The sequence below is a fragment of the Trichoderma aggressivum genome, assembly GCF_033847375.1.
Source record: "Trichoderma aggressivum f. europaeum strain CBS 100526 chromosome Unknown scaffold_087, whole genome shotgun sequence".
NCBI classification, from domain to species: domain Eukaryota; kingdom Fungi; phylum Ascomycota; class Sordariomycetes; order Hypocreales; family Hypocreaceae; genus Trichoderma; species Trichoderma aggressivum.
In genome coordinates this window covers 1-70,471 of record NW_026946453.1, presented here as the reverse complement: position 1 = coordinate 70,471, position 70,471 = coordinate 1, and the positions used below count along the sequence as shown (strand labels likewise).

General features: G+C 42.8%; 15 protein-coding genes across 15 annotated transcripts; 7 read left to right on the top strand and 8 right to left on the bottom strand.

Annotated features, from left to right (window-relative positions):
- Positions 1-10,442: 10,442 nt before the first annotated feature.
- Positions 10,443-11,301, bottom strand: Triagg1_10817 (uncharacterized protein; the record flags this gene model as incomplete). The annotated part of the gene is made up of 2 exons (XM_062894931.1): positions 10,443-10,786; positions 10,893-11,301. 2 exons carry the CDS (start codon positions 11,299-11,301, stop codon positions 10,443-10,445), a joined length of 753 nt encoding a protein of 250 aa, XP_062750242.1.
- A 5,504-nt stretch (positions 11,302-16,805) lies between these two features.
- On the bottom strand, positions 16,806-18,476 carry Triagg1_10816 (uncharacterized protein; the record flags this gene model as incomplete). Its single annotated transcript, XM_062894929.1, has 3 exons — positions 16,806-17,433; positions 17,500-17,695; positions 17,933-18,476. The coding sequence occupies 3 exons, from the start codon at positions 18,474-18,476 to the stop codon at positions 16,806-16,808; spliced, it is 1,368 nt and encodes a 455-aa protein (XP_062750241.1).
- Positions 18,477-20,456: 1,980 nt separating this feature from the next.
- Positions 20,457-21,184, top strand: Triagg1_10815 (uncharacterized protein; the record flags this gene model as incomplete). The annotated part of the gene is made up of 2 exons (XM_062894928.1): positions 20,457-20,839; positions 20,905-21,184. The coding sequence occupies 2 exons, from the start codon at positions 20,457-20,459 to the stop codon at positions 21,182-21,184; spliced, it is 663 nt and encodes a 220-aa protein (XP_062750240.1).
- Positions 21,185-25,957: 4,773 nt separating this feature from the next.
- Triagg1_10814 (uncharacterized protein) lies at positions 25,958-29,189 on the top strand (the record flags this gene model as incomplete). The annotated part of the gene is made up of 8 exons (XM_062894927.1): positions 25,958-26,140; positions 26,198-26,414; positions 26,473-27,006; positions 27,060-27,603; positions 27,653-27,997; positions 28,050-28,547; positions 28,601-28,786; positions 28,928-29,189. The coding sequence occupies 8 exons, from the start codon at positions 25,958-25,960 to the stop codon at positions 29,187-29,189; spliced, it is 2,769 nt and encodes a 922-aa protein (XP_062750239.1).
- Positions 29,190-29,352: 163 nt separating this feature from the next.
- On the bottom strand, positions 29,353-31,784 carry Triagg1_10813 (uncharacterized protein; the record flags this gene model as incomplete). Its single annotated transcript, XM_062894926.1, has 6 exons — positions 29,353-29,739; positions 29,796-29,893; positions 29,962-30,400; positions 30,454-30,503; positions 30,599-31,385; positions 31,461-31,784. 6 exons carry the CDS (start codon positions 31,782-31,784, stop codon positions 29,353-29,355), a joined length of 2,085 nt encoding a protein of 694 aa, XP_062750238.1.
- A 1,141-nt stretch (positions 31,785-32,925) lies between these two features.
- On the bottom strand, positions 32,926-34,868 carry Triagg1_10812 (uncharacterized protein; the record flags this gene model as incomplete). Its single annotated transcript, XM_062894925.1, has 2 exons — positions 32,926-34,297; positions 34,369-34,868. The coding sequence occupies 2 exons, from the start codon at positions 34,866-34,868 to the stop codon at positions 32,926-32,928; spliced, it is 1,872 nt and encodes a 623-aa protein (XP_062750237.1).
- Positions 34,869-36,573: 1,705 nt separating this feature from the next.
- On the top strand, positions 36,574-39,189 carry Triagg1_10811 (uncharacterized protein; the record flags this gene model as incomplete). The annotated part of the gene is made up of 1 exon (XM_062894924.1): positions 36,574-39,189. The coding sequence occupies one exon, from the start codon at positions 36,574-36,576 to the stop codon at positions 39,187-39,189; it is 2,616 nt and encodes an 871-aa protein (XP_062750236.1).
- A 1,528-nt stretch (positions 39,190-40,717) lies between these two features.
- Positions 40,718-42,031, top strand: Triagg1_10810 (uncharacterized protein; the record flags this gene model as incomplete). Its single annotated transcript, XM_062894923.1, has 1 exon — positions 40,718-42,031. The coding sequence occupies one exon, from the start codon at positions 40,718-40,720 to the stop codon at positions 42,029-42,031; it is 1,314 nt and encodes a 437-aa protein (XP_062750235.1).
- A 487-nt stretch (positions 42,032-42,518) lies between these two features.
- On the bottom strand, positions 42,519-43,313 carry Triagg1_10809 (uncharacterized protein; the record flags this gene model as incomplete). Its single annotated transcript, XM_062894922.1, has 1 exon — positions 42,519-43,313. The coding sequence occupies one exon, from the start codon at positions 43,311-43,313 to the stop codon at positions 42,519-42,521; it is 795 nt and encodes a 264-aa protein (XP_062750234.1).
- Positions 43,314-47,061: 3,748 nt separating this feature from the next.
- On the top strand, positions 47,062-48,011 carry Triagg1_10808 (uncharacterized protein; the record flags this gene model as incomplete). Its single annotated transcript, XM_062894921.1, has 2 exons — positions 47,062-47,083; positions 47,323-48,011. The coding sequence occupies 2 exons, from the start codon at positions 47,062-47,064 to the stop codon at positions 48,009-48,011; spliced, it is 711 nt and encodes a 236-aa protein (XP_062750233.1).
- Positions 48,012-49,640: 1,629 nt separating this feature from the next.
- Positions 49,641-50,446, bottom strand: Triagg1_10807 (uncharacterized protein; the record flags this gene model as incomplete). Its single annotated transcript, XM_062894920.1, has 2 exons — positions 49,641-50,158; positions 50,227-50,446. The coding sequence occupies 2 exons, from the start codon at positions 50,444-50,446 to the stop codon at positions 49,641-49,643; spliced, it is 738 nt and encodes a 245-aa protein (XP_062750232.1).
- Positions 50,447-56,296: 5,850 nt separating this feature from the next.
- Triagg1_10806 (uncharacterized protein) lies at positions 56,297-58,765 on the bottom strand (the record flags this gene model as incomplete). Its single annotated transcript, XM_062894918.1, has 4 exons — positions 56,297-57,091; positions 57,146-57,455; positions 57,699-58,298; positions 58,554-58,765. The coding sequence occupies 4 exons, from the start codon at positions 58,763-58,765 to the stop codon at positions 56,297-56,299; spliced, it is 1,917 nt and encodes a 638-aa protein (XP_062750231.1).
- Positions 58,766-59,831: 1,066 nt separating this feature from the next.
- Triagg1_10805 (uncharacterized protein) lies at positions 59,832-61,765 on the top strand (the record flags this gene model as incomplete). The annotated part of the gene is made up of 4 exons (XM_062894917.1): positions 59,832-59,951; positions 59,989-60,185; positions 60,234-60,474; positions 60,533-61,765. The coding sequence occupies 4 exons, from the start codon at positions 59,832-59,834 to the stop codon at positions 61,763-61,765; spliced, it is 1,791 nt and encodes a 596-aa protein (XP_062750230.1).
- Positions 61,766-63,085: 1,320 nt separating this feature from the next.
- Triagg1_10804 (uncharacterized protein) lies at positions 63,086-66,853 on the top strand (the record flags this gene model as incomplete). Its single annotated transcript, XM_062894916.1, has 5 exons — positions 63,086-63,157; positions 63,256-63,633; positions 63,734-63,865; positions 63,912-64,137; positions 64,440-66,853. 5 exons carry the CDS (start codon positions 63,086-63,088, stop codon positions 66,851-66,853), a joined length of 3,222 nt encoding a protein of 1,073 aa, XP_062750229.1.
- A 647-nt stretch (positions 66,854-67,500) lies between these two features.
- On the bottom strand, positions 67,501-68,386 carry Triagg1_10803 (uncharacterized protein; the record flags this gene model as incomplete). The annotated part of the gene is made up of 3 exons (XM_062894915.1): positions 67,501-67,800; positions 67,859-68,125; positions 68,183-68,386. 3 exons carry the CDS (start codon positions 68,384-68,386, stop codon positions 67,501-67,503), a joined length of 771 nt encoding a protein of 256 aa, XP_062750228.1.
- Between the last annotated feature and the right edge of the window lie 2,085 nt (positions 68,387-70,471).

Below are 70,471 nucleotides of genomic sequence, written 5' to 3'. Positions count from 1 at the left end.
CCGGCCATGCTACCATTACACCAGTCAGGGTTTTTTTTTTAATTTAGTTATAAAATATAGTAAAATTTTACTATATAACCCCTTTAGTAAATATTACTTGCTATAGATACTACGGATTTAAGTTATACTTAAATAAATAGCTTATATATTAAAAAGTAAAAAGTTAGAATAGGTTTCTAAGTAATATATATAGGAGCAGTCCTTTTATCTACGCAATTTACTAAGTAAGGCTTAAAATATATAGGTATTACTAAGCTAATTAATATAGCCCGCCCCTTAAATAAAGGAAAAAATAAGCTACCTTAGTAAGGGGAAGATAAATAGGGACCATAAACTAACAAGTGCGCACAAGGCCTTAATATATTCCCAAGGGGTTATGTAGTGGAAAGAAAACACTGCTGGTCTAGCCCTATAATTTATATATAATTAGCGGCTCTATTTTTTATTTACTACTTAGGGGTCTATCCCTTTACGTACCATAAGATATTAGTTATATACTGTATCCACTGTTCTTCTTATTTAAGGTAAGATTTCTCAATTTATGACTATTTGATTGGCTACTTCTTTTGTAGCTACATAGGCGGCACCTTATGGCACTCAAAGGGATACAATAAATAAGCACACACACTAGAGCAATATAAATAACACTACTCATACAGGGGAATTGATTGGCATATCCATGTGTGTATTGTTTAATTCTGTGTGCTAATTGTTTGTAAATTCCCAGTTATTTTACAAACCCTAAGCTTTCTTAGCTCTCTTTCTATAAATATAAAATCAGCTCTAACTCCCGGCCTATAACAGACCGGTCTATACTAAATAGTATAGCATAGTTCTTAAGGTAATAAACTAGTCGCAGTTTATATTAACAAAGACAGTAGGGTATAAGTTAGGCAATCTTATTATATAGCTAGTAGGTTAAATACTAAGATTAATCTTATTACTATATTAACAACTAACTATTTAAATTATTTAGTAAGTATTTTAGCTAAATTATATATTTAGTTATATCTTTATAAGTAACCTAAGTTAACCATTACTAAGGGTTAGTCTTATATAAGAGCGCCTTAATATTTAGGTTGCCCTTTAATATTATATAATTTAATTAGTAGTTAGTTTATAGTTTTTCCAAGGGTATATACTTTTTTCTAAGTAATATAAGATATTAAATTATAATATAATATTCTCCTTCCATTAGTTTTATCCTTAAGGCCAGTTATAATAGCTATACGTTAGCGTAGTTATATTTCTATTTATATATAACCTATACTATTTTTATTATAGGGTATATTATAACTTACCCCTTTTATTATTTTATTATACTATTATACTAATAAAATACCAGTAAGGTATTATTCTTAAATTCAGGCGTGTATTACTCCTTATTTTATTAAGGAAAAGCGTAAGTAGGTAAATAATAATTAAAAGAGTTTATTTAACTAAATATTTATTATAGGAGTTATTAAAATATTTTATTTTTATTATATTACTGCGGGGAAAAAGAGTAAATATAAATTTAGTAGTAGATTTATTTACTATTAATAATATATTTTAGAGAAGAAAAGTTATAATAGGGGTATTATAGTAACTTTTTATAAGTGCTTTCTTTTAGTAACCTTAGATTATAGCTTATCTTTACTAGTAGCTTATTTACAAAAGGATTATAAAAAGTTAGCTGCTTAGGAAAAAGAGGCTAAGGCAGTAGTAACTAAAGTATTAGCTAGACTATAGTATATTTATAAGTTAAAATAAAAGACTAAAAAGTAGGGTAATATAATATTTAATTATAGTATTAAAGCGCTAGACGCTTAAGACGGGATTATTACTTAGGAAACTATTTTTAAACAGTTTCTTATTTAAGACGTTTATTTATTAGATATACTTAATAATATTAATTAGTCCTCCTTAAGCGTAGATTTAGGGTTATTAGGTTTAAATCCTTTAGGGCTAGTGGGAGATATTCTTTTATTACTTTCTTAGCTAGCTTTATTTTTATTTAGTATTCTTAGTTTATTTATTTTATTTTAAGTCCTATTTCTATAAGGAAATTATTTAGTATTGCCTTTAAGTAGTTAAGGTTATTAGCGGGTTCCTATATATTTTTATTTTTATTATAGCCTTTCTATTTTATAAGGTATTCACGCTATCCTTATTATTTATTAAGGCTAGGCCTAGTAGTAATAATTATTTTAACTTTATATTTTTCTTTAACTACTTTTATAGTAATTTTATTATAAATAATTTCTCTAGTATTTTTATTTACTAATACTTTTTTTAATAATAAAACGTAAAAAACAGGGTGTAATTTAATAAATTTAGGTAGCTTAAGTTTATAGTTTACTTCCTTAATTTTCTTTAAAATTTTATAAGGCCTAAGCTTATAGTAGTTAAGTTTATTACTTAGCCTGTTTATTTTAATATTAAGGAGTTTCTTACCTTATATATAGTAAAGTAAGTAAATTATATCTCCTTCCTAAAGGTTTAGTTCTTTAATCCTTCTTTAATTTATGTATTTACTTATATATTTATAAATAAATTTAAGTTATCCTTATAGTTTTTTATAAAGTTTTTTTATATTTTCTATATATATTCTTGCTTTTTTAGTATATAATCCTTATTTTAGGGGTTAATATACTTATAAAGTAAAGCTATAGTTTATATAAAAAAGTATTACCTTTATTAACTCTAACTTAATACTATTATAGTATAGCTAGGCTGTTAATAGGTTTATAACCTAGTTATCCTAAGCTAGGTTAATATAACTTCTTAAGTATATTTTAATAATTTAATTTAATTATTTTATTTATTTATTAGTCTATAGGTAATAAGTAGTACTAAGTTTATAATTTATTCTAAGGTAAGCTATAAGTACTTACTAAAAGTATAATATATAGGTAAATCCTTAATTAAAGATTATTTCTCCTAGTACTTTATATTTACTTTTTATATATCTTATATAAATATAAGCTTAATCTTTAGCTAAGTTAGTTTCCTTATTAAAGATAAAATAAGTTTTCTTAAAGAGTTTATTAATAATAATAAAAATACTATTATATTTAAATCCTATAACTAGATTTTTAAATAGTAGTAAATATATAATATAGTTAAATATAACTAATTCTTAGGGTAGATTTAGTATAGGTAATAGTTATAATTTACTATAGGGTAGATATTAGCTATTTTTTATTTTACTATATATAACGTAGTATAAGACTACTTCTTTTACCTATTACTTAATTTTTTTAAATTTATAATATTATTAAACTTATTATATAGTTTTAGTAATTCCTTTATAGCTATATAATTTATATTTATAAATATAGGTGACTACTTTCTTATATAATTTTTCAGGTACTTATATTTTATTATTAAGTATGGGATATTTTAATTTTATTATAACGCCTTTGGGGAATTACTTTTATTTCTAAAGTTTAATATATTTTATAATTTCTATTAAAAATAAATTATCTTCTTTAACTTTAAAAATAAAGTTAATTTATTATTACTCTAGGGCTTTTTACTTATTAAGTTATAGGACTTATATAATAAAATTTAGTATTTTTTAAAAATAATTAAGCCTTTAGCTAAGAGTATTAGCGCAGCTGTTCTTAAATCCTTTATAGTAAATTATTTTATAGTTAAATATAGCTAGGAACTTAAAATACTTAACTTATTTTCTAAATAACTATTAAGTTATTGTAAAAAACGTAATATTTTTATAATTAGTATAAACCTTAATTTTATATATACTTTTAAGGCAATAGTATTTTTAGTATTTAAATATAGTAATAATAGCTATAAATTCTTTATTATAAATAGGGTATTATAAAGCTAGTTTATATAGTTTCTTAAAGAAGAATATAATAAGTCTTAGTTTACTATTCTTATCTAGTTAATTAATTTATTTACTAATAGTATAATCTAAGGTATCTATTTTAATTATAATTAGTTTATTAGGATTAAATATAGTAAGTATTAGTTTTAAAGTTATAGTATCTTTAAGTTACTTAAAGGCAGTATTAATATTAAGGCTCTATAGGAATTTTTAATTCTTTTTAGTAAGATTTATTAATAGTATAGTGATTTTAGTAAAGTTTTTTATAAACTATTAGTAGTAATTAATAAGTTTTAGAAAGCTTTATACTTTTTTAATATTATTTAAGGGTTTTTAATTTTTAATAGCTTTAATTTTCTTAGGGTTTATTTAGATTTCTCTAAGGGTAATAATATATTTAAGGAATTTTACTTTTTATATATAGAATTAATATTTCTTAGGGTTAATTAATAAATTAGTATCTTAAAGGGTCTATAATACTTAATAAATATACTTTTAGTATTTTTTAAGGGTTTTTAAAAAGATAAGAATATTATTAATATATATAATAATAAAGTTATTTAAGTATATCTTTAGTATATAATTAATTTATTTCTAAAATAACGCAGGGGCATTAGTAAATCCTTATAGTATAACTAAGTATTTATAAAGACTATATTATATTTAAAAAGCGGTTTTTTATTTATCTCCTGCCTTTATATAAGTAAGTTTATATACTTTAGTTAAGTTAAGCGTAGTAAAGTAGTTTATTTTAGTAAAACGTTCTTTAATCTTATTAATTAGTAGTAATAGGGTTTTATCTTTAATAATAATATTATTAAGCTAGTAATAGTTAATAACTAGTTAAAGTTTTTTATTTTTCTTTAGTATAAAGATAATAAAGTATTTAGTAAGTAAATTAAAAATATAAATATATCCCTTCTAGAGTTATTCTTTAATCTATTCCTTAAGTATTTTAAGCTTAAATTTACTAAGGTTATAAATCTTATAGAACTTTAGGGTAGTCCCTTTTTTTAATATAATTTTATAATCTTATTTTAAATATATTAGCAGCCCTATTTCTAGGGTTTTTTAATATAATTTCTTATATTTATAATACTGCCATAGGACCTTTATTATACACTGTTCCTTAGGATTAAGGTTAGCTTTCTCTTTAGCTTCTAAAAAAGCTTAATTAAGATTTTAGAGTTTTATTTATATTAAAGTAATTATTTTATAAATTCTTTATTATTTTACTTTATTTTATTTATTCTAATATTATTATAGTATTTCTTAAGGGGCCTTAAATTTAACTTTTTTTATTTTAGATTTTCTATTTTCTAATTTAGGAAGCTTTAGGTCTTCCAGTAATATACTACCCTTTTATTACTTCTCCTAAGATAATTATAATTTAGGTTTTAATATCCTTAGTAAACTAAAGTTATTTACTTAACTTACTTAGCCTATCTCTTAGTTAACCTAAGGGTTACTCTCCCTTAGCTATATATATTTTAATAAGGCTTTAAATCCTAGGATATTTAGTATATTAAAACTAATTTTCTTTATTTTACCTTAGATTTTAATATTAAGGAAAAATATCTTAGTGTTAATAATCTTTTTATTATATTTAAATTTTTAATTATTTATAGTAAATATATTATAGCTTTTATTACCTTTATTTCTATATAATAGTTATAGCTTAAATATAAGTATAAGTAAAATATAATTACTTTAGGCTCTACTATTAAGAAATATTATAAGTTTATACCCTTTAATAATTACTTTTATTAAAAATTTTAATAGTTATATTAATTATATAATAGTATTAATAAATTCCTTAGGGAGGTTATCCTTTTTTTTAGGATTATTATCTTTTAGAGTTTCCTTATTCTCTTTAAGCTAAATTTTATAATAAATATTTTTAAAATTAATAACTATAAACTATTTTAGCTATTTCTTTTTAAAGTTAATATTATTAATATATAATAGTGTTTATAGTACTTAAGGATTTTTATTATATATTTTGCATTAATAATAACTATAGATAGGTATATTTATAAAGTTATATTTATAATAAGCCTTACTATTATTTATACTTCCTTATCCTTTATAAGTTTAAAAATTATAGCTATAGTTATATAGCTTTTTCTTAATCTATATATTATAGTAGTAATCCTAGTAGTAACATTAGTATTATTTTACTAAATTATATTTTTTAAAATTTAGGGATTTATATTATTAAGTATATTATTCCTAGACTTTAGAGATTATATAAGTTCTATAGTAGAACTTAGTATATAATTCTAGGTTTTTATAATTATATTCCTTAGTAAAGTAAATATTATATTATACTTTTTCTTAATTTATAAATTATTATTATATTTTAAAGTTATTTTTCCTAAGGATTTTAACTATAGGTTTAAATACCTTAAGGGTGTTAATTTAATTAGGGTTTATAAGTAATATTATATAAATTTATATATACTGCTATACCTTAGGTATATCCTATAGCAGGGGTATAATATTAATTATAATAGTATTAGTAGTTTTTAATAGGGGTATAGCGTTATATATAAATACTATATTCTTAGGGTTATTAGCCTTTCTTAAGGTAGGTTTCTTTACTAGGGCTTATGTTAGTTTATTAAGTTTAAGTTTCTCTATAACTTAAGCTATATCTAAGTTAAAGATCCTATTATTACTATATTCTTAATCTAGTAGTTACTTAAATTTATAAATAGTGTTAATAGTTTATTTAAGTTATTTTTATAGTTTATTAATTTTCTTAAATTAATAGTTTTAAGCTATATAGCCTTTTTTACTATAGTTATAATAAAGGAATTTCTTTCCTTTAGTAATAGTATTAAAGTCTATTTATCTAGGGTTTATTTTATAGGCGTAAGTAATTTCTTTATATTATTTCTTACCCTAGTTAGCCTTATAGTAGTGTAATAGGAAAGGTTATAATTTCCCCTTACACTTCTTTTAGCACTTATACTACCTATTATTAATTTTAATAGCTTTATTTATATATTCTTAAAGGGTGTTAGAATAGTTAAGTTTATATAGTTTATTTTTTACTTCTTCCTTTAATCCTTTATAAAAGTATTCTATTAAGGGTTTATATTTTTATTTAAGCTTTAAAAAGATTTATATAAACTAAGAAATATACTTAAATATAGCCCCTTTTTAGCGAAGATTCTTAAGTTTTTATTTAGTAACCTGTTCTTTATTAATTATTCCGAAAACTAACTAAAGTATAATTTTAAAGTTTATATAGTTTAAGAAGATATAAGTAGTTTTACTATTATGGAATATATCCGTAGTTTTAATATAGTTTTTTGTAATAGGTTTAAACTAGTTAAGTATAGCTTTTTTTATATAGTTAAAAGTATAAAAAATCTTATTTTTAATAGTTAGGAATTATTTACTATTAATAATATAATAAACCTTAAGTTAACTAAGAAAGGTTTATAAAGTATTAGTCTTTTTAGTAAAAGGTCTTAGTTACTTAAGTTTAATTATTTTAGTAGCTTTAGTATCCTAGGCTAACTTTAGGTTATTCTTTAGTTAGTTATTTTATACTTAAAGTTTTTTTAAAGCTATAGTAAGGCTTTTAAGAATAATAACAGGTTTAGGGATTTAAAAAGCTATAGTGCTTTCTATTGCCTAAATAGTATATAATACTAATCTAAATAAGAGTTATTAATATATAATAGACTAGTTTATATTAAATAGTATAGCGTAGTTCTTAAGGTAATAAACTAATTATAGTTTATATTAACAGAGGTAGTAGGGTATAAGTTAGGCAATCTTATTACGTAGCTAATAGGTTAAATACTAAGATTAATTTTATTATTATATTAATAACTAGCTATTTAAACTATTTAGTAAGTGTTTTAGTTAAATTATATATTTAATTATATCTTTATAAGTAACCTAAGTTAACTATTACTAAGGGTTAGTCTTATATAAGAGCGCCCTAATATTTAGGTTGCCCTTTAATATTATATAATCTAATTAATAGTTAGTCCGTGGTTCTTCCAAGGGTATATACCTTCTTCCAGGTAGCATAAGATATCAGATTATAACACAGCCAAAGGCAATATCGCAGAGTCAGCCATCGCCGTAAGCAAAGATCATAGTAATCTAGAACAAGAAAATGAAAATGCAGATCAGGATATTGGCTGAAATCGTTAATTAAAGAGCAATCCTATTTTCACTATAATGCGTTCCTACTTTCACCCTAAGGCTCTATGTCGTTAGCTGCACTAACCCCCTATCATCATAATGACCACGCCCGTCTGCTCCCCCATAGATAAGCCTCTAACCGGCAGATTAGTAGTTAGGTGGGTGACCACCAGCGAACACCGGCTGTTGTATGTTTTTTTTTTTCGCTTTTTGTTTTGTCTTTTTGGGCATTTTTTTGGTTGTCGTTGTTGTCTTGCTTTTGCCCTGTGGTGATCCCCCACTCGTGGCCACTATCAGAGGGCGGGCTGTGTGGGGGCTTGGGCACATGCAACCGCGGTGGAAAATTCAGGTCCAGCCACGCGCTTATCTCAAGTCAAATGGATAAAGAACAATAGAAAGAGATGAAAAGAGTAAACTTATTAGTTTAAAAGTAATTGGTATATAGACGTTGTGTGTAGATCGAGACTAGGGAGCCTGTTTAGCTGTAATGGCTAACTCAACAAAAGGTTATTACCAAGGCCTTGGTTCTTAGCTCAAGTCAATTGGCAACACTGGCTGTCATGTGTTCTTTTCATTTACCCTTTGATTAACATCTTCTTTTACTCAAACAAACCATAACGAAATTTCCACATAAAGACAAATTATTGGTATGGACCTACAATCAAACCTCGTAATGCGAGTTGAGCGTTCAAGCATCTTCCCCAATCTCGCTGTTCCACCTACTACATGTGCCCCGGCATCTGCTCACCTGATACCAATGCAGAGACTCAAACTCCCATTACGCTGAGGTATATAAAAGCCACGCACTCATCTCTCTGAACGACTTTTCCGTTTACACACCCTCAATGCTGTCATGTCTTTCCGTCGTTGGTAGCTTTGTTGACCCGTGCTTGTAGCGATCGACTCCCTACGGAAGAGTAATATTCGTTGGCAGACACGGTACAGTGGAGATGAGATCAAATAATCTTCATACTGAGCACTCTCGGGGCGGAAATAGTTACCTTTAGCAAAGCGTAGAGATACGGCACATAGACCACTGCGCTGGCTCCGGTATCTCCTTTCTCACCTTGACTAGAAAATGTAGAGCTGGCAACCTTGTCCTTTTTGGCTGTGGGCTTGATCCAGACATTGCCGAGAACCAAGCAAGCAAGGATACTCAACCCAAGCATCGGCAGAATGGAAATGAAAGCCCATTCAACTCCGCTGCGGCCTGCTTCCCTCACAGTGGCCTGCAAGGCGCTGGGTAGTTTTGTAATGGCGTCCAGCGACTGGATGTTCTGAGCACTGATACTCCCAATATTTCCCCCATTGGAGATTGGAGGATAAAGAAACAGAGGAAGTGGCTGAAGCAAACTTGGAGTTGAACACGGCGTTCATGATTGTCAACCCTAGAGTGCCTCCAAAGGGCATTGCAAACCGCATAAGCGACATGGCTGAATAAACGCCAACTGAGTATGGCACAGCATTGTGTTAGTGAGAAACATGACTTTGGAAGCAAATCGTGGGGAAACTGACTTGCAATTCCTGGAATATAGTATAGTAATTGAATACCTGCCTGCGAGGCAGGTTTACCCTCCACCAATGTGAAATAGATTCCCACGAGATAAAACACGGCATACATAGCTAAAAGAGTCAAGATTAGTATTCGTCAGCAAAATACAAAGAGAAAGGGGAAGATAAAATAATGCAGAGACACTAGAGGAGTACTTGGCAGAACAATGGGGAAAGGGGGGTTGATGAATTCACCAGCTCCAGCAGAGAACTGAATCACCGCTATAACAGTTGTATCTTTTCGAGAGAAGAGATCTAAAGGCAGCATAGGTGACTGCCGTGGAAACAGCCGCGCTAGTATCCTACCATCTCCCAATAGGCATTCGTATACAAAGAACACGGGCAGCAGAGCGGCCCCGACGATAATGGGCACTAGGACCTGTACAGAGTCCCATGAGAAACTACTCCCTCCCCGGGAAGCGCCGAGAATAATAAGGCCGGCAGCAAAAATAAATAGAATGACGCCGCCTATGTCAAGAGTTGCCAATACCGGGAAGATAGTAGACCACGTAGAGTCCTTGTGGAAGTGGGTTCCCTCTAGCAGCTCGTTGCGCAGAACGAAGAAGAGAAGGATATGTGATACCACAGTAATCTGAAACGTCGGCCGTAGATTACAAAGAAGAAGGGAATAGATTTAAGTGAACTTTGCTACTTACTGTGATGGAAATTACAAAGACATATCTCCAGTTTGCCTGAGAGGTACTATGTGTTGGCGATGTTTACCGAGCCTACATGACAATGGAGGGCCAGCATATCACATACGTCCGTCGGATGTCTGCGAATTCGAACACATCAGATTTTATACTGGGGATTTGTATACTCGCAGCACGATAACCGGTGATGATTGCTTGCCGGGCCGCAGGGAGCGAGGACGCAGGCCAGTCACTTACCCGCCAATCAGCGGACCTATGGCATACGTGCTGCCTGACACGATTGTGAAGAGAGTGTTATTCTTTGCGTTCTCTTCCAGCGTGACTTTATCAGCCAAGATGACAAGAATGATGCTGCTCAATCCAGCCGAGGACAGCCCCTGCAACGCGCGGCCCAGCAGGAGCATGCTCCAGGACTGAGCAGCGGCACAAAGCACACTCCCGATTACTGTAAAGAAAAGAGCCACCTGTAACGAAACGTGCCGACCAAAGACATCTGCAATCTGGCCATAGAAAGGAATGAAGGCCGTTGAAGTGAGCGTGTAGGCAGTGACTATCCAGTTGTGCTCGTCGAACTTGTCTGCGAAGCACAAAGGATTAGAATGCGGTAACGGCAACGGCAACAATAAGAATAACGGAAACGTTGTGATATGATTCTATCGATGTGGATTGGGCACTTTACTTACCGAAATGGGACGCTATAAAAGGAAATGCTGTCGCGACGACGGTCAAGTCCAATGAGGCGAGGAAATACGGCAGCACCAAACCTGCAATCAGCTTGATTCTGTACTTTGTGTTATTTCGCTTGGATTTCTTCACGCAAGCGCGGGCCTGGTTTGGTTGATCAGAGGCGTGTCGGCTCTCTGCATCCAGGGGTTCCATCATGAATGCGCCGGTCGAATCGCCAACATCTCTCCTGGGGACATCATGTTGGGGACACCGTTTAGAGTCATTTTCTATCAGAGACTGAGAAGGAAGGCCTGTTGTTTCCTGTGGCGATACTCGACCGTGGGCATGATCGTCTGCACGACCGTGAGCCTGCTCGCGGTAGTAGTCGTATTGATGTGTTCGTGGCAATTCTTCCGCAGTAATCATCGTCGAGCAAAGTTTGACTACTCTTTGAAATGTAAAAGATGAACTGTGGTAACTCGTAAAATGTCACGAATGAGGTATCAAGTCTTAAGAAACATGGTTTGGAACAGTGTAATACAAGACGCGAGTGCGATACGGAGTAGGACTTGTATACACTTATATAGACAAGTCGACGATGTTTCCGCCATGCATATCCGTCATTTCAACTGCATATACATCTATGGATGGATGCGATATAATTGATAGATACCACTAAGAGAGCTTTGCTCGAATCGAATCAATTGCTCGGGTCGCTTACTCGAAACAGAAATATGATGAGAACGGTGGTGAAGATCTCCTGTCCACATAGTTAATCAACGCAAGCACTGCCGCGCATACATCCTCAAGGCGCAGTCTACTTGAAAAAACGTATGCGTGTAACAATACTAAAGTTCTCTCGTGAGATTAAAACCCCGGATAGTCTAGAAGCATCGCCAAATTAGAGTCTCGCATGGTCTCGCGATCTTTCTAATTGAGAAGCATAGACCAACTCTCACAATGCTTCCGTTTTAGGCCTGGTAGATCTACAGAGGATATACTCGTAAGTAAGGAACGAGTTGTTTGTATATGTGTGCGACACGGAGTAAGCCCTCACTAAGGCTTCTCAAGCTTTGCTCTATGGAAACTCTGCTTGAAAACTAGATGAACCCATCTGGCCGTCCATGGCTAAAGGATAACGAGCTGTAACGCTTGCCTTGATTGTGAAGAATAGTGCTTCAACAGGGTCCAGCGATGAGCGTTTGAGAATCCTGGACAATGCATTCCTGCGGGTTAAATGAGTTGAAAACCAAGCCCGTTTACTAGTAGTAGCGAGTCTGATCAATTACTGCATTGGCTATGCGTTCATCTAGACGGCTCTTAAGATATAAGTCAATCAGCCTTACAGAAGCCTGAGCCACAGCCGTGCTTGATTTGTCGGTAGTTCTATCTAGAGGAGATATAGGTTTGCACACGACGGCTAGGCGAATGGGGGGACTGTACACAAGGAGAGTGATGAAGCTAGATACCGCAATGAGATCGGACACAGCAATGTTTTCTCAACGCTGCTCATTTCATGCGGAGCGGTGAGTGATGGGGGAATCGCCATCACGTGAATTCGCTGCCCATCCCTTCACACATGACTACAAACAGCGGACAATTCGGGTCTCATCTGCTCCACCATAGACAGCTTCGAGCTACTAAGCGGCAAACCAGTAGTTGGGTGTGAATTCCGGCTTTTACAGGCTTTTCTTCTTTTGTTGGCATTTGGGTTTGTCTCTTTGTCTTGGTTGGAATTTTTCTCTCTGTTGACCCCCACCTACCGCTTATTTTGAGGCGGTAGGTGTCAAACTCCAAGCACATACGACCATATCCATCAGAATATATGGGATCCCGTCCGCTCTCCCGGAATCAAGCTGATGAGAGGCAGATTAGTAGTCAGGTGGGTGACCACTGGCGAACACCGGCTGTTGTATGTCTCCTTTTTTTGCTTCTCTTTTGCCCGACCTCTTTTTTTTCTTCCTGGTGGAATACGAAGTGCATATCCTGGGCATTATCCCGGTCATTTGCATGTGATGTGGGCTCGTGCGGGAATACCCCTGAGAAAACAAGGTTATCAATTGCCTTATCTGTGTAGATCTAATTGACATGTGAAATTGCCAGCATCCCGGCGTAGGTACTTGGTCATACCGTACTTGGATACAAGCTCGTCTGTTGGGTTTCCTCCCATGGCTCATCAACTGCTGTCTTCTATCTTAGTAGGTATCTATGTAGTCTTTCAGCTGTTTGCATGTGCTGAGGTGTACGTGGAACAAAGCATTGAGATGGCTGCCATTGATAATTTTGTATCATTCGCTGTGGCATAGGCACCTGGGTAGAATGACAGGAAGAGGCGGATCACAATAGTTTTTGATCTCTGTCAATTGTATGTATCTGGATGTTACCCCTTGAGCGACAAACCCATAATAAATACTATTTCCCTTAAAAGTTTAGTGCTATATCTATTGTGTCCTGCTCTCAGAATACAATTCTCTCCTCAATCCTAGTGACAGGAAGGGCTTTCATACTGTTGTCGACAGCACTCTCTAACGGTCTCTGGCCTCCAGCACATAAATTCAAGCTCAAGATTAGAATCTTTACACTATCATCATTTGATATCTGATAGCCATAGCTTTTGTGTATATGAGCCTTATCGTATTAGCTTGAATTTCGTCGCTACGGTTTCATCTTTGGGAAATGAAGGCTTATATAAACTGAGATTGCAAGCTTCTCAGTTTAAGATCCCGCAGCGCGTCGTAGCCAATCCTAATACTATAGGAGAAATTGTCTAATAACATAGCGATCTGTATCTCAGATGTGTACCATCCAACATTTAAATCCATCACTCATCATTGACATTCAAGTCCTAGCTACTGGCATTAATATCTGCGGATAATGTCATTTTGCTGCTCTTACTATAAGATTTGAGCTGGAAATTTTATAATAACCATACCATTAGAGTCATTTAGAAATGCCACCAAGGAGTTTGATATAGCAAAATCTCGTGCAGGTTCCAAAAACTAGGGTCCAAAATCCGGCGGTAAATAGAACACCCTTTCTGCGGATCGAGTAATCCAGTACCTATTGGTTCCTCTTTGGATGTAACAATACCTGGCTATCGAAACCTCCTCCCATAAATCCTCTGTCTTTTTATAAATAGCAGAATTACAGGTGTAAATCAGGTCTTTGGACTGGTCGAACGTTGATAGGTATCCGAAACTCTGCAAGTCAAACCACCATAAGGGATCTCCAGTTGTGGTGTCCAAGAGCTCTACTCGGCTCGATGAAATATAGACCAATATCTCTGAATCTGACGAAAAGTCAATCATCACACCCCGTTCGTTATTATCTCTAGAGATGCATTGGCCTGTATGCCTCTGTATAATTTCCAGTGGCCCAGATCTTTTCTCGTTGTAAACCAACGTCACATATGCTCAATCTGGAGATATTGCGATTGATTTCACCTGCCTGTAAAAAGTATTGCCAGATCGATATTTATACACACACTGGCGTGTATCGATATACCAGATACATATATCATGGCTGCCCGCAGCTAAATAGGTTGAACCACTGGAGAAGACTACTTGGGATGTTTCAGACTATATCTCATCTTCGTTACACCATCCTTCATCGACAAGGTATCGGAGTTGACAAATTGTTTCGCCTGTTGTAACATTCCAGATAAAAACAGTATTGTGGCCACAAGTTATGAGTTCAGAGTCGAGTGAAAAGGCTAGGGCACAGGATTCTTCTGGGCCAACAGTGAAAGTACTCTCGAGCACACGCAATCGATGGCCGGTGGTTCCGCTCCAGATGCTAATATCAGCATTTAGGGCGTGCAATGCCGCCACAAATCTTGAGTCTGGAGATATCACTACGTTGGTAAAATCGTAGTTGGAGTCTTCCACGCCTAGCTGATTATGACTGATATCCACATGCCGAATCTGAATAGCTCCTCCAATGAAATATGATGCAACCAACATTAAGGTTTTCCAATCAGGGGCAAATGCCATAGATCCTGAAGAACCTGTGACATTAGAGATACACTGTCCAGTTTCAATGCTCCAGAGCTCGAGTCCCCCAACACATTTCACTAGGAAAGATGAGTCCGGAGAGAAACAAATATAGTCCATAAATCCCTCAAATATGGAATATATTGGTTCCCATGTTTCAGTGTTCCAGAGCCTTAAATATAATGGAGATTCTAATGCAAGGAAATATCGAGAATCTGGCGGAAAGATTGGATACCGTCCCAACTGAGGATACTTAGGCGAACTGAGCTTATTGTAGCGAGAATCGAGATATTTTATGAGACTTCCTGTGTGTGTGCAGTGTATCTTCATCCCGTTTTGATCTGCTTAAGCTAGGAGACGAGAACTTGGCGAAAAGGCCTCCTGGGGCCTCTCTGATTGACCCCATAAACAATCGCAGACGACTGTCATCGTTTGCCAAATTTTGACCTTGCTAGTTTCATCATCGATATTCAATCCTGAATAGGAAGATGCTATCAGATCGCCATTCGGTGATAATGCAATAATATTGTTTATCGGGTTATGTTCTCTCAAATTGAGAGAGTACTCTTGAATGCAGTGCCTATCCTCTATGTTCCACATCTCCACTTCACCATTCTGTTCAACGAGAATAGTATCATTTGAGTTAGGGAGAAGAGCTAATCGAGCGCCTTCGCCAACTTCAAATTCAGCGTAGAGATCCCCTGTGTCGACTCTAGTGATAGTGAGAAAGTCGGAGCACAGCGAATATAATAATGATGAATCTGGAGAGAATAGCAGCACCCTTAAATCCTCCACCTCGTCTCTTTGAGGATTTGGTGGTAATTGTTCGTAGTAGTATAGAGGACTGATTGTGTGCCACATTCAACACAAAAGGCGATGGTCCCCAATGCTTATGCACAGTCTCTTCAAACGCGTCACGAATAGCGCTATCCGCCCGCTCAAAGGCAATAGCTGAGAAGTAAAGCTGCAATGGCCAATTCTCCACGGTATCCCTGGAATGTAGAAGAAATTGATGACCGTCTCTAATGAGAAGATGCAGCTCTTTCTGGAGAATATGATCTTCATGTACACAGTTCTCTGCTTTGCATTCAATCATGTCGTTCAGCTTTTGGAAGATATCCAAAGCATGTGGTAGACGGTGCATGAGGGCCAACGATTCCACGCAACGGCTAATGTTTTCATAAGAAATATATGTACCGTTGTATCAATATCCATAAGCTGTTGTTCGCTTTCTGAGGTTGAAGGATAACGAGAAAATAAATGCTGAGCCCAGAAAACACAACAGTATTTTATAGGAGCCATAGGATCGGGAATCTGTGGTTGTATCTCGTTAATGTGTATTCCAGGTCTTTTGAGCCCGTATACATCGTATTTGAGAAATTTAGACATTGCCTCGGTTGATGTTTGAAACATTTTGAGATGCTGAGAACGCAGGCCTGATGGAAATTTCTCTTCAAGTACGTAATCTTTAGCTGGTTGATGTATAAAGTAGACAACATCATTTCGAATAGAGAAGATAGAGCCGCAGTCTTTTGTTATCGATTCCAAGTTGTGTAAGTTGACTGTGGAGTTAAAATGTTCCCACTGGTAGCTCATGAATGTGTAAAGCTCCTCCAGATGAAGTGGTCTTTTTGCTGTAGTAATGATTGATATAAGTAGTTGACAAGCGTCCTGGCCTTTCTTTTCTCCCGGATCATTGATATATTTCTTCGCACCATGTTCCAGCAGCTCCTTGGTGACTTCCACGCCGAACGGGCCAACCGCCAGATGGAGAACTGTATCGCCCTTCTTTGTGGTCAACGTGAGGTCAGCTCCGTGGCTAAGAAGTGCTTTCACCGCGCCAGTATTTTCCTCAAATGCTGCGATGTGCAAGGGAGTCCAGCCGTCATGTGCAAGCATATTTGGATCTGCGCCGGCTTCAAGAAGCAATTTTGTTGCCTACCAACGGCCTCTATCGATGGATGCGGGCAGTGGTGTCCACCCTTGGCTAAGTGTAGCGATGTTCATGTTGGCATTGCATTCGAGGAGTGTTTTAAGTACCCGATGGGCCCTGAATTCACTGGCAAGATAAATCGGGGTTACCGAATCATTGTCATAGGCGCTGATCTCAGAGCCTGCGCGAAGAAGAATCTTGACCGTTTCCTTCTCATTATTCTGTGCTGCGAGGTGAAGAGGTGTTCTGTTTTCGTCATCACGAGCATCCACGATGGCCGTGAAATCAATCAGCTTTTGAACGTGGTCTTCACATCCGTATTGAGCTGCTAAATGTAAAGCACTGTACCCATTTCGCCGGAGATTAGCATCTACTCCTGAATGGAGGAGTACATCGAGAATCTCCATAGACCCTCCCACCGCAGCTTCATGGAGCAAACTGGCCTTGAACAGGTGAAAATCTTTCTTCTGGGCCAGGGGCATGAAATACTTAAAGATAGTATATGCAGCAGATTCTATAGCCCGAGACATTACCGTTGATAAATTGACCAAGGCCACACCATCTTGAAGGAATTTCTCAACAGTGGAGAGATGATTATTGGCTATAGCGTAATAAAGCGGTGATCGCTTCTCACTGTCTAATTGATGAGGGTTTGCCCTATGGTCGAAAAGGCGTATAACAGACTGCCAACATTTCTACCGAACAGCACAATGTAGTGGGGTTTGTCTTTCCTTGTCGACAGAGTTGGGATCTGCATCGGCTTTGAGAAGGGCTTCGACGGCCTCGGGGTGCGCAACAGCAATACGGAGTGGTGTTTCTTCTTTCTTTGAACGCGAATGAATATTTGGCTTGAATTTTAGTAAAAGGTTGATCACGTTAATCCGGCCCTTCCTCGCTGCGATATGTAGCGGAGTTTCACCATTGCAATCCTGGGCTTCGACGTCGGCGTGATAGAGAAAAAGTATTTTAGCCATGTCATGCATCCCGCCATCACATGCGCAATGCAAGACCGTTTTCCCCTTTCCATCTGTTTACCTGACTAAGTCATTCCCTCTCAGGAGGAAGATCCACACGACTGCTAGGTGTCCTCCAACGACGGCTTGGCATAGGGGTAGACGGCCCTTCCATTCACTGGAAGGAGAAACATGCTTCTCCATCAGGAGATACTGAACGACCTCCAGATTTCCTGCTTCTGACACCGCTAAAAGCATCTGGATGCCAAAACTTTCTTTCGATCCAAACATGAACAAGCGGACTGTTGATAAATGTCCACTAGCCGCGGCAAACTCTGCTGCCGAATTGTAATTTTCCGTCTCCACACAGTCTTGATGGATGAGAAACTCTTCGACAATAGCTGTATGCCGCTGTTTGGCAGCATATTGCAGGGGAGTCTTGTTGGTTATGTCTCTGTAATTTACTGCCTCTTCAAATCGAGACTCCTTTTTCAGAACATCTACTATTTTAGATGTCATAGTAGAGTCTCCAGAACTTGCAGCTATATGCAACGCTGTGCGTCCAGCCTTGTCACGAACACTAAGCAAATCTAAGGCTATAAAGTCCTCGACTGCGGTAAGACACTTGAGAGTGTAAATGAGGTGCTCCAAGACATTCACAGAGAGAGCAAATAACTGCTGAAGTCGACACACAACCCAAGCTTCAAACATGGGCATCAACATGGTGTATGATTACTACGCGGAGCGCCCCAAATTGTAAATGTCTTAGAGAAATGCGGGAGGTGGCATGCGAGGTCCGTAAAACGCATGTCTTTCTCGAATATCTAAGAAGAGTTTCGGGTCGTCATGTTTTCAGCCTGTCTAACCCGAGAGACATTGGTCAAAGATAAAGGAAGCTGCTGGTCGTAGTAAGATGGTAATTTAGAATAGCTAAGATGTTATTTATCACCGTTGTATAGTAGTCGTTTTTGAACTTGACGTCGGTGCTGCAAAAAAAAAGAGGCGCATAATCGATGGATTTTAAAAAATATAGTGATTTATTATATTTTGCCTTATTTACCTGAAAGTGGAAAACAAAGCACTTTCGGCAGGAGTGGTGCGCGCTTTGCCACCTTTGTTACAGCATGGGGAATCTTTTACGGTGGAAAAAAAAACACAAGACCTTTGGAGCCGAGTTTTGCTTCAGATTGTTTGCGCAGAAAATATGAGCTGTCAATTTGTAAAGATGCGAGCAAAATGTTGAAATCCACTTCCCTTCTGCGTTCGCTGCATTGTTAATGGACAAGTCAGGGATCTGCAAGGGCTTTTGAGTTGAACTTCGGAGGTATGCTTGACACCATTCGATATAAGGTCAAGTGGGACGGAGACGGCCGCCGTAGTGAGATTGACAAGATGTGGCTTGCGTTTGAGATTTCCCACACACACGATATAGATTGAGATTGTATGGTTGGCTAAAGTGTAGCATGTTTGTGGTTCTGGCTACTATTTCATCGTTCTAGATTTCATCGATGTAATCAAGTTGCTAGTTATGATGGCGTAATACCTTGGACATACCTACGAAAACCGAAGAGAACGCTTGACAATGTCGTCAGTCTCTTGCTGGAAGAGAGATGGATACGTCCAATCGGGAGTTTCTCCTTTTGAGAAAATACTGGTTTCCCGAATAGAGTCAAGTGGATCGGCAAAGAATTTTAGCTGTGCAAGTAGAGCGGGACTTTTGTGGTTTTTGCTGTTTGAAGAGTAACAAAAACAGCAGGTCTAGAACAAATCCTTGAATGAGCATTAGTCAGTTGGGCCATGATTGGCCAGACAAGTAATTCTCAAGCCACTTTAGAACTGAATTACTAATGCGGCCAGCGTCGGTGCAATGCAATTTCATGTTTAGAGTCGTAGAGAAGCTGGAGACTCCCAACAGATGAAACCCCACTGTGCTAGTTGGTACGAGGACCGCCTTTTGCCACCTTGTCTCGGGAAACGCTTGGTGTGATTGACGCCATCGTGATTTTTTTTAAAATAGTACTAATATATAGATATATATATACATGTGTGTGAGCTAATTGTTTATAAACAGATCGTACGTGTTTCTTTGTCTTGTGTAGAGCAAATTGGCGGGCTCTATAAAACGTGAAACTGCTGAGTCTCAAACCCTCTAAGGCGGAGTTCAGAATAGTTAGGAGCAATTACTTGCTACGTTAAAACGGTCTCCTCTACTCTATACTTCAACGATACCTATTCGATATTTTCCAAGAAGAATAATACTAGTAGATCAACATGGCCGACAGCAGTTCAGCCATCACACTCGACATCTTTAGAGGTACACCTGAAGGAGAGTTGGCTGTTGAAACGACGACTCGCGTTCTTGGCTATGGCGAAGTATACATCGAAACAACCCACTCAGGACTGTGTGGCACCGATCTTCACTATCTGAGGCGCGGACGAATTATCGGCCATGAAGGAGTGGGAGTTGTAAGACAACTCGGCCCTGGTGTATCAACAGACATTAAAGTTGGAGACCGCGTCGGGTTCGGCTATACACACAAGGTCTGCGGCAGCTGTGATTGCTGCATGAGCGGTGAGTTGTACTCTTGAAAACATATCCATCGATATCCTCTCGGTTAGTAGACAAAGGCTAATGGTTTGGGTGGAAAAGGGAGGGATCAGTACTGTACTTCACGCGTTGACTTTAACAGAAACGCTGACAAGATGGGCACTATTTCCTCGGGTGTGATTTGGTCAGCCAACATGGTCTTTCCGATCCCAGACGGATATGACTCTGCCGATGCAGCGCCGCTTCTCTGCGCGGGCTCTACAGTTTTCACAGTCTTGACCGGCCCTGATGTCAAATCAACCGATCGTATTGGTATCATGGGTATCGGTGGCCTAGGCCACTTGGCCATCAAACTTGCTGCAACTATGGGCCACGAGGTTGTAGTTCTATCAACCTCTGAATCAAAACGACAAGAAGCACTGGAATATGGAGCGACAGAATTTCATGTCTACGATTCAGAGAAGCCTGCTCCACCCGGCTTTAGACCCTTGAACCATTTATTGCTATGCGGAAATACTGGAAGCAAAAACTTCAACAAGTATGTCACCCCAATTCATACCATCGTATCGTAAACCAATCCATTTACTAACGTAACCGTGGCAGTCTGATTGAACTCTTGGCCGTCCATGGCACAATTTACCCCTTGACCGTTTCTGCGGAGAATACACCCATTGATCTGGGAGAGTTGACTGGTCTAGGAGCTTCCATCAGAGGATCACTGACGGCTTCGCGCCGCACTATTTGCGAATTGCTTCGATTCGCTTCTCGGCATGGAATCAAGCCAACAGTTATGACTTTCCCAATGACGGAAGATGGAGTCAAACAAGCCATTGACACGTTAAAAAATGGGAAGATGAGATACCGAGGAGTGTTGGTCCGATAGATCAGGAAACTGGTGGAATTATACCTCACACCCAGTAAAAGAATTGATAGCCAATCTATATCGAGCCGATTCACAGCGTGATCAAGCGGCGAGATCCTGCTCATCCCAAAAGATTTATCCATCATTTGCTCTATATGCTACTGTAATAAGCAGATCGCTATATAGACAGCCTCAGTCTTGAAACCCGGTCCATCGCGCGCTTTACCCTTAGACCAAGCAATTCCATGATCTTTGTGGCCTTCAAGCCCTAGCCTGCTCAGTGGATGACAATGACGAGAGAGATAGAAATAGACAGATAATAGCAAGCGAGCCTAAGGTCAAGGTTCAAGCGATCAAATAAAGGGTGCCATAGGTCGTTTACCTACTGGAGTTTGCTTGTACAAGCTGTGTGATTGGGCCTTGGAGTATATGAATGCATTCACATGCTACAACCTATTTTGGCGTTATGAGACCTTTTATGTTCTTTCAAGTACCAATGTTGAAGCAGACTTTGCGTAGTTAACAGTACATTCAATAGAGCACTAGAACGACTACTTCAGCGACCAGCGCTTAAACAATATATAGCTTTCTATCGGTGGCGTCAAATGTGCGGTGTAGCAGCTATTTTCTCTGGCAAATGATTTTACCAAAAACGATTCTCGCGTTTGTCATCCAGTTCTGCAATATTCCCTCAGCTTGACACCCGGTGCTATGACCTGGTTTGACATGCAGATCTTATGTAGCGTTGGATTCCCACAATCCTTCCCCATGCTCACCCCCATGCTCCTCCAACTCAGGAAGCCTGCATGCCTATAATCACGCCGGATATCCGTTCAAGTAGAAACACAGCACTGTTTAGATTCGGCCGACTTTCCGCTTGGGGATGATACGATAATCTTCTAGCCAAGCAAATGAATGTTAAAAAAAAAGTTCAAGTTATTAAGCAAATCCAACTCTTCTATATATTCCTTTCCCCAACAAATGTATAACTTGTTCCCCCAAATATCGAAGATATCATCGATAATGGAAATAATAGTAAATGGATTTTTATAATTGAGGCTCTGATCTTCCTTCATTTGAAGGTAATGTAAGTAGTCATATCTGTGGCAACTATGACAGCGACGTCATCATCAATTATGACATGTTACTAGCTGCTCCATGAGATTGGAGTTGACACCAATACTACAATAGTTATTACAACTAAGCTTGCTACATGCCGTAACAACAGGTGAAACTAGGCTTGTGACACTAATCTATGCAATTTTTCATTTCATGTATAATTATATAAGAATTGCCTTCGTCACCTAAAAATAGATTATGCTGTGGCGAATCCTGCGGCTAACGGTTGGTAAAGTTCGTATTCCCAAAGGATAACCTGTGAGGCTCGGGAAGCTGTTTGGGCGGACAATCGGGATACACGTCTATGCCACGCAACTAGTAGGGGCCATTGAATAGATTCAATCCGATAGCTGTATTATCAAATTGTGTCTGTAATTATTCTAACGAGTGTCGAGAAGGGAAGGTTATATGTTCAGCATGTATATGCTGTTGTCAACTGAAGTCGACTGTCTACGGTCGACTTTTCAATAATTGGCTGGCTGATCCGTCTCTTAATGCAAAGTCCAGCATTTTGCATTACGACCCCAACGTTGTTGCTCCTCCTAATTCAACCTGTTCCACACAGTGACCTCTTTCTTCATGATTAGGTATAATAGCATGCAAAAGACTGAGCTAATTGCACCGGAACACAGTTTTGGCCTCCGTTACTGCTTTGTGTCAAAGCATCTCCCTGGCAGTTGAGTTGGCCGTAAAAGATGCATGTGCAACTGTTTTCGAAGCAATTGGCAACGTTTGCCCATCGGCCATACTTGTAGTTGTAACAGTTATTGGGACCGCCAAATAGTTTAGTCGCCCAGCTCACATTAAGCTGGCCGACCCTGTTTTGGCACGCATCGTCGTAATAGTTGACTTGCATTTGGGTCGCCGCAGAAGCAAAAGAGGCGGTAAGAACCGCGAGAAGTGAGGTGGTAGAGAAATGCATGGTCACTGGTTGACTAATAGGTGCTGAATGATCGAATTGTTGAAGTGATGTTTGAATACCAGGGAGAGAGAGCTCGCGGTCCATGGCCAATTTATATCTGGATAAAAGGACGGAGTCTCTAGACACTTCCATATTGAGCAGCTCAATAATCATAATACCCCTGCGTTTACTGCGTCAACTGATGAAACAAATGTATACATTCTTTCTTGACTTCGTCAATCGTATGAACTCCTATTGCCCTACACCTATAGTATAACATCACCTTCGTATATGCATGAACTTCTGCAGCGCTAGTATGGCTATACAAGGGGCTCTACGGTGGAGACCGTACATACACTCAGTAAGCTTATCATCATGCACCTGCGGTATAGTTGTTCAAATTCTCATCTCCACAGGTTGAGCTAAACTAATAAGGGAGAGAAATTGATTGCGAGACCCATCAGTTGTATGTAAGTGGAATATTGAACCGTCCCAATCCTCACGTATGCCATATATTTACTGCCATATATTTACTGCTGCATACCTATGTGAGGGCGGAAAGGGAAACAAAAATGAAACCTGAACGGTCAATTGAAATACTACCTAAATCTGAGTCCGGGAGTTGACGATGGCCATACGTAGTAGATACCTACCTTGGTAATTGCAAGTACCGGCGCAGAGGTAAAAGTTTGGTTGCAGATCTCCTGATTTAGCGGCTGCTTACTCCTTATTGCCTCCACTATTATAAACCTCATACGAGATATAGTATGGCTGACACGCTTGAGTAGCACTCGCACAATTTACCATAACGGACTAGATAGCTGCGAAGGTAAGTGGGACACTTTAAATCAAGACGCATCCAGTCGAAATGCGGCGTCCTGATGTTCAATACAGGTACGTTTGGATAAGTTCCTGAGGTAATAAGCCTAGTTGCTTGGATCAATAAGGTAATGATGTTACAGAAGACAGGAAAGAATTTTGACCGGCTGTAATTACAAGGGCGTAAGAGTAGAATAGAGGGTGTGGCTTGTATTGAGTCCCGATGCTTTAACAACTAGCTGTTTACACAATCTTAAAGGGTGTATTAAATGGGACTCATATATCCCGTCGTTTCTAGGCTATCTTCTGACCTAGTCTAATGGTACCTGTGAGGTTCCACTGGTATTCTCACGGTTCTCGCAGTAGGTATCGGTGTGAGACTCAGAGATCCTAGTTCTCATCGGTTGTCTTATCCATATTTTCTCCGGCTATGTACCTACTACATTGGGCCCGGTCGTAATAACACAAAGCGAAAAGAATACAGTACTATTTCGTAAATACACTCTTATCATTAGTGATAAACATGCTATAAATAACCTACGTTATATACTCTGACTTTCCTCGTACGATTTACCATAATCAGCTGCGGAGTTGCTACTCAGAAGAAATTTAGGAGGGGCTACGATATTAACAAATTAGTGAGATTCAGTTGGATTACGAAGGGTGGATCCAACGGGTAGCCACTCGACCTGGCTTTTTCAGCGGCTCAGAACTCAGAGATATTGAATGTAGGTACATGTCGGTATGTACGCAATAGATGGTTCCTTGGGGGCAACGGATGTCATTATGGGCTGATTGAACACGTCAACTAGTACATACGACCATAGGTAGAGGAAACTTCGGGGTCCCGTCTGCTCCCCCATCGACAAGCCTCTAACCGGCAGATTAGTAGTTGAGTGGGTGACCATCAGCGAACACCGGCTGTTGTATGTTTCTCTTTTTTTTTATCATTTCAATATCTAATATCGTATGTCAATCAGTTCTCATGCGCCTCGATTGAGTAACTTGAAGAGGTCACAGCCCTCTGTAGAAGACTACCTATGTATATGTGGGTGGAACTTGCCGCCAGCAATGGGTCCCCCTATCTCAATTCATGCCTTACTTAAAAAAAAGCATGAATCAAATCCTTCTGGTTTACTAGATTATTGTGTCAAGAGTCTTCTGTTCTACGTATACAATTTTGATAATCGTTTACCGGAAGTCATATAACCTCTGCTCATCTGAAAACCACCATGGCAGACCAGTCACCCATGGAACTTCCCCTGACGCCTTTTTATTTAACGTCTGACTCAACCAAGAACGCCTCCAGATTCTTGTACTTGCTAACTATTAGCTTCTATTCAACAGATAAGAAATCTTACACTCATTATATGTCATAAATCGCGGCTAACACGAATCGCCATTTCTCGCCCGACGTCACTTCATTCCTCTTCGTCGTAACCGCGGCGTCGAGACTAACACTCTGGATCAATCCGGTTTGTTCCTTTCTCATAAACTTCCCCTCCCGCGCACGGTTGCACTATGGAAAGATTTACACCAGTATCTATATCTGCCGAAATGGCACCGAGCTATTTTGGCGTTGCTATACCCAACACTCGCCCATCAAGGTGCACACCATTCCAACGATCTTGAAACATTTCAAGGAGTTTCCTATTCTCACATCGAATCGACATAAATGTAGCTCTATGGTCTTCAATATCAGGCAATAGGCATTGTTTCGACACTTTTTCATCATAAGGTTGCGTGTATGCACGTTTGTACTCTATTATGGGAGTAATGGATTCCCCGGACTTGTGGGTTTTGTGTGCTTCTGGTCGGGAAGAGTATGCTGGCATTAATACGAACCTCATAGAGACTGTTATTTTCTCCGCACTTGGACAGAAGTTATCACAGAATGCGAAAATTCCTTAACGCCAGCCGATATTGAGCGAGTACGACTCATCACTTCGTGGGATATGCTACAGAAACAACTGTTTGATCCAGCGGGCACATGGACCAGCAAAGAGATTCCATCCCAGATATCCTTGCTAGAAACAACATTTGACCACTATCGCCGATTCACACACATATTTGAGTCCCAGTTGGCCCCCGGCCTTGAGGCCAACTTCTTCTGGGGCATCATTGGCCTACTGCTACAGGTGAGTGCGCATTTATCAACCCCCTTGGGTAACAGCGCATTACTCACAGCGGGACAGCTTACAGCACAAGATTTACAAGCCCTCTCTAAGATCCCACCAATGCTCAAATCACTTGGCTATAAAGTAGAGGCTTTCAAGCGGCATTACTCTGCGTCGAATCAAGAAAATGCGGGTCAGGTGAAGGAGGCATGCTTTGACATGCAGGTTCAGTTGGTTCAATTTTTCACAGTCTCCGTCAAGTCTCTGCGTGGCGAGAAAGATGAGATACAGCACGGTAAGTATCGGTAGACGCAGAATTGTCACTATTTCCCCCTAACTGGTGTAAAACTCAGATAAACGAGCCGGCCAAGTTCATCGACACGAACAGGAGGATCTATGGTCGTGGCTTCAACGTGAGTTTAGCAGCACAAATCGGGCACTTTCTCAAGCCCTATCGCGAGTTGAGAATCCAGTGACTGTACTTTCACCTCTGCGGGGCCAAAGCAGCTCTGTAGACATTCCTGCAATCACACAGCAAGTATCGTGGATGCAACTACCAACCAAGATGTGCTCAAGCTTCTTTGGCAGAGAGAGCACATTTGAGGAAATCGACCAGGTCCTCGGCCGGGATGGATCAGCAGCAACTTTCCAATCTATAGCATTGTTTGGTCTTGGCGGTATTGGCAAGAGCTCCATCGCGGCACGATATATAGAGAGAAAGATGGAAGAGAAGAAGTACGATGTCGTATTTTGGGCTTATGGCGAGACGACGGCATCGTTGCGACAGAGCTTCACAGACGTGGCGTTAAGACTTGAATTGCCTGGAGCACAGCCTGACCTACACAATGAGAATTTGCAACTATTTCAGAACTGGTTCCAGACGACTGGTAAGTTATTCCGCCTTGTTATTCTTGATATTGGCTGATTTTCTCTATGGTAGACTGCAAATGGTTAGTGGTTTACGACAATGTTGAGCATGATAAGCTGTTGGAGCCATACTGGCCGGAAAGTAGTCATGGAAAGGCTATCATTACCACTCGCAATTATAACTTGGTATACAAATTTGCCACCTCTGGCTTGGAAATAACTTCATGGGATACCAAGACCGGTTCCGAGTTTCTCTTATTCTTGTTGAAAGACAACATAGGCCGCGACATCCAATCAGAGGAACTCTCAGCAATCGAACTTGCCGAAAAACTCGGTGGTCATGCATTGGGTATCTCTCACATGGCTGGTCTCATTCAACGAAGGTCTTGGTCCATTACCGAATTCATGCGTATTTATTTGAAAGATCCGAGAAGCCTTCATATATCTGAGTTACAGGAAGTGTGGGACGTATCGTTTGGTACTTTGGAAAGAAATAGCCGAGTTTTCCTGGGAGTTGCATCATTCTTGGTCCCAGACAACATGGCACAGGAGCTATTTGAGAACAGGCAAGGCCATGATCTCCCAGATGATCTTGAGTTTTTCCTTGATGATTCGGAGTATGTCTGATCCCTTCCTTGAAAGAAATGTGCCTGACCTCGACTACAGATTTTCTGGGGCTATGGAACCGCTCTTGGCCCTTGCGTTGATGAAATGGGATAAAGGTGCTCGTATCTTCTCATGTCATCGCATGGTGCAGATGCAATTCCGGTCTTTCCTATCCCTAGAAGAGCGACAACAAGCATTCGACAATGCAGTGCTGCTAGTACACAACGCCTTTGCCAAACAGTCAGACTCGACGAACAAGAATCAGTTTTACCATCAGTGGACTCAGTGTAATCGTTGCTTACAACACGTTCTCCGTCTGAAAGACAATTTTAAGGAAGAGCGTAGACACTCGGAGAAATTCAAGGCATCGTCGCTGTTCTGCGAGCTTTTGAAAGATTGCCAGAGGTAGGATATTGCCTGCTACAAAATTGCGACAATATGTTGACTCAACTATCAGGTATCTCTACGAGATCAATGCATTTAAAGAGCTCGAGGACGTCTGCGAATTAAACCTCTTAGCCGTGGACACCCTCGAAGACCAGGAACAAGCCATCGATATCAAGGCCTCGACACTGTCCCACCATGCCAGCATGTATGAGAGCATCGGCAGAGTCGAAGAGGCCATCGAACTAAACATCAAGGGTTACAATATGCGCTTAGAAGAAGAACCTCGCAAAGGTGGCCTCCTCGGCGGCTTTGAGCAAAATCTCGGATACAACTACAATACTGCTAATCAGCACGAAACAGCGCTCGTGTGGTTTGAAAAGTCACGCGTTACTTGGACCGCGTGGAATGTAAATGAAGGCAGAGAAGCGGACTGGCCCACGGTCACAAAGAAGAATACTGCGAGGTGCCTTGTGTATCTGGGGAGGTACGAGGAGGCGCAGTCATTACTCGACGTTTCAATCAGAGAGTTTAAGCAGGAGAAGCCTCTCAACTGGGCTATGCTAGCTTTGTACGTACAGTCTCTGACCCTTCCATGCAACCCGATTAACGTCTCTCTCGCAGCACATACTTTGTCCAGGGGATCCTTGAACGACGCAGAAACAGACCGGAAGCTGCCGAGGCAAATTTCATGGAAGCGCAGAATATATGGTTCAAAGGTGATCAAACGCGTTTTCACCCGTTCAATGCAGGATGCATTTATAAGACGGGCGTGGTTTGCCTAGACCGGGGCAAGGTGGAGGCTGCTATGTACGTTTCACTTCCCTCCGTCTCTCTCATGTTTCTATCTCCCCTCCTGCAATTATATAATGCATGTATCCATCTCCTATATATCAGCCATATACTTTCCATTTTTCTGCAATCATTAATTTACCAATACATACTGTTTAGTAAACATCTTCGCGACGCCCTCGAGATCACAAAATTCCACAGCGACACCATGCCCGTTGAGCACGCGCGTAGCCTGTTCAAACTCTCCGAGGCTATAGCCCAGAACTCATCTACAAAAGAGAACGGGGACGGTGCCACCGAGGACGAAGCACAAAGTTTGAGAGACGAGGCGGAAATATATTTGCTCAGGCGGGATAAAAGCGCGACCCAATTTGGGAACGAAGACGCCTATGATAGATGGGTGCCGATTTTCTGGCGGTAAGGAGTGTATGAGGATGCCTATATCAGAAGGCAAGAGAGGATGGAAATACGAAGTACGTTGTGATTATGGGTGCTGGAATTTGCTTGAAAGGTCGCGTTAGAATGCTATGTAGTACCATCAAGCGAACCAGCGAAGCATATTATGTCTAGCAATTCCTTAGCCTTCAGATGTCCCTCTCAGCCCACGACTGGATAATACCCTCGTTAGTCTCGTCGTAAACCTTGACTTGGACACTTTCACCCGTTCGGAAGGTATTTGGCTGCACAAACTTCCACTTCATCTTGGGTTTCGACACGACAATCTTGCGCCATTCTTCATACACACCATCAACTATGCACAGAGGCTCATAGAACCTGCTGCATGCAGATACATCGGCGGTGCAGCGCCAAATGTGTAGCTTGCAGAGATACGAGCCCAGAGATTGTTTACCGTGGGAAAGGATCTTGGACCGGTCAACATTTACTGTGAGAGATTGCTGCGTGGAATGGTGGGTGATGGAGATGACTCCGTTCCCGTCTTGTAGGAGGTGTTTAAGAATGGAGAAGTGAGCCTAGTTGAGGGTTAATTAGATGAATATGTCTAAGAGGGAGGTTATGTTATGCCTACTTGGTGGTGGACTTGGCCCCAGGCTTGGTCTTGGAGGTTATAATGCTCGAGTGCTTGCAGACCATCGACGCCAATGTTGAGATATGTTGCGTAGAGAACTGCGTTTGATTAGAATGAGCATTATGCTATATCTATGTAGGGGCGCAATTTGGATTTTGCAACGTACGGTCTTCAGCTGTGATGCTGCTGCTGTCCGTGTAGCCGAAAATGCTCAGCAGATGCTTGTTGTCCATGAGATATTCCGACATTAAGATTGCACGACATTCCTCGACTGTTCCTGCCAGCTTCCCAAACACACTTCCCCACGTCTGGCCGGGCAGATAGTATGAAGTTACGGCTTCCCCGCTGAGAGGGCTGATTGGAGGATTCTGCTTGTCAAAGTTGTAGGTTCCTGGCGACGTCTCGCTGAGGAGCTTGCCTGTGCCGTGGCCGATCAATTCATGGATGGCAGTGGTGAGAAACCTCACAATGTGCGTCGTCTTCTTAAAAAACTTGAGTTCGGACGAGTCAACCCAGTAGCAGGGAAGGTCGGGGTTGTTGTTGACGCTGAGGCGATTCGCGAGGACGATATTCTTGAAGCCACGGGTCTCTCGGATGTAATCATACTGTCAAGATTAACTGAGTGACGGCTAACAAGAATGGTAAAACACAAACTCACATTTGGGAGATTGGCGGCTTCAAAGACGATGCTTCCACACACAGCCAGCGCTAAGACAGTTAATGTCTCCCTTTCCGTTCCTAGAGGAGGGCGGAGGTAGAGCATGTGGGTAGAGGAGAGGAAGGTACATAGCTGATTAACTGACCATGGACACTAGTAAAGTCTGGAGCCTCAAATAGACTCTTTTCATATGGTCCTTTGCCGTCATTCACACCTTCGACCGCCCATGGAAGCTGTCGAATGAATGTAGCTGAGCTGTGGACAAAGGTTTTCAATCTCTTGATTTCATCGGCATCGGCAATGCCTATCATAGCCTCCCACTCAGAGCGGATTCCAGCCGGGTCGCGGTAAGGCTCGATGAAGCCAAGTATGTTCTCGACTCTGGCTGATACATCCGTCACCCAAGCCTTTTGCGATTCTTGGAAGGCTTCTAAGCTGCCAGTGCGAAAGCATTCGATGTATTGTGTCAAAAACTCGGTCTGTTTATCATTCCCGGCATACTGCTTTGCTATTTCTAAATCGGAGCAGATCTTGGCCAATTCCTCCGAGTGGTCTCCTCGGACAAGGAAGATGCCGTCTGCTAGTTCGTTGTCGCCATTCTTGGGTAGATGGGTTTCTGCAGAAGCTTGCAACACCTGCAACACAGGCTTGCCGTTTTTGAGCACTTTTCGAACGCGTGTATTCTCCGGGCCGATTAACCTTTTGTTCATGATGTCTGAGACCTTGGCGATGTCGTCCTTAGTAATGGGCTCCTCGGTAGGGTAGTAGCCCGACTGTGCATTCTTGCCGGGGTATCCGAGACTGAACGGCGGAACTGCCAACAAACGATCAATGATCTTGTCTAGCCCAGCTTTCGTCTTTGGGGAAACACCAGCAAGCTTCCCGAGAGCTTCTGCCGACACGTCAGGGATGAACTTCTGGTCGCCCTCTCCCTAATGGATCATTCATGGTCAGCACTTGAAGACGCAGAGAGACGCAGAAGACGGCGTATTGCGCTCTTGGCTTACATAAAAGTTGCCCAAGTTGCAAAGAAACGTGGCGGCATACTCGAGAAATGAAGCCAGTTCTCCGGGAGTGATGTTGCATTGCGCTACCAAGGTGTCCCATTTCCCATCACAGGCATGGTAGAGATCCATGATGAAGTCAAAGATGTCGGGGCTTTCCGGCGACACCTGCCGCATGATGATCCTGCTTCCATGCCATGCTGCCCGTGCAAGGTAATGGGCATACAACTTGTCGCGATCGTCGAGGGCATCGAATATGGTCTTGATCTCGAGCTGATGGATGGTAGCGCCAACGGGCGGAGTATGAGGGCTCTCGGGCGAAGACATGGAGATTCTTGACGAAGAAGAGGCGTGGAAAACAAGAGTGACAAAGCTGAGGAGAGCTTCAGAGCTTCGGAATGAGGGGATATGAGATACCTACTATTAGGTAGGGACGTGCATACCGGCCTAGGAATAATCGTGATCCGGTATGGCCCAGGCTTTCCAATACGATTCACCTATAGTTTTGTAGAGGTCGGTGCGAGCATGAGCGATATACTCATCCCGCTCAACCTGTGTCTTTCATACAGGGTATGGTGGCACCTTGGATAGAATTTCCATGTTATTTTCGTGCATTCGTTTTTGAGACAGTAAACGTGTTCCCTTATACTATATATCTGATATACAGGTCCCTACATGTACGAGGGGAAACCAGTTTCTAGGCGGTGTTGGTATAAGAGATTCTCACTGCGAGACTATAGTTCAATAACTTGAGCAAACCGGATAGAATCGGTTTGGTAGGCTAGAAAAGGCAGCGACAATTGTCGAGATTGAATGGCGCATTACTTTCAAGATTAAAAGACCACTCAACGAACAACGCAATACAGAAGCAAAGAATCCCCATAGCAAAAAACGAGTCACCAGCCGAGCAAAGTCGCAAACATCTACGGTGGATAAAGGCGATAAATACCGATTACAACCACAATAACTATAATGATAAGTATAAAAATAACTGTGATCGGAATGGACGGGCAGAGGATAGAGTCTTGGGTCGGAAGATCGTCGTGTTTGGGCATGTAAATGCATGGCACGAACACCGCTGAACAATAACCGCTGTCCTAGCTTTGTTTGCGCTTATTACATGTTTACAGTAAAGCGGTACTTGTTTCGCCTCGTTTGACAATTCCAAAGTTCCCTCAACACAATATGTAGGCGCGTCACTAAGTAAGGCAGGGATTTTTGATCCTGTAATGGCTTGATATGGTCCAGACCAATGCTCTCTGAGGCAGCAGTGACGATCCTTTTGGAGGCGAATTGTGATTGATTCGCCAGCGTTATACCTATGTTGATAGACCAGCGGGAGTTCGAATCCTTCGACTCTGTCCTGAGCGCTTCGAGGCGCGATCTGTCACACAGCCCCTCCAGCAAGCGTTAATTGTGGTGAATGAGATGTAAGCTATTCTGTGTATTTGCTCCATACATGCGACGGTTATGAGTTCACGTTGACTATCCTCCCTCCTTCTTCCCTTGCTTGGAATTGTACAAGCAATCCGTCAGATTCCTTTTCCATAGCCGTCTCACTCTCATCGACGCCATGTATAACAGGTCGTTGATCAAACCCGTGAAAAAAGACTGCCAGTATATTGTTTGTCCACGGCACTAAGCCAGCCTTTCTCGTTCTCATCATAACTATCACCAAAAACACCAGAGAGGCCACCAGCTCGAATGCGGGTAGAATAAGCCATTCCCAAGTCACAACAGCGTGGCTAATTGGAGAAAATGCTTTGCCATGTATGGGTGATGGCTGGTAGGACGCACTCCGAAGGCTGAGAGATAGACTGTTGGCCAAATTGTCCATCAAGTCAGGAAACCCCGCCTCTGAGCTGTTCATGGCTATTCGAACTATCTGCATGAGATCTGAAGAAGCGGCAAATCCGAGTGAGTCGACATCGCTTGAATATGCACTTCCCACAAGTAGAAAGTTGAGCCAGTCGGCTGTCGAATCCTTCGAAGTACCTAGAACACGGAACTCCTCCGAGTGAGGTGGACGAAACGTGTAATGTTCATACTGAGGAAGTAATCCCTGTGTTTCGTTTGTCCATACAGAAGTTACCGTCTCGCGTAATGTTCCATTGACGAAGATGGCGCTCATGTTTCGAACACAAAACTGCAACATGCACTCAAAGGCCACCGGTGCCGCATACATGTCTCCTACCATCTCATCGGGAGAGAATTTTGTCTGATCTGGTTGCTCAGGAATTGTGCCGGGAGCAGCGGCGACAGCGAAAGCGCTCAACAGCACCGAGCCATTATGTGGAAATGCAACCGAGTCCCATCTCTCTGGGGCAATCGTCGTGGACACATTGACAACTCCGTTCGTGATGGAGAAATCGACTTTGTTGTTCATTTCCCCTGGTTGAATGCCCGTCAGCCCAAAGCCATTCGGTAAAGTATATACATTTGTCTCATAAGCTTCGTCGGTAAGTTTATGCGGAACGATGCGTATTTTATCTCTTTTCAGTTGCCGTGTGAGGTTTTTGCAAGTGTTGCAGAACCCCAATGTCTGGTACGAGCTCCATGTGCAATTACCAGTGCTGCAATGTGCCGTCGCGGTAAAGTTCGTACCAGGGGGGTTGAAGAAAGCTAGGTAGGGGGCTGAAGTGAGCACCGAGTCAACTCCATCTATAGTCCCTCCGTGATCAATGGGCGCCGAACCGACACCGTTCATATACTGCGCAATAGGCATCAGTGCATTTCCACCAGAGGCTGTGTAGATCGTATCGTAGTTTAGGGCCTGTTGAACGAAGGTACCGATGCCTAGGGCAACTATGGTGATGAAGGCTCCCAAGGCTGCAACTAAACTGCGAGAGAAGGAGTAAGAAACTACAGTCGTGTCCAAGCGAAGCCATATGTAAATGGATATTACACTCACCCCCCTCTGCGACTAGCAATGAGTACTACGCTTCCCCAAGCGCCTCTGCTGGCTTCATCAATGGTGTGAAAGTCGGCCAACGGTTTCTTTTGCAACGCATTTAGCCACTTTAGCTGTCCAACACCGGCGCCATAAGATATCTCCAAGAAAAACTCGCCGAGGGTTGACAAGATTTGAACAATAGCACTAGGAGTGATACCGAACTTTAGCTGCGGCAGGGGATGGCCATCAAAGACCCTCAAGGCTATGACAAGGGCAATGAAGCAGCTGGCACTGGCGATCCAACTCGAAACTTCTGCCTTCCAGGCTATCGAACGCCATCTCGAGCGTAGTTGCTGATGCCGACTTGGCGGCTGCACCCGTTGTGTTGGAGCTTTGTCTGGTGGTGGAGGCTGGTCGGCGATAGGAGGGGATTCCTCATGGTTGTCTCCAAGGAGGTGTTCACGGTCATGCTCGGGAGATTGGACTTCTAAGTCTCGTAGTTCGTGATTATCGTCCATGTTTTGCATGTGAATGCTATGCAGTTCTTGCTGCACCCACCAACCTAAACTGAGCAATGAACGTGATACAACAAGAAGACGAATGCGAATGGAACAGAAATTAGCGTTTCTACGGGCCTTGGCGCTTCATTTATTAATACCGAGCTGAGGTACTCCCTCCTACATCTGATAACTCAGCCGTTGATCACTCTCGGATAATAATCTGCTGATGCGTACTCCATAGCACGAAGGATTGGGACTAACTTCAACACAGGCTAAGGTGAGTAGAAAACAGGTATTTGAGAGGTACTTCTGGACGAGAATTAATTGCCTACGCTTAAGTCGCGACTTAGCGTGTTTCTCTTTACACGCAGCGTAACCCTGTTCTACTGTCTTGCCACATGTATTAGTCTTTAGAAGATCCGAGTATCCGCGCTCTCTACTAATTGCACATGAGTTGAGAATTGGTGTGAGATTCGCGCTTCTCAATGCTACGAACGCTTTCATATCCTGACCTAAAAGCCTCGGGGGGTATCAAAGCGCTGTGACGCGTCTATTCTCCTTCTTGCACGGAAGGATTCGTGAGCTTGGGGGTTATACGGAATACGTAGAAGCGCCCGCCCAGCACTCGTCTGTCTCAACGGTAGATTTCTTAGAGCAATAGCTTAGGCACGCTAAGAATTACTCCATCGTTCCCATTGCCTTAAGAGCGGCTCGGCACGAAATTCCCCGCCTTACCAAGCTCAGCTCTCAAATCGGAAGATAGGCTCAGATAGATCGAGTAGCCTATACTTGCGCGTTACACATTCCCTCCACCAAGGAGCGCTGGTGATTATGTTTTCCTCTTCTCATGAAATCCATCAGATTGCCTGCCCATAATCCATGGCGTCACGATCGGTTCCGCTATTGTGAGGATGCTGAAAGATTAAAAGACACGCCATAGACGCATGTTTGGCTATTCCATACCTAGTAACTAGGTGGTTGGGTCATCAGTGGGGTAAACCAGCTCCATTTACAGCTCTCTCTCGCCAGTACAGAATAGAAACAAAAGAGTTGTCAAGCTTCGAGATACCAGAAGGGCTAGAAAAAGTAGCGACTTGCTAGAGACAGAAACTAGACGCTCGCAGAAACTTATCGCCGAATTCACCTTGATGCGGATTCAACAAGCGCCTTCCATGAGGTGTTTGTACCCAAAGCTCTGGGCAGGTATGACAACGTACTTGGCGTCAAAGTTGCAAGATCTCGTCAAGATGGTGTCTGAAACCTAAGCATTCGAAATTGGAAATAAGAAGAAAACGAAATCGGATTTTACATACAATCGGCGTAATTTTAGTTGAAGCCGTCTCAGAAGTTACTCAACGGTCCTACTCACGAGTTTGAATTGGCGCTGACCTGGATGGTGGGAACACTCACTTTGGCAGTTGGGCTGACAGCGCCTATCTCATATTGCAGAGGCATCCGACGAGGCACTATTGATGACATGATCAACAAATAGGCACCAGCCAATCAAGCGGGTTAGCAGCACACCCTTCGACATTTTATCACTTCGTAATGGCGAAGTTGGAAACGGCCTCCTGGGGCTGTGTCTGTCACGTCTGCCTAGGAGATCAAGTCAGAGCAGTATATCTTATTTAATACAACTCTTTAACAGTACGAAACACTTTCTCTTCCATTTCAATATCTTAGAGAAGCTGTCAAGTACCGGCGAACCTGGCCAATTTTCACAATGTCCACGCAAAACCCGAACAGCGTCGGAGGCTTGGAACTTCTCTATCAGCAATTACCTTTAGATGAGCTTCAGATACGTCTCTTAAGAATAGAGTCGAACGCAGGGGCAACACAGATCCAAGCTACGCTCATTAAACGCAACTTACTTGACATTAAGAGAGGGGGTCCTTTTTTCGAGGCGTTATCATATACCTGGGGCCCGCCTACAGTCACCAAGGATATCGTTATTAATGGAATCGCGTTTCCTGTTACCGCAAACCTATACGCCTTCTTGGAGAACTACCAAGAGGCAGGTCAGGGCGTCGACCTGTGGATAGATGCAATATGTGTCAATCAGAGCGACTTATTGGAGAAAAACCACCAGATTCCAATGATGAACCTGATTTACGCAGCAGCCAGAGCACTGATTATCTGGCTTGGGGAATCTTCATCCGACAGCGACTTAGCGTTGGAATGGATCAACCATCTTGGCAGCGCTTCTCCATATGACAAGATGCCCAACATTCCCAACAAGGCCTGGCAAGCTATACAGAGCCTGCTTGAACGCCCTTGGTGGAAGCGCATTTGGATAGTGCAAGAATTGACTGCGGGTGCAATGGGCCTAAAGTTGGAGAAGGCCTCGATTCTCTGCGGCCATACCCGCGTTTCGTGGATGTCCGTGGTAATTGCCGCCGCTCGCATGAAGGCCTACCAAGACGATCAAAGACAAGCTTTCCCAACAATCACAGAGATCTTGGAGCTCGATAGCTTGCGAGACAGTGCCGGAAACTATTTTATGAAACAGCCAACGTCCAAGTCTCTCTTTGACTTGATTTGCCGTTACAGGCACTTCCTGGCCACAAACAGACGGGACAAGATATATGCAATCTGGAACATGTTTGCAAGAGCGCCTTCAACAAGACTGCCGACAAGATATGATCAATCCGTGGAGGATGTATACGTCGATTTCGCTGCAGAACTGCTATCCGGCGAGACAGGTTTGGAAGTTCTCCGCCATTGTGTGAATGGTGGTGCGGACATACCATCTTGGGCTCCGGATTGGTCTGTTCCACCTGGTGCGCTATCACTACCTTTTAGAAATATTCAACGATATTTCGACGTTCCCTGGTGGGCAGAGCCAGATTTTGAAAAACCCAGGGCTCCTTTTGGCGTTTCTGGTGGAACCAGAGACACACAAGCTAGATTCCGCGTGAATCCTCTGGTGAGCAGTGCAGAGGAAGAAGTATTGCGAGAACGCCGAATAAAACGGCTAGAAATGGCCGCCAACGGTTCTGCGGTTGTCAAAAGTCTGGATGATATCCCGGACCATTTTACATTCCACAAGGAATGCCCGGATCATGTCAAAGAACAAATCAAAGCGCTACTGCATCGCAATGACTTTATACTTGCAATTGGAGATGAAAACCCCAATATGCCGGGAAACCCTGACGCAATACAGCAAGGCGAGCTTATCACTGAGCGCCAGATGAAGAAATGGCTTCTGCAAGAGCTCCGACTCTCTACGGCAAAGCCATTGTACGCAACCGCCACGTCGGTGAATGCCAGCTTCAAGATAAATAGGGACGAAAAGTCTTTGCAGATCAAGGGAGTGTTGTGGGATGAACTCGAAGTGTGTCACGATAGCTTTGTTGAAGACATCGACCAAAATTTCGCCGATGCAACCCGTTTCATGATTGCAGTTGGTTGCTGCAAACATCTTGCCGTGTCCAACAAAAGTGCAGCAGACAAGTATCCCACTGCAGCCGAGTTATTGGAAGCATTCTGGTCTACATTGTTTGTTGGACAAGCGATCCAAAATGAAGGCAAAGATGACACCAAGGACCATCTACGCTATGAGGACTGGCTCCCAGAAATCCCAAAGTCATGGGTACCAGACCAGCCTCCTGTAACGGCTAAAACCACGGGGTTGATTGACATTGCAGAGATGAATGAAGTTATCGAGCGCCCGACTTCTCTTTTCAACAACCAACCAGAAAATGGCGGTGGTAGTTTTGAGCACCGACTTGCGCCTCAACTAAGGGAGCAGGTGTTTCCACCTCACAGCAACGAATACGTTGCGCTCTTAGGCCAACTTGCTTCAGCATGGCACCAACAGCCATACGACTTATACCATCGACCATTTGATCTCTTAAACGTCATTCCTGATCCGTACTGGGAATCCAGACGCCACAAGGACGAACTCGCCAAAGACCAAGCGAAAAACAGGCGGTCAAGACGAATCAGATCAACCCTTGAGATTATCGAGAATCCTTCTGATCGAGAGTTCTTGCGTCGGGCGTACGATGAGGTGGATGAGACCTTGAAGCAGGAACCAAGCCTTGTGCCACAGAAGACTCTGCCTGCAGGTATCGAAAGGTATGCTGTAGGGCGAAAATTCTTCATTACCAAGAAGGGCTACTTTGGCTTGGGTCCCAAGAAATCAGGGCCTGGAGATAGGGTAGCTGTGCTTTTTGGCTCCGGTGTACCCTTTGTGGTTCGGAAGTGTCCATCTGTTTCAGGGAAGCGGGCTTGGAGGATCGTTGGTGAGTGTTATGTGCACGGGATAATGCACGGTGAGATTGTTCAAAAGTGGAATCTTGGCTCAGCCGAGGCACAGATGCTTCTTTTGATATAATGCGTTGATGAATTGTAGAATTTGGTTCTTGGCATATGGTTCTGTGAAAGACTTCGTGGGGCAGCTTCAGCGGGCATGGGATCAATGGTCGTGAGTCGAAATGGCATTGGCCCATTACTAAGTCGCACATGAACGTCAAGTTGTGAAAATGCAATGAGTTACATCAATGATAAAGGTATGCCATGGCATCTTTACGGAACAACTGCTCAGATGCAATAGTGTCCAAGCAAACAATATATTAGCAAGGCTCTGCATTTACTGTTCCGCTGCCTACGGCTTGGAAAACACTTTGGTCCAAAACTATGCCAAATTCATCGACAAAGTGTCAGATGCTAAAAAATCCATCATCTTAATGGAATATTCTAGCCAAAGAATGGTAAACAAAGTCACTCAGACGGCTATATCCTTTGCCAACCGTGGGTCCCATTATAACATTCTCTTCGGCACACGATGGACAGGAGCACAGAACGACGCCATCTGTCGAGAATGGAAACATAATATGGGCCGTAAAGTTACCGGTGAGTTGATCAAGACTAAAAATAATGAAGGCGTTGAAGAAGACGGAAATTATGACCGTACGTGGACAAGCACGCTCGCTGATGTAATATTTTGTATGGCCGACTTGAATTTCCGTCGAATAGTTGTTTCTTCTTCATCGGCTCAAGATATTTTTGGTGCCAATTACGAAAGAGTTTTGGAATTGAAGAAGATGTATGATCCCAAGAACATTTTTGCCAAGGGGGCAGGTAAATTCAGTTTTTGAAACAGCGCTTTTATGATTCGAGACGCACCACGTTGGTGTTGCATTCATTTAAGTCATCACAGATGGTCATTTCTATATTCATTAAGACCCAGTTAGAAAATTCAAACGACAATGAAAACACAAACATCTCGTCGTAGCCTCTAATGAAAATGCAGTACGTGCAGTTACTTCTAAAAAGGACAGAATTGACGTGGATCGTTTGAATACAGTCATTGAAACATCGCCACTGAGGGCTGAATTTCCGTCAAATGGGCTACTCAAGGTTCAGCGTCTTGCAGCCTTATCACGCTTAGCTCTGAACATAGAATCGCATGATATTATACTCTTTAAGAGTATTAAAAATCTACATTTGCTCAAGCAGGAGCCAAAATTTTGTCAACACGGCCAGGCGCAATAACGAGAGCCGTGGGCCAAGACCCGTGGGTCGGATTTCAATCTCATTATACCGGCAAGGGCCAACAAGGGTCGAATAATAACTGACCCAAGAGAATCACGCCATGTTACCGTCTTATACAGGCAGCACCGCCAGCGCTCATTTTCCGTTCTCACTACTGGGGGAGCTTTGATGGGTCCTTTGTCGTGAATTCTTTGTCTTAAACACCAAGCCTTTATTCCGAGCTCCAACAGGCGCACCAGGCAGCAATGGGTTTTTAGCACCAAATCGTCACAATCACATGACTACGCGCTGGGCTATTTAGTACGATGAACAAGACATAGATCGTTCAGTTTTTCGCATTCATGTGTTGCGGTCCATGTTATTTCAAGATGTCGCGCCTTTCAACTCTTCCACAGGAATTGACTATTCAGATCTTCCGGCTTCTCGAATTTGGTGACAAAGTGCGCCTCAGTGCAACTTGCAGACGATACCGAGCTCAATTGGCGCCAGAAATCTTTCAAACAATTCGCCTATCCAACAATGAGACGGTTGCACGGTCCGTACTGAGTGCCGTCGAGACTTACGGTGAGTACACAACTCGGATCGAGTTTATAGCTCACTGCGAGCACAATGACGAAGTAACGACGCCCGCTCTCACGCCAGCCGCAGCCAAGGTCATCCAAGGTCATCTCACCCCCAATCTAAGCACCTTCAGTCTCAAGTTTGACTTTGACTTTGACGACGGCGAAGAGTGGGATTCGGACCATCCAGATGCCGTGATGGGAATGTCAATATATATATTCGAAGGCTTGGAAACCGAAGAACACGTCCGAGAGAGGGAAGAGACATGGCAGTGGCGGGCTCTCATGAACGAGACCTGGCGGGCGCTGGCAGCCAATATCCACGTGAGGGAGCTCATCTTGGACGAGCTGATTCCCAAGAGAACATCAGCTTTCCTAACAGAAGAGTTTCGTCAATTTCTCTCTCGAATAGAGGCTGCAACCTTTAAGATATTCGGCATGGATAACGGCGCAGGGTGGAAGACCAATACAGTCTGGGGTGTTGTCGACTTCCTTCAAAATTTGGATACTATGTTTTTCCACCACATGACTGGACTGAAACATCTTGCTATCCATGCTGCAGATCCCCTTGGCCCTCAATGGACTCGTCACATACCGCTTACGCTTATGCCCGCCGATCTTCCTCTATTGAAATCGTTAAAGCTGACGAGGTGTTTCGTTGGCCCAGAGCTAGTCTCGTTTATAGGCGGTCATCTAAACGTTCTCAAATCTCTCGACGTCAAGGAATGTGTTAGTGGGCATGGGAATGTGCATCCCTATTACGAACATGACTGCTCTTGGGCCAGTTTTTTTGATGCTTTATACGAGGCAAAACCCGCAATCACGGAGTTGATTGCCGGGAATGGTAGCAATGTACCACTCACGGAGGATGAAAAGTATAGTTCCGACTATCAGTTCGAGGACGAACCTGAAGGCATCCAGGAGATTCGGCGGAAGCTCAAGGCCGACCCGAGGCTGCGATTGTTTGGTTACGGGGCGGTAGACAACAAGTATGGCATGTTCTTTCTAAATGAGCAAGCCAATGAGGAGGAGTTTAAAAGTGGCGATGACCAGAGAGCATTTGATCGACTCATGGGCCTTGTAAACGAGAACGCTGCAAGGCAAGCAATGATCTTGGTTTAGGAGTCATTCACTTGGTGTAAAGAATGCCTTTGTCTGCATGTGAGCGGCGATTTCAACAACAACTCCTAGAAACCTTCGGAATAGAGTACGAAACATCAGTTGCAAAGATTATGAGTGAATCGGGTGAGATATCAGTTGTTTATACCACTAAATCTAACCAACGATGGAAAGACATCAGTTCTGGTTAGGTAAAGTGGACACAAGATTAGTCCCGTCAAAGGCAACGATAGAGTACATGCAGTTACTCGATTTACACTGTATTAACAGATTCAAGTCACCAACTATCACGGATGATATTGGTCAATGCCTAATAAGACTTTATTTTTACTCTTTAAAGTGACTGGTTGTCCTTGCATTTTCCCTGGCCTCCAACACGGTTTTGCGTCTGAGAAGGCATGCCGTACCAATGCTCTCCAAAACCCATCTCTTGTCCAGTGTGTGATATCTGTTTTTGCCAAGGTTTGATAGAGTGATATGGCTCCGAAACTTATTCGTAGCTGACAGTCACCGAGCTGCCAGAGACACTTGTTCCAGTCAAGATGTTTCCTCTCGAGTCCTCAAGGTCAATAATAACGGCAGACCCGCTGCCTGGTGTAACAGTTGCTCCGTTGATGAGGGCGCTTGCTCCGGTGAAGGTAACAGATCCAAAGTCAGCAAATGGAACCAATGAGCTGCCGGAGGTGAAGTCTTCGACAATCCATTCAGCACTTGTACCGGGCAAGGGTGAGTTTTCCCTGGAAAAGGTATGGGACACAGTTCTTCCGCCGCTCGACAATGTCGTGACTCCACTGTTAGTGCCAGTCTTTGTGGCAGTAACAGTTACAACTGATCCAGCAGAGACAGAGATTCCCGAGTATTCGACCAGCGAAGCGGGGAGATACTCGTACCAGGCCTCGTACAAGTATTCGCCACCTTCGACGCACCAGAGGACGCCAGTCTGAATGAGATCGGCATCGGCATAACCATCAATTCCAACCCATGCAGCGCCGCAGTATTCATTGCGAGAGCTGCCGCCAGCTGGGACGCTGGGCTGGGGAACAGTGAAGGTGCCGGTAACCTCGGTAATGCCTGAAGTTGTGATTGCGGCGCCTGCCCAGTTGGTAGACTCGACGTCGGCAGTTCCATTGCCAATGTTCGAGCCGGCTTGGAATCTATTCGACCGACGAGCAGCGCTTCGAGCGCGGATAGCATCCATAGCCGCCTGCTTGCGAGCAGCAATAGGGGACGCCAAGGCGGCAGTGGCCACCAAAAGGACGTTTGCGACTAAAGTGACGGACTTCATCTTGAATGGCTATGAATGAGATTGATGAACTCAAATAACCGAAGGTTGTGCAAGGTATATATGTAAAAGGTTATGAGTCGAGGCGTCTGTAAATGATAGGCTGTTGTCTAAACTGTTTCTATCAGTGCTTGGATCTGAGTTAAACAGGTCTCATCAAGGACTTTATATACTTGCAATCTCTGGGTCCTCGGTATACACTGCACCGACTCATCCATCGATAACCCTCACTTGTAAATAATGACTTAAAGACGCAATCGTGGGGGATGATCAAAATAGGAATGTATGATTTGCCTTTAAGCAAGAGGCCATTTATCTAAACTTCAAGATATCATTCTCATGGCCACACGTCATTAGCTGCTGGGCCGAATCAAGTGTACAGTATGATCTTTAAAGAAGGAAAATAAAAATGAGAGAAAAACCATTGCGAGACTCACGAGTGCCTCGTTCTACAACCTGCCTATTACAGAGAACAGCCCCGATATGAGTGCATTGAATGGTGTGGTCAGTACTAGAAGCATCACCAAGAAATATGGATGCCAAGTCTGAGGATCGGCTAGCCTTGCCGGCGAGGGGTACGGGAATATATGTTTCGTTGCTTCACGTTGTCCCCAACTGGGTGAAGAAAGTAGCCCTTGGTAATAATGTATGGAAAGATAATCACGGGATTTCATAGCTACCATGCATTTCTACCTAATATCAAAGATTTCATTCTTGATTTTATATGGTCTCGCTGCAGGTTGGTGCCTGGTGTGTGTGCTATATCTCGTAGGCCCGTCTATCTTACATGAAGCGGTTATATAAATTGTTAGTTCATCTGGTGAGCAACTAGATCAAGACGTGACGTGTTGTGAATTTAACGCAATCTGTAGTAGGTCCAATCTCCGTTAGGATCCCTCAGGTATCAACTAGCTCCATCTCAACTTTTCATCTAGTAAAGTAGCTTTGCAACGGCGGGTGATGTGAAGTACAGCTTCCTGTTTTGCATCATTGATAAGAGAAAATACCAACGCTAACTCCAAATTCTGTCGAGGGGTAGTCACTGCGGCCGTTCTCTCGCGTAGCAGCATTACTTACCCTTGCAAGTGCTTCATATCCTGATATTTTATGTCTTCTTTGGTAAAGGCTGAGAACAACTCATCTTTGCATATTTCAAGGTTGCACTTCAATGACCTAACGCCACTATAAAGCTGAGTAACGCCATTACAGGGTGGGGTAAATAACTATGAAAAGCGTGGGTGATGTTGTGTAGTAACAACGGCTCGGAAATAACCTGGTGCAATGCTACCCCATAATCAACTTCAACCCGGTACACACATCTCTTTCAACATGCATGTGATATCAATCGTAGTTACCATCTCTCATCGTTAGCAGAAGGCTCCTTCCTGTTACACTCCCAAGCCGATCCATCTGCATATGGTTGCTTGCATGGGGGCTTTGGAAACGGAGAAATCACTTGGACACTAAGATGGGTCGAGGGTGGGTTAAATCTCTTATTCTCATCGTTCGAATGCTGGATGACAACAGACAAGACTTTGATATGAATGTATAGCTCATATACTAGCTTTTGATGAAAATGAATATTCGATATGCTATAGTTGCATCTTTAAACTAATAGTAGACTCCATGTCGCCACTTTTTTGCATCGTCGTCTCCGCTGCTGATCATATTTCTTTTCCCTGAACAAGTCAGATTTTCATCTATAAAAATAAGTTTATCCTCTAGCTACGTTTGCCTTCTCACATTTTCTCCTTCTCTCGGCTGAGAGCGAAACCTTGTTAACATCTTGTTGCAAATATATGATGGCTATCTGAGAACCCTGTTCTCCTCCCCTGTCTAGATCATTAACCCTTGCAGTGGACTGCAGCAAGTTGGAGATCTTGCCTGCATCGGGCGGCCACGGGTCGGCATGTTGATCCGTCTTGGACATCTCCAACGGATCAGTCGGCACTCTTCAAGAGCAACATGGATCTGGACCCGTTCCCCGCGATGTGGCCATCTAAGCGAAGGACATGAGCGAAATGCCCACTTCAGGCGAGCCTTGAGAGCCGCACCAATGGCTCTCATTTTCTTTCACAAAACCGCGCCTCACTCTGCCATTTAGGTTCCTGATGTGATCTGCAGCAGGTCATCAACTGTACCGGAGGCTTAGGCGTGAGTCTTCTGCGAAGCCTTTGTTGAACACTTCAATGAAGGTGTTCTCTCCATGGGCGCCACGACGTGCTTCAACCAGGTTTTTACAATATCGGCAAAGCTCTGGTGCTCCCCGCTTGTGTTTGGATCACCATCTTGGAGGCAGGGTATGCTACTGGTGCGGAAATTCTCAAATTCATCGAGCAGATTCGAGCGGTATCTCGACCCACCAATAGGCTGTGACGGATCTTGCTTCATGCTAACTTGGACCACTCATGTGTCTCAATTTCTGGCGTTCTGCTGATATTGCCTAGCAGAGTTATCCACACCTTCAGATGATAGCATATCGACATACATCTGCATGAATCGAGCCTTTTTTCTGCTGATGGTGTAGTCGCGTGAGTGCCGCTTCGTTCAGTTGGCTACATGGATCATGTGCCACTCAACGGCATTAGTTAGTAGTGTTCAAGCTTGCAGATACAAACCTACCGATCAATGTGGGCATCAATTTAGAAAGAAAAAAAAGAGGCATACTCGTCAAAGCCGTTGAGCTGGCTTTCTTCCATGACATGTCGAAGCCCGTGTGTCAGTCACACTAACCGCAGGTGAAACCCATGGCCAAGCTCGCTGCACCAAGTCTTTCCACATTATTTCTAGGCTTCTGATGGTTGTTTCCCGTATCACGGTATTGGTCATTGTTATTCACATCACGATCATCAGTGAGATTTTTGATGTCGTGGAGATTGGCTTCGCTGAGTGGGAAATCGCAGATCCCTCTAGTCGTGTTGGCTGCAGTGAAAGGTGGTGTGCGCGCCCTTTAGAATCTAGATAAATTCAGTCACCTCCTCGCATCAGGTCTTTCTTTTGAGTGTGTGCCACTTCTTGGGTGGATTTATGATGGTGGTTATGAGGGGGGATGTGCTATTTGTTAGAGTGAGAAACAGGCTATTGGGGAGCTATTCATACAATTCCTCCTTCTCGAACACGCACCTCATCTAACGATATATGAAAACTATTCAAGCTAGACGATGCTCCGATATTCCTTCAAACATGGACGCGTACTATCCGCATTAAGAGGCTCGCAGCAATCAAGAATGCTGAGACCTTAATTACCATTCCGTTATTATTGGTATAAAGCATGGCCTGGTCAAGTAAGCGGCCAGCTTCCTGCTTGAATAGCCTACTGTATGCGCTAGCAGGGAATGCCATCCTGCTCAGGCAGTGTTGTACGAGTGTTTCGCATGATCTTTAAGCCTGTGCAGGTTTAAGTACAAGGCAGCTACATATTTCACGAAGATAAAAGTAAGGAGTGATCTCATAAAATTCTCTAAACGGAGCGCTGAAATCAGTAAATCACACGGGACAAGGTGCCTGGCATTGTATAAATTCGCATCGACAATGGTCCATGGTCCTCGAATGCATGCATATCCAGAACTCTGTACCCAGTTAGGCAACGTGTGTCATTTTTGAGTAGCTGAAATGCGCCTTCAATGCATGCGGCCATTAATTCAGCTGACAAGATATTTCAGCTGCCTGCTAGCAGGTAAACATTCTTCATAACAGGATACGATAAAGCACTTTGAACCAAGCATCAAATCCCTCCAATTCACAGTCCGTTATGTTTGGCCAACTCAAGATTGGTATGCTTTACTCCACTTAATAGTGCGGTAATCGGCGTGGCAGACACAAGCTGACGCCACGGAAACAGAAGTAATTTGAGTATCAACAGATAAATATAAGTTTCATACCAACAAAAGCTTTTCGTATTCATGCGGCGACGACTCAATCCAGAAAACCAAATACTAAACTGCTGCCTGTTTTAACCGATGTTGGTCCTCCTTTGACAATCACATGTGTTCGTTGTGCTAATTTGATGTAGCAGATACAATGACTACTGTCGCTTCTACTGCCACCGAGGCCCCAACCTGGAAATTGCGACTTCGAAGTGCTCAAGCTCAGATTAAGGCTCAAGAATCTCAAGGCACCATTAACATTACGGCATACTTGGCCAACCCTGAGTCCTTTGGCATTGGCCATCAAAGTCTTCACAGCGCTGAGGATGGTGTTGAGAAACTGAACCAGCATGCGGGGAAGCTGAAGGATCATTTGACATTACTCCGTGCAAACTCTGCCTCTGATGACAAATTTGAACCCATCACCAGGGCTCTTATTCAGGATCATCAAAATCTAAGTGACGATCTCAAGGTCGTCACAGATAGGCTTCAAGACGATAGAGTAGACAAACGAACGGCCATGGAGAGGATGAGAGAAGCCCGCCAGAGAGCAAAGAAGCAGTCTATCGATAGTATCGATAAGTCATACGATAACGCTGTTGAAATTACTGAACATCAACCAGAAGATCAACAGGAGACGGCAGCAGATGCGTGGGTCCTCATATACGACCAGTTTCTAGAGCTGACTGATAAAATTTTCAATTTGTTCTTAGACATGCACAATGCTATTTCGCAGTGGCTTGTAGATGTCTGGGAAAATGTCAAAGAGGCGTGGAACAAGATGAAGGGGGTTTTCGTAGAGATATGGCAATGGTTCAATGATTTGTTTGGTTGAGGCGTAGTAGAGACTTCTATTTACATGGCCTGACCACCAAGAGTATGCTCACTAGCTAGAGGCCCATGCCAACGTCTACAATACTTTAAATCGGCATAATATGATTGAGTTGTTTTTCGATAATGTGGCCTCTTGGCCTGAATCAGCAGAAGAAACAAGCATGGATATTTCAAATTCTATTTTAATCACATCTATCAACAACATAGCAAGTTTACAACCCAACGACAAGCGCATTTGTACTCACCTATACATTAGTGTCTCATGTTATTGACGAACACATGTGAATCTTTTATAATTCCCGTTGCTGATGTTGCCACTCGGTAGTCAAAGGATGTAACCCTAAATTTAATTGCAAAAGAGCCCAACGTAGGCAAGATCCCCACTAGGATTCTGGAAACACTGCCAGATATTGGGATCGATGGTCAATCCTGGTGGTCCTGCAACTCCAAGGCCACAATTCGGCTTGTTATCAAAATTGACAGTTACTCCATAGTCGCTGGAGACCAAGATATTTTTAATTCTGAAACTGCCGCCTTGCTTCGGTCCACCAAGTACACACTGCTCGGTGATCTCGACCGGGCCACCATCTGGATTATTGCAATTGGCGCCTGTATATAATTGAAGTTGATTTGCCGAGGCAGAGCGTCCGAAGAAGAGGAGTGCGGTCATAGCTGGGTCGAAAGCCTAAATGTAATTCAGCAAGTGCGTAAAATCAGCTATAGAATTACGTGCGTACGATGAATTTGACCGTTGTAAATACTTTATAGAACTTTGATTAGAGATGGAAAGCGGGGGATGCCTGTGAAGAATTGTGAAAGATCGTGAAGAGAATTTCGAGAAGGAGTCACAGCGCTTTATATATTGTGTTGTAATATGTATAAGACATATGTTACGCAATCTGGTATGCTATGGCATGCTCTAGGTAGACAAATATTCAACAAGGATGCAAGTACATTATCACATAAGCTGGCTAGTCTTATGCTCATGTCATATCGCATCTATGATTTGTCACCTGAGTATTAGTGGTCTTCCCTGTGTGAACGGACAAGTAATTCTTCACGACATTCACTGGACTTGGCCAATAAGCGATGGGTTAATGGACAGCTTAGCGGAGCCAGATACGGCGTATGGTAGTGAATTATAGTATTGCCTATGCTGCTGCTCGTTATCGTTTAAGCTACCCAACGCCGACGATCTGGAGTTGCCTCTCGCTTTTGTTTACACAATTTGATGCCCATGACCCTAAATCCACTTCTTGTCCATGACATCGGTGTTTTTCACATTACGCCTGCAGTAGTAAGCCAACTAGACGCCGTAATACTGTTCATTACCTAGCGAATGTATGCATTTGTTATTTTAAGACGTTCTTGAGGATGGAAGATCCGCGGCTATCCCACAGTCTAGTTTAACCTATAAACAGAAAATCCCCAATACAGGCTATAGTGATGATAGTATTGCCTATACTTTGGTCCTTTTCCTAACATACAGGAGATAAGACATGTTTGCTTCTATTTGTGTCCCGAGGTCATCATTGCATATTCCGTATTCAATAGACAGTTGCAGTAATAAAACAGTCAAGGTCTATTTACACATTTGTGTGATATCTTCTGAACTTATATCACCTATTCTTCAATATTCCCATTCCTTCATGAGTGGATTGGCTTCAATTTCATTGTCAAAGTTGGGGAGGTTTCCTGAATGGCACCACGGTTTAATGGTCATCTCCTTGCGAATAGTCCCAGAGAAAAACGAAGACCACTTCATTCGGGGGTGGGCTTCGTTGATATGGGCGGTTGTCGTATGATGCAACAACTTTCCAAAGTTCTTGACATAGGGGTGGACGCTTGTGTTATCGTACGTTGTGGCAAGCTGGATCAGCTGGCCGAGATACGCAATCTCACCATGAATTCCCATATCTTCATGCCGAATAATGGCTTCCGAAACAGCCTCTGCCTGGTCCTTGGCGACTCCAAAATCCTTGAGGACCTGCAGAGCCTTGATGCCGCCATAGATGTCGAAAGACATTCTAGTGGCAGTCAAGAATTCTTCCGCGGTCCCAATATCGTGGAGCAGACAAGTAAGAGCCCAGGTAACTGAGTTAAGCCCAGCAGCTTGTTTTGGAAAATATTGCTTGGTGATGGCCATTCCTTCAAAAGACGTATTAGCACGCAACCAATATACCTGAACAGATACTCCATCGGTATGAATTACACACCGAAGTAATACACTCTCATAGAATGATTAAAAGTCTGAGGGTGGAGAGTTGCCTTGACGTAATCAACCGTCTTCGCCACTACAGGGTCGCTGGATGGAAATCCAAGGTCACTAAGGGTAAGGGGCAATGGTTCAACAGTAGATAGCCGATCACCAAAGAGAGTCCCAGCATGTCTGGGAACGCTGGTCCAGCCATTGGAAGCAACTTCGTCTTGACACATGCTTGAGGCCTGGCAATGAGTTGTGTGACAAGAAATTGTTCAATTGTGATAATGACGATGGGATGCCTGGAGAGGCGAGGGCGAGCAGTTTGCTACTTTATAGCTTTTCTTTATCGTCCCTACGCCATTCAGAGATGTAACAGGACCGGAGTTACCACTCCGCATCAGATAATTCATAATCTGCTCATAATCTCTTCGAGAAAAGACTCATGCCGTGCGGGTGTAAGGAGAATGCGGCTCGCTCCGAGGAACTTCACGTACCGCCGCTATCGCTCCACTCCCTATTCCGGTAGTTATTTTACGTGGGGCAAGATACGACCTTGAGTGGCGGAAGATGATACGTCATGGTCCCGACTGATGCTGACTCGCTTGATCAAGCCAAGCCGTCTTACATCTCCTGCTAGCGGGCTCCGATGTTTGATTTGATTACCAGGAAAACTCCGATATAAAGCGTGGTGTACCGATACTATTTAGCCACGATTCGCGCTGCTGCAGACATGTGTAACTTTCTGAGCCAAACAGACAGATGCCGCTAAGTGAACCCGGAGTTGCCATTGTTCATTCATGTTCGGTAAGATCTAGCTTTCCTGCTATCATTACTATTACCATTATCGCTATTATTATGACAATGTTATTCTAGATACAATGCGTATATTTAATCCCTCAGTTATTCTGGTCGCTCGATTTTCTTCTTCCAGCAAGGCGAGCAGTGTTGTACACCGGGATGCGAAAGGGTAAAACATCTTGACAAAGCTCATGGCCCAACATATAAAAGCCAGCCAGAGATGAGATAAACCCAAATGCGCCCGCTGCTTTCATGAGGCTAGTACTGGTCGCAACATTACCATCTGCCCTAACAAAGTGCGATATACAGTTGAAAACATATGAAAGCTCCAATGCACCATATACAACGATATTGGGACCGCCGCTACTAATGTTAACAGTGGTCTAAGGGTGTTTTCAAGATAGGTTCATACGTTGGCAAAGATGCAATTAAAAAAAAGAGATTTAGTATGCACCAAACTATGTGGATATTAGATTCTCAGTCGGTGCGCTCCTTGAGATAAGAATGACTTACCAAGCTGGTAAATTCCAAACGCATTGTAATACTCGGCTGTCTGGCCCTGATATGACTCGAAAATGCCCATCGAAGGTAATATTAATACCCCATAGCCGCCGTAGTATAGTCCTATCCGAAGATGTCAGACGTTGGTCTCAGTAAGTCACGAAAACTCTGGGGGATGTGTTAACCAAAAGCTGCCAAAACTGTGTAGTTGAACGTGTTGCCCTTGACCATTTCCCACTGGGCCGAGATCAAGAGCCCAATTCCAGCGAGAAAACAGAGGTTTGCTACAAAGACGGATTGGTTTGACACTCCTCGGAAGCCCATGGCAGACAGGGACAAAGCCATTAACGTAGTTGCAAAACTGCCAAAACCTAATGCACTCTGGGGTATATATTAGCGATCTATCACAAATGAGTGTCAAAGGGGTGCTATCCTTTGAGGTCTGGTGCACGTTCATACTGGATTGGCAAGGTCCCTCTGTCTAACGACAGGCAACCCAAGCGGCTTAATGTCGCTCTCTTGAATCAAATTCATTACAAAATCACGAAAGCTGCCGCTCGGAAATAAGTTTGAGACTGTTACAATGTAAGTCCTCGTAATTTTGGGCACGCCGATAGCTTAATATAAGTGATCATCGACTCTATTACGTTACGCGATCACATCGATTGGAGCGGCGGAAGGTCATCCAAATAACCTTGTTTTATTATAAAATAAAATGCCGACTTATGGCCTACATGCAGTTACATACACACCAGTCCCGCTGTCAGGGTGTCAAACCGAGCAATGGAATAAAGACGCTACCCGCTCTTGTGGTGGTCTGATCAATTGTCACAGAATCGGATAAAGAGCCATCCGTACTAGAGATGGTAAGCTGGGCTCGCTGGGACTAACTCAACATGGACGCCTAAGCACGTCTCCATTCCCAAATCTTTTCCTTTGTAGGCATAGCTTACCCGGAATGTTGGCGGGACTTGATGTGATCTATCCGAGTCCTGGGTTGCCCTTCACGAGTCGAGCGCGGTGATTGTGCTAGAGATAAACAGAAAGCTCTCCTCCATTCTTCAGGACTCAGCTCACCCTAGATCGCAGACATCGGCGATTATGTACAAGCCAAGTTGGTAACACTTTTCGCGTCGCCACTTCATTCTGCGCGGTGCCAAGAGCAACATTTCTCATGCCCCCGACTTCGGCCACGCCGGATTCTCGGTGTTTTCCTCCATCCCCATCATTCTGCTCGTTAAAGAAGAGTTCCACAAAATACAATTACGGGCCATGGATACTTCGTGCTATACATGCCGCCGTCGCCGCGTGGAATGCCGCATGGATCGGCCGCCGTGCAAGAAATGCACCCGAGCCGGACTACAATGTACCCAGACCAGACCATTACGGTGGGTGAATGGTGCTGCATATAGGACCAAGGATACAGGAAAGACGGCTGCAAATAAAACCGGTGTATCCAAGGAAATGACTCTGTTCGGACCGACGTTGGCTGCAAGAGATGTTTCACACGTACGAACCGCCACACATCCACGGTCCGTACTCGTTGCCAATGGAGGAAACAGAGGTGAGATACCCCAAGCTACAGTTAAATGTTCCTTTTCTATGAGTGATTGGTCTCTCTCACTACACTATCCCTATTTCTGACAGACTTTTTGCGCACATAATAGAGTACTCATTTCGGTCAACTGCCATCACGCAGTTAGATGACCCTCTTTTGTCCAACCTTGACGAGACTACTCGGTATTACCTAGATTATTGTACGTATAAACATTTCTCAAAACCTCACGTCGGTGCAACTTGAACAAGGTTTGACCCATACTTCAGATAGCAGATGCGTCTGCAAGCTGTTCATTATGTATGACAGCACCGTGAACCCGTTAAGAAACGTAATTGGGGTTGCTTTCGACAGCCCACTCTTACTGTCTTCTATTATTTCACTCTCATCGCGTCACAGGGCAAATTCAAAGCTCTCATATTCTCAGGGTGGGGCGGTAACCTCGTCCACAATGCTAACAGACACCGACCACACCGCTCTCCGCTTCAAACATAAGACGTTACAAGGGCTTTCGGATGCTGTGAATGATCCTAAGCTGCGTGCATTAGACACAACGATTACGAGTGCGTTTCTGTTACTGTTTCTTGACCTCTTAGAATCGGGGAGCGGTACTTGGAATATACATCTGGAAGGTGTCAAGAATTTAATCACCCAGCTGGAAACTCACACCAGGCCAAAAGGAACAGGACAACAAGATTTTGGTACATATCTTATAAGTATACGGGAGTTCGTCTCCAGGCAGATTTACGTGTAAGTTTGTTCAACATAGCCATTGTTGCCACATTGATTACCGCTAACCACCTCTTATCAGGATTGAAAACCTCGGACCAACATACGCGAATCCAGAAATATTGTCAAAAACGCCTATTCCTCTATATGAAGCCAAACGGCCACTGCAGCAGAAGCTGGAACATTCATACTTGGGATGCCCCGAGTATATCTTAGCCGCTCTCGGAACGTTTTCTTCCTGTCGAGATTTTCTCTTATCTTCACCGCCGAGAGGCGAGGCTGACCTTGAAGCTCGTACTCAGAAAGTAAATGACGTGCTTAGATCTATAGAGAACTTTGATTGTGCTTCTTGGGCGGCAACACTACCACGGCTGCCTTCAACTTCGGTGCAGATTCAAAGCCTGTCAAAGTTAGCAGCGTCTTATCAACTTGGGGCTCAGATATATGGCAGACGCGTTCTTGACGCTCTCGTTGGGGAGGAAACTTCTCAAGACCATCTCGTGCGTCGACTTATTAGCGTCATTCAGGTGTTAGAGAGTGACGCCAACCTGTTCAAATGCATACTCTGGCCAATGGTCATTGCGGGATTGGAATCCCGCGAGAAGTTGCACAGGGAATTTATATCAGGCTGCTTGGAGAAATTTTGGCTTGAGACAAGATGCTTGAATGTGGTAAATACCGGCGCTATATTACGTAGGTTGTGGCAGTGGGAAGAGCCGGAGGACGCTGGCCCGAAGCATTGGATATTTAGGATTGGTCAATTAGGAGGAGACTGGCTTCTTGTATAAAGAGTCAAGCGCTCATATATCAAGTTAGATCCAAGGGGCAGTTTCAATATCTTTATTTACTAATCCATAGTTTAGCTCTTTGTCGCATCTATTCTCCCAAGTTTAACTGCAACAAAAACATCGTGGCATAAGAAGTTTTAAGCAGATGCCCAGTAGTTCGAAGGTACATTGCGTATTGGAATAACGTTTTGGATCAATCTTTGGTGGAGAAAGTCTGAGATCCAAGAAACGGCTTGATTACCCTTTATGCCTCTTCATAACCAGCGATGCATTCGATCGTAAGTAGTGGATAATTTGGGGTCCAGTTAGACTCTTCTATGGAGTGCAATTTCTTCCATCCTTGGCATCCTAAGTTCCATCTTTAGAGATAAGAATACAGTATCTCTAATGAAGGCTCGACGAGGTTTAACCTCTTTGTAGCTCTCTCCTGACTTCGACTTAGTCATGTTCTCAATTTGCTAGACGTCATGCCCAGACAATATGATTAACTCCCTTCATTACAGATCTATTCATTGATGAATCTTATCAAGAATAGGCGATTCGACTCGCGGATGACAACACAAATAGCTATCTGTGATCCCAGTACTGCTATTGCTTCGTTTCGGTAATCTGGAGGTAACCAAAGCAGTCGTTCCTTGCCGTTCATAATCCACATACCGTCAAGGCTTATACCATAGCCATAGTAAATAACTTCTCTTGATGATAGCTTGCTATGCATTTGAGAACTGCCAAGGTTCAAATCCATGACTCCAATATTAGTTTGGATACGAGAGTTGCTAAATGGATCAAAGGAAAGACTATCGATCCGCGGGACAACTTTATCAAGCATCATCAGGCACGCGCCTGTAGCCACGTCCCATGTCTTGATGATGGACAAACGCTTCCAAAAACCATACGTGTCTCTCCCATATAGTGAGTATGACACCATTAGCTGGTTATCCGACGAGTACGCGAACATTTTCACTCGCCCTCTGTGCGGAAACGTCTGTAAACAACAGCCTTCGTCCACATCCCAACTTTTCACTTCGTAGAGCGAGCTCGTAGAATGCTTCCCCGTACCAAGTACCTTGCTATCAGGAGATAAGAACGTCTGGTCGGCGCCCTCCATCGTTGTTATATGCCGTATTTTCACCTGTGTAAGGCTGTCTTGCCTTAGCTGTCCACTTTCTGAAACCATCTTTCGAGGTGTTTCCGAGCTTTGTTTTCGGAGACTTTGGGAACAAGTGCCATCCAACATGCTCCAGAACGTAACTTCACCATCTGATGTTGTTTTTATCGACTTGGAATTCTTCAAGAAGTAGACACCATGGATTTGAAGAATAGGGGTTGTGAGTATCGGAGAGGTATGTCCCCTATCTAGATTCCAGATTCTGACTGTCCCCTCACTTGAAGCTGATGCCAATTCCCGGCTATTTGTACAGAATACCAAAAAGCTAGGCGCATAATTCGGGCTATGTATTGTCTGTAGGCAGTCTCCCGTAGATGTATCCCAAATCTTGATATGTCCTTTAGTAAAAGTAGACGCAATTCGCAAGCTGTCTGGCGAGAACACCGCTGATATCACCACAGATCTCGGCATAGTTCCATCCACTGCCAATACTTTTCTACACTTTCCTGTCTCAATATTCCAAATTTTAATGCCTACTTCGGTGGCGGCAAAGGAAGCGAACTGCTGACCATTTGGTGAGAAGGTAATTGCCCGCGTTGGTTGATTACAGCTGCCTTGTAGAGTCTGAAAAAGCTTTCTGGCCCCAGGGACAGTTGGTCGCTATATCCCAGATATCAATCTCTCCATACCAATGGATGGCAAATCGCGGGTTATCTGCTGAAAAGACGACAAAGGGTGAAGACGGAGCTTTTGAATAGGCCGAAGCAGGCATGTTGAGAATCTGTGAGGGAATATCTGCTAAATCCCAAACGATGAGGTCATTCTTCTTCGAGAGTGTAGAAGCTAGCTTGCCGTTTGATGATAGCGTAACTGAAACCCATTTGTAGCTGTAACTATGGTTCTTGAATTCGAATGTCTGAAGGCAATTGCCATTCCTCGCATCCCACATCTTGATCGTGCCGTCGTCTGAAGCCGAGACGAGCTTTTGACAATCTGCCGAATAGACAGCCGACCTAACCTCTGCACGGTGGCCCCTTAGAGTCAAGAGGCATTCTCCCTTAGGAGAATCCCAGAATATGATCAATTTATCCACAGATGCTGTTACGAGTCGCTGGCCATCAGCTGAGCAGGTAATACCTAATCTCGTACTTTCATCGCCTTCCAGTACTTGGAGGCAGGGGCCCCATTTTGCATCCATGGTTGGTTTTGATGCAATCCATGCCGGCTCTTCCTTACTGAATAGCCGCTTTATTAGGCTCTCGGCAGGACTAAATAGGGGTGCGGATGCGTAAATCTGTAGCGGTGCAATCTCAATCATTTTCTTATGCGTAAAGATGAATCGACGGGCGTCTCTTATGATATCTGCTGATTGCATAAGTTGCTTCTTTTCCATCTTTTGCTAAAATTGTGAGTCTTCAGCACGGAAGTGTTAGGTGACAGTACGGGCACTTACTAGTAATGCTTCGAGTTTGTTGAGTGCTGTTACACCGTAAGACACACTACGCTGCAGACTAAGAGCTTCTATCCAATACAGATAACGATTCTTTAAGAACTGATTTATGATTCTGTCGTCGTCAAGGTCGTTGATTTGAGTCCAGGTTTCTGAGATTCCATCACATAAGTGGTCGACCCAGTAGACACAAGAGTAACGTGTTGTTGCCAAAGGATCGGGTTCTGGAGTCATAATTTCATCAATGGGAATTCCAGGGGCCTTCAAGTCCCACAAGTCGCGCTTTAGGATCTGAGACATGCCATGGAGCGACCTGGAAAAGAGGGAATGATGAATTTTCTTTACTCTACTTGGGGAAATAAACCGGAAAGCTTTATTCAAGAGATAGTCTTTGGTAGATTGGTGAACGAGGTATATATTTTCGTCTTGTATGGTAAGAAATAAGCCGCACATAGTCACAGCTCTCCGGATGGCCCTGGGTTTCTCAGTTATCCCACGGTGTAAGTTCGAAAGAAACCCTAGCTCAGAGAGACTGAGTGGTTGATATGCCGCACACGCCGTTGAAAGCAATTGCATGCAGTACATGTGGCTTCCTCTCTTCAGCTGCAGAATTTGTCCCAATATGCGGGCGTAAACTTCTTTCAAGTCCGATGGGATTTCATCGACGACATGCAGAGCGTCCCAGCTTTCTACTTGTTCAAGTTCTTTCATAACAAGAGAGACCCATAAGAATGTTCCGTTAACTTTTTGCCGCATTGCCTTCTCAAGGTCATCTTGGAGTTCTTTGTCATCCCGCACCAAGTCCAGCCGTGAAACGCTATATTTAATGTAAGTATCAACGGCATCAGATATTTTGGCCTCAATGTCCTTCAGCTCTAGGCTGAGTAGCGCCCGTGAGCTGCAAGTACTTAGTTTCTGCTTAATAATAGGCCCATTACGGCTGGTAATAATCCATTTAACTCGAGGTAGTGATGAGTGCTGAAGAATGAAATCTAGGAGCTTTGCTTGATCTGCCTCACATTCGTCTCCTGCATCGATAACTAATATCGTGTTATCGATGCCCGTATCCTGCAGAACATTGAGAAGCATATGTGATAGTGCTGTCCAAGCATTCACGTCCTCGAAAACGCCCTTGCCTGCGATATCATATTTGCTCCTAATATGTGAGATGAGTGATGCCTGCTGGTGAATAATAAGGTATAGAAGGCCGCGCAGTATGGCTACAGCAGAGTTGATGCGTGAGTCGGTACCCTAACAGAAGAAGTAAGATAGTATTATCTAAGACTCTGGGTTAGTAATTCTCGTTTGATTTGCCAACTCGTCGATGATACCGCATGCCAGCATAGTCTTTCCCTTGCCTGAATCCCCCGTGATCTATAGCAGCTGTCCTTCGGTGTCGTCGTTGTCATACCACAACTTGAACTTGTCATTTTCGAGGATCCAATTGTACAACTCTTTCAAGAGGCCACCCTTTGTTTGCTCATTCCGAATCTTGTCGTCGCGGGGGTCTGTAGATCGCAAATCGGCTAAGCAGCGATCGCTTGCGCCATCGGAAGAATAGTGATACACATTGCCTTGGTGGATAGTGGCATTGTCGCCAAACCTGCTTTCCGCGATGCTCATTTCGAACAAGCATTCGAAAGGATTGTAATCTTCTCGGATGAAGTCTCTCAGGTTTGAAAGTTAATGACTCAATGTATCAGACGGCATTAGATAAAGGTTGAAAATCAAGATGCAATCGGGTCGACTCAATATTATGCCTTACTGCAACCTAACCTTGCCCATTGATGATACCAGGCACCCAATTAGTTTGCGGAATACCGCTGAGAGTGCGGAGTATGTCATTATAACCAATCAACGAGCCTCTTAGCCAATACGAGTACCAGCTATATCTATTTTTCACTTGCCTCAAGCGCAACAGAGCAGGCGTTTTTTCAATTTTGATGCTTTGGGTAAATGTAGCCATTGCTTTGGGGCTTTCCAATGTTGCAGCTACATAACTCGGCAATGCAGCAATGCTCAACGACTAACTCAATCCTATTTCTTAACTCACCACGTCACAGTAGCCGCTTACATGCCGCGATTGCTCGTAAGTAGAACCCTAACCATTCGTATGCATATTGGTACTTAACACTGCGATATCACCAATTTTTCAGAGCCTGGATGCTTTCCTATTGATAGTTCAAATTTCTCTCGGAATTAGGCTCTACATCTCAAGACTCCAAATATGGAGTTACATGGTTCCGTTATTATTATTATTATTGCGGTTACCGCACCCGTGCTAAGGCGCTTACTACCAATGGATCGGTTATTCCTCGACTGGGGTGCTACTAAATGTAATGGAGCTGGCGCAGGCCAAGGCAGAGACTGCCCTATGATTCATTGGGATTGAAGCGATGTTGCCACTTCCACCCCCGAAATCCTCAGTCGCAACACATGTATGTTGTTACAGCCAACGCTCACGCATGAATTGACTAAACGTCGTCTACTCACTCTTCCCTCTCAACCTATCCAACTGTCACATGTCGCATATTCTTATGTCCAGCCCCATAGTCTATTTGCTAGCGCCAGTTTATTCGCACACTCTGTCACCACTCTGCCAATCAAGAACTCAACTGTTTTCAACCCCCTAGGTTTCCCGGAAGATTCACGGCCACACACATCCGGGCGCCATTTCATTGAAGCTCCAATGTTTCTTGTTCTCCTATTATGTCTTTTCCTTGCTCTCAATGCTGCCGGAGCCCATGGCGGTGGCCACGGCTGGACAGGAACCGTCATCGGGATCGTAGGGGATTTCGGCCACAGTCGCGTACGCCGGGAGGACTTTGCTAACTCATGAGGGTTAGGATCTGGGCACAACAAATAGTCGCGTTGCGGTGATGCAGCAAGGAAAGGTTGAATTCCTTCTTGACAACGAGGGAAGCACAGCCCTTCCTATATGTGTCGCCTTCCCTGATGTTGGTTTCTCGCTGGGCAAATCTGTGAAGGGTTCGCTGGAAGTAAACCTTAAGACAACCGACGTCGGCGTCGGGAAAGATATTGAGTACGGCCTCTAATCACTCTACGTACGCTGTATACTAACGGGCTGGAGGCGTTGGATTCCCTGCGATCTCAGTGGTGAGCAGACCTTGGCTGATATCGACCACTTGCCTTACAATCTAGCTTCCCGAGAGGGCCAGCCGGTCTTCAGCGTCAAGAGAAACGGCTTAGAATGGCAATTCCCGGTAGAGGACGTCTATGCTAGAATATTTGCAAATTTGCGAAGGAGAGCAGAGGTGTATCTCGGCAAGAAGGTTACTCATGCTGTCATCACAGCTCCAACCGGCTTTAACGTGAGTCGCATCCAAAGCTCATCAAACACCAAAAACAGTTTTTTAAACTCCTATGCAGAGCAGCCAGCGACTGGGTCTCGTAAATGCCGCGTCCGTCGTCGGCCTCAATGTTCTCCGAATCGTCAGCAAACCCATGGCAGCCGTGCACGCTGTAGGGCTAGGGTGTGCTGGCCTTAACGACAAATATATTGATGACGAACACTATGTCCTTGTGTATCACTTTGGCGGTGGTACCTTGAAAGTGTCGCTGCTGTATCATGATATGGGCTTATACGACACCTTAGCCGACGATAGCCAAACCCGCCTTGGTGGTGAAGATTTTAATGAGGTGATTGTCAACTACTTTACTGTACTTTACAACGAGAGGAATGTAATCGACATCACCAAAGACTCCACAGCTATGGGAAAGCTCTATCGTGCCGCTGAAAAGGCTAAGCGAGAATTGTCGACGCGGACAAACACTCATCTCGAGATTCAGTCATTCCACGAGGGAAGAGATTTCTCTGGGACCCTGACACGCACCAAATTCGATGAATTAAGCATGGGCTTATTTGAAAAAGTTTTGGAGCCGACTGAACGAGTTCTCAAGCTCAGCAATGTCAGCAAAGACCAAATCGATGACATTATCCTCATTGGTGGCTCCACACATATTCCCAAAGTTCGGACTCTCATTGAAGAGTTCTTTGAAGGAAAGAACGTCATCAACATTATCCAAGGCAGCAGGGCGGTAGTCTTCGGTGCTGCCTTTGAGGCGGCTCGTCTCTCTGACGATCCTGATGTATGGCTCAGCGCGCAACGCTCATGGGAACTCCGCGAAGCTATGAGTAAACAGTACAGCGAGTTAACACTGGGTGTTCAAACAAGTACTGGGGCCATGGCCAAGTTGATTCGACGTAGCACTCGCATGCCCACCATTGCGACCCAGACCTTTTCCACAGCCGCCGACAACCAGACTTCGGTTTTCATCCAAGTGTTTGAGGGCGAGCGTTATCAAGCCCGTGACAATAATTTGCTCGGCCAGTTTTGGCTGACAGATATTCCGCCCATGCCTCGCGGTATCCCTCACATTGAGGTTACATTGGAACTTGATTCCAGTGGTAATATCAAGGCTGTAGCCTACGACACGGGCACCGGTGCAGAGAAGTCTATTCTCATTCCCAACTCTGAGGACCGCATATCCGATGACCACCTCGATCGCATGGTCCTGGCGGCTGAGCAGCATGAGAAACAAGATTTGGCCATGCGTGAGCTGTTCAACAGCCAAGGAAGCCACCTGATCGTTGGACGCTGAAGATCCTGTTGGAGAAATTCTCACACAAATATAACCCAAACAAGGCTTATTATGTATGTATTGTCAACAAGCCCCATTACAATTCTCACCATATTAGCAAGGCGCCCATAGAAGACAACTCTAGCAAGCCTCTCGGGTTTAGGCAAGTCAGAGGTGTAGCCGTAAATACTCAGCACGTCAGCGTGAAGATAATACTAGCAATACGATATACAAACTTAAAAACAATACGAAGGAAAACATACAACGAACATTCTGCCTACTCCAGGACTATTACTATCCCTGCTCTATACTAACACACCAAGTTCCGCCTGAACTTGACGCAGCAATAAACCCATGTCTGCGGAACCTAGCTTTCTTGGCCAAGACTTAAGCGGAAGGCTCAGTGTAACAGCGACACAAGCGTCGCTCCTGTGTCGCGTCGACTGATTGAGACGGAAGCCTCATTTGCGTCTGACCGCACCACCCGCGTTTTGGGCTTCACCGTTTTAAAGCAACATTACGCTCATTTGAAGTTTGAGGGACCTTGATTCTTCCCCTTTGGAGCGAAAGCACTGAGAGGATGTGCTCCTCCAACATGAGATGACTCTAGGGAGAAGACCTGGTTCATTCACGACCCAAGATGACCGCCACGATACCCCAAAGGAAGATGGTTTCAAATTGATATTGATTAACCCCCCGCGCTCAACCATTTGGTCCAGGGCCGGTCTGGGCGCTTCCTGCAGCGATATGGTTGCACAAGACGGTCTGGCGCGTCTCGGAACCATATGATTGCACACAACACCGGAGTGCAGCCAAAAATAAACCCGTTTCCCCCTATTACCTACCTATGAGTTACCACACCGCGTTGTTTACCACCTTCATGATCGTCATTCACGACCACCGTACCAGCTCTTATTAAGCCCAAGTTCCTGGAACCTACTCTTCCATGTTTCCGCTTGTCGCCCGCTTTTATGGTTTTCCGATTAGTATTTCTCAAACTCAACGAATCTTGGTATCGAAGGACGTTTCTCTCCGTTGCGGTTCCGCGAGCCTTCTGATAGTCCATTATCCGATACATATAGCCATCAAATACTGAGTTAAAGATGACTCTGTTTTCTCATCGCGCGAATCCTCAAGTAGAAAATGGATTGGAACAAAGACCAAAGGTAATGTGATTATTGAATTGTCCCCTTATATGTTGCACACAAGTCGACGTCGTTTCCAATTCAGTCATCTGCACGGAAGAAACTCGAGGTATTGTGGCAGCCAAGATTGCCCGCGTCCGCCATCGGCCAAGCTCAAAGCAGCAATGACGAAGACTATGAAACAAACGGATCACCAATGCCTATTGAATCTGGCAAGGGGTCGTCTACGGGTTCATCCTCTCTTACTCCTGGGCACTCCGAAAAAGAGGTGGGTCTTACAGGATCCTCTTTGCTTGAGGGAAAGCGATCCATCATCTTGTCCTAATCATCCTGGATGTTACTGTGGCGCTGACACCGACGGACCAGAACTACAGCCCGAAGCCGAAACAGACTCCAACAGTTGGAAGCTATAATAGCAGCAATTACGATGCCGCAATCACCGACGGCCCTGACTCTATAGCAAGCAGTTCGGATATATCGGCCTCCGCCTACCGCAAAGCTTGGTCTTCACTTAGTGAAGACCAAAGGAAGGAATTGACAGGAGAGGACGAGATCAGAAAACTCTTCGAACAACTGAAGCAAACTGATCAAAAGCATGGAGACCAATGTCTTCTTCGGAAAGGTCTGAGGGCTGTGAGTCCGTATCTAGAGCGGCTTCGCATCACCATCGACTTCATCAGCCCCTTCGCCAGCGTGGAACCGACTGCGGGGACTGCGCTTGGGCTCATTAAAAGCGTCAATTCAGTATGTGAAAGATATTTTTGGCTGTTGTTTGGACATGACTCTTACTGTTACTTCTGAAGTTGTTCGTTAAACATACAGCTGATACTTGATGGACTTCTAGATCGCTATTGCCATCTGCGGTGCTGCCGATGATATAACAGGTCACATTGAATCGTTTCTTGAACGCATCCCAGCGATCGAGCGGTGCAATGAGGTTGTCAACGGACGCAGTCGAATGCTCGATATATACAATGTCAGTTACAATGGGACTTGTAGATATTGCGGCTAACTCCTGGCAGGCATTGGTTAATGTGTACAAAGACCTCTTGCAGTTTTATCACAAAAGCGTTGTCATGTTCAAGAAATCTGGATTCATCATACATGTGGCTATGGACTGGTTGAAACCAGAACTCTCTGGGATAATCTCCTCGTTCAATGCCCATGCAGACGTTTTGTCCAAGCTGCTCGAGTCCGAGAGTTTTGCCACTGTTCAGGAAATTAAGGATGAGCAAGTAGACACTTTGAGTAAGTACTGACTCCTCAACGGGTGCTGTGATCTCTTGAGCTGAAGAATTTGGCAGTTCGTGATACCCTTGACATCAACAGAGGAAATGAAATCGCTTATCATAATGAATTGAAGCGACGTGACGACGAAGCGTGCAGCTAGATTACGTTCAACGAGCACTTCTCTTACTGGAGATTGAACTCGCGTGACTCGAATCTCTTGGCCTTGTTCGGAGACATGGGTTGCGGGAAAACAATAACTACTGCTTACGTTGTGGACAATCTATCACAGGGGCATCTTGTCTGTGCCTATTACTGCAAAGGCGATCAAGAAACTACAAAGCTTGGGAATATTTACCGCAGCCTCCTATGGCAACTGCTCAAACGGAAGCCCGACCTCAAGGCCTGCTTCTCGGACTGGTATAAGAAGACGGAGTCACAAAGCCAGGTGAATCCAACGCAGTCCGATGATAAGTTGCGCGACTTCTTATACGACGCTGTTTCTTCATCAAATCAATTGATCTTCATTGTTTTAGATGGCCTGGACGAATGCGAGGTCTATCCTCGGATTCAGCTGCGTTCCCTCTTTCATGACCTCTTCAAACACAACGCTCGGCTGAAAGTTTTCATTTCTTCCAGGTATGACGATGATATTGAAAGTGCTTTGCCGCCAGCCGCCAGCCGAATCGAGCTAGGCTTGTCGAAGGAAAGGGACCGTATCATTGCGAATTACCTTGCCAGCCAGATCAATATCCCCGAAGATACTCGCGAAAAAGTGGTGGATGTGCTTTCCGCAAAAGCTAACGGCTGCGCGATTTGGTTACGAATATCGCTGGAGTACATTGGGAAACTTCGCATACAAAATCAGAAGGGTTTAGAAAGTGCGTTGAACCGCCTTCCTTCGTCTAAGAGCCTTGCCGAACTGTACTGGACGTTATTCGACAAGATTTGCTCGGGTTTTCCAGAGAATGAGGACAATCTACAGCGGGCCCTGGAGACGCTCGCCGTTGCCCGGCGGCCTCTAACGGCCGACGAACTTGCTTACGCTGTGTTTATTGACATCGATGACGATACTCGTACGACTCTGGGTGAACTGGACCAGATTGCCCATTCTGTGAAACTGCTTGACCTCATCCGACCTTTCGTCAGCATCATAAACGTGAGAAACGGAAAGGATCTTCAACTGCGTCTTGTTCACCAGTCTCTCAAAGAGCTCGTATTGCAGGCTCCACCATCAAGTTGGAGTTTGGTTGGGAGAACAAATTGGCAAAACCAGGCTGTCCAACGCAGGGCGGAACTAAACGGATCTCTCCTCAGGCGTTGCATCAAGTATCTCCTCTTTGAAGAATGTGGGGAGAATAATCTTTCCTCGGGCTTCAGAAACAGGCCTGATGTCGAGTTTCTTGCTATTGGAGGCGTGCTCGACAATGACGAGTTTCCGACTGAATCGCCCTGGTTGAAATCGCCCCGGGACTTTGATCCGTCTAATCTCGGACTCGGGGGCTTTTTCACTTACGCTGCCCCGTACTGGACGGCCCATTTCCCCGATGCGTCACAGAAACTATGGCCAGATCCAACGGACTTGATTGTTTTATGCAGCAGAGGCTCTCAGCGCCTTGAGAACTGGGTGGAACAGTGGCAACGGCCGAATTGCTCTTACACTACAGAATTCAGCTTCCCCGAAGTCATGTCACATCTGGATCCTCTAGTCGTGACGGCGATGTTCGGTCCGGTAGCTTACATGGCTGACCTGCTCAAGTGCAATCTCCAGACTCCAGACTTCTTGCCCGACTCTGTTTGGATTGCTGTCAAACACCTAATTAGGCGAAACAGCATCTCAACCATCGACAACCTTCTCAAGGACAAGGACCTTGGGTCGACGCTGTGTTGTGCTGCATTCTTCTATGAAGTGGTATTAGGCTGGTCAGAAGCTGACAGATTGTGCGGCAACACTGCAAAGGAATGGGAAGACATATTTGATTTCCTAATCAGAGAATTGCATGAAAATCTCCTGGACGACGGGAACGAAATTCTCTGTCAAGCAGCTCGCAATGGGTGCTTTGTGCTGGTCAAGAAACTCTTCGAGGCAGCTGAGCGCGATCCAGATTTGAGAAGAGCAATCTTGGCGAAGAACCGTTCGAAGCGTACAGACTGGCAGAATTCCATTTCCACACACCAGTCAATCGGTGAGGCCGCTTATGAAGCCCATGCGAACATAGTTCACTTTCTATGTCAACAAGCCGGGACTGAACCTCATCTGCGACACATAAATCAACGAGGACAAACCGTGTTCCACCAGGCGGCGCGGAGTGGCCATGTGGAAATTTTCCAAACTTTGATTCAACGTTGGCCTGAAGGGATCAACCTTAGGAATAATGCAAACGATACCCCTCTTGTTGAGCTCATCTTCAATAGCCCCCGGGGCGACATCGAGACAATAGAGACCGTCAGGGTCATCCTGTCCATGGGCAAAGCTGACGCCACCGGCTTGAATGATGACCCTGGTTATTCGCCCCTATGCACGGCTGTTCGAAGGGCCAATATCGCTCTGTGTAGGACACTCATCCTTGAGGGCTCAGCCGATATATCATGCGCAGTGAGTGTTGAGGAAGAGACTGGGAAACCTTTTTTGAAGAAGGACGTGAATACTCAGGAGACGCTCGGTGCTCAGGAAAAGATGCTGAAGGAGCTTTGTTCCCTACTTCCTCTTGCTGTGTCAACAGAGTACTTGTTCTGAAATGTAAATAACGTTGCTGGTAATTCGGTGCGGCATGATAGTACTAGCTCCTTCTGGCTCATGTTCAGCTTGCCTACCACTTCAACTCACAGAAGGGATACATAAGAGTCTGACTATTAACCAACGTGTCGGCCATGTCATCGGGTTTCTAAGTAAAGAGTCCACGATACTTGTACTGTCGTGTCTTGCATGGCCTTCCCACACGACCTGCCAAGATGACGTCTTCGCATTCTTGCCATGCTCGTGAAAGTTATATGATGAACTGTGTATTGTCTCATAGGTCTAGATCAGCATCGGCATACACACTCCGTGATGGAACTCCGCTATGATGACCTCGACCACTGGGCAAAGCCCTTTAAGGGGCCTAGTGCACCAGATACAGCAAGCTGTAAGAGGCGACCCAAGAGTCGGCACGAAACAAATACCAGCCATGTAGTCATTCACAGTGCAGCTGCGTAGTGTAACTTTGGACCTTCTCGTGGATAAGGATTGGTGGGTAGCCCTATGTCAACTTGTCTGAAGCTCGGAGATGACACGATTAAGGTTCCTCTATCTCATGGCTCAATCGCGTTTTCTCCATCTGTGATGTCTCACCAGGCTGCTGACTCCGCAAGAAGCGCGCAGACTTTCTTTGGTGTTTCAACTACTCAGCTGCTGGAGTCTCCTTTGGGAACCTGAAGAGGAATTAGAGAATCGTCACCGTCGTGACGCCGTTCCAACTCGGGTTTGCAACCATCTGCTTCCTCTCTAATTCCTTTATCAACAGCTTCCGAAAAGTCAACGTGTTTCTTAATCACAAATCCGTAGTACTCAAAGGAGCCCTCGTCTCCGAGCACCTGCATATCGATGTCCCACAAATCATCTGGGTTTAACAGTGGCTTTATGAAGTGGGGTTGTCTAAACGTGACGTATAGAAACACCCCACGATCCTTCAGTATTCGGTGGACCTTGACGGGTTATCAGAAGGACATGATCTGCAATGTTCCGCTGGAGAGGGAGGCCTACCTCTTTCAAGTATTTACTCGCATTCTCCTTGACTTCGCGGGGAGGATTCCAAGGACTGCCATGTATCATGGCATCCAGTGTTCCCTTGTCGAAGGCAACGTCGACAGACTTGTCGGGAATACCAACCATGTTGCGTACGTCCATATGTTTCCATTCTATCCCTTCCAGCTTGCTGTGACGTTCAGCCATGAATCCAACGACGACAGTGGAGAAATCGATGCATAGCTGTCGTCTGTAGCCGCGAACCGCTAATTCGGCAGGGATAACCTGCACGGAGGACTGGTTAGCAGCTGGATAACTGGGTTGGGACTAGCGATGACAGACACTGTCTCCAGACCCAAGATGTAGAATCAGCGGGTCGTCTTCTGCCTTCAAACCCTGCAGGCCGAAAAGATTCTTCTGGAAAAAAGGTTCTAGCTCAGAGAAGGAGCGAAACCACTCGTGCGTCGGCGCCTCTCCCTCTGACTTGGAATAGCGCCTATCCCAATAGTCGGCATGAGCAAGGGCTTGATTGTCTTCAGTTGCCATCGAAAGGCGGAAGCGCAGGTTAACGTTGGACGAGGGGCAACAATTAATGTCACGACCTAATCTAACCTCTTATGCAATCTAAGATAAGTATATACCTGGAACAAGGTTGTTCTACTTTAACTAATAAAAGACTAGAGTGCTAAACTTAATTACTAGAGCGCTTTATATAATTATTCCCTTAGATAATAGAGTAATAAGCTATATTACTTTATAAAGAAATAACTTATTATATAAAAATAAAATACTTATACTTATTAAATAACTTAAATAGTTAATTATTAATATAATAATAAAATTAATTTTTATATTTAATTTATTAACTATATAATAAAATTATTTATTATATTTTACTATTTTTATTAATATAAATTATAAATAATTTATTATTTTAAAAATTTACTTTATATTACTTAATATAAACTAATTTATTATATATTAATAACTTTTATTTAAAATAATATTATATATTTTTAAGTAATAAAAAGTATTATAGTTTTTTAATTAACTTTTAAATTTATTATTATTTTTAAAAATTTTATTATAATTTTAAAAAACTCTCCTAGGTATAAAGAATAAACTGCCTAAGAGCTAAGATTAGAATAATTATTATTAAACCTTTATCTAGTAGCTATTAGCTAGCCCAGCTGATTTACATCTTCTCTTTTATAGTTAATTTAGGTTACCCTCTTCTGCTTTATTTATTCTTTAGGCTCTAGCAGACCTTCTCTACAGCGCTAATAGTATTAGGATTATAAATTTTCGCAGTAGCAGCTATTATCTTAGCAGTAGTTGCCGTCAGTTTCTTATCGCCTTTAGCCATTGTGGCTGTTTATGACTTCAGTTGGCCGTTAACTTATTTTTTATTATAAGGGTTTATTGCTTTTATAGTGTATTATCTCGTCAGGTAGTCTTTTAATTTTAAAAGCGTTATATACATAATCTATTTTTAAAGATTATCGCTGCCTTTTATAACCTAATAGAATAATCTTATTTAGTCTAGTTAAGTTATTAAATTATAAGTTACGGGCTTAAAGCTTGCGTTATGCTTAAACCTGGTTGTTTAGGCCTTTTTGTGTATTTTAAGTTTAGTCTTAAACCTTAATTAGTTATATTTTATAGCCTAAATTTTTAAGGTTTAACTTAGTTAGTTATAGCTAATTAGGTTAAGCTATGGATTAATTCTGGATTTTAAACTAAAGGCTAGGGTATAGCTTTCCTTTAACCTAGCTATTATAGCTTTACTGAACTTTTTAATAATAAATATAACCTTTATAAAAAAGAATATTAGTAATAATAAAAAAATAATAAAAGTAAAGTATTTATAAATATAATTAGTATTTTTTTATTTTATTTTTACTTTTTTATAATATTTTAAAATATTAATTAATTATAATAAAAGGTAAAAAGTTTAATATAAAGAAAAGTAATAAAAAATATAATAATAAAAAAAATAGTAATTAAAAATAAAGTTTTATTTTAATATTTAATTAAAAAAGGTAATACTTTATTTTTTATTACCTTAAATTACTAAGATTTATTATATAAAAATTATATTAAGAGTATAATAATAAATAAAAATATAATTAACTTTAATATTTATATAAATTTAATTATATACTTTTATAAATACTAGCTTTATTTTAGTAAAAACTATAAATATATTTTATAATAAGTTTTTATATTTATTATAATATAATTATATATTTAATTATACTTTTTTTAATTATTAATAATTATAGCTTTTTATATAAAAAATAAGCTATATTATAAATAAAAATAATAAAAAAGTAATAAATTAAGGGAATTAATATATAAGTATAATACTTTTAATATACGAGCATAACCTTACATAGGTATAACTTTTTATACTTTTTAATTAACTAGAAAAAAAATATTAGCTTAAATAAGATTCTGCTGCCTTTACCTAAAGTACTATTCTTTTATAGCCTATAGCCTTTTTAATTTATAGATTAAAAAAGTGTGTAAACGCGCTAATTTTCTTTATTTATAAATTAAAAACGCGCCTTTACTTTCCCTATTTATAGATTAAAATAGCTTATAATTACTATTTTTTTTTATTTATAA